This window comes from Abramis brama, assembly GCF_963993115.1.
Source record: "Abramis brama genome assembly, chromosome: 24".
NCBI classification, from domain to species: Eukaryota; Metazoa; Chordata; class Actinopteri; order Cypriniformes; family Leuciscidae; genus Abramis; species Abramis brama.
Window position 1 is genome coordinate 14896756 of NC_139986.1, and position 72089 is coordinate 14968844.

Consider the following 72089-nt stretch of genomic DNA (forward strand, 5'->3'; position numbering starts at 1 on the left):
ATAGACGCTAGTGAAGCGAAACACAGAAGAACTGGAAATTGCTTCAACACATGCTCTCTCCTGTTCACTTTGCAGGCAGATGAAAGCGCTGAGAAAAATCTCCCCACTTTCCCTAAACTTCTCTGAAGTGAAGTCAGAAAAAAAAGAGTTGCGCTCCGAGAAAGAAAAAAAAACAGGGCGGGAGAAAAACGAGGGGAAAAAAAGGGAAGTTAAAACAATCGTTGAGAGAGACAGAAACATAAAGAGCGAGTGGATGCTGCCATTCTCTCAGTGGGGAGAAATACTCCACCACGCCAGCTTTTTGCTCTTTAAAAAAAGTCTTCGGCTTTGTGATTTAAAAGAGGGAGTTGCAAACAGCGAACACAAAAGAATATTCAAAAATGCTCGAGCAAAACAACCCTCTGTCTCTTCTCGCCCGCTCCGTCAGGGGAGATCTGCGTGGGGTGGTGGAGGGGGGGGATTGAACATCTGAGAGGAGTGTCAGGAGTTGCTGACAGAACGCATGAAGACAGCCACTCTTATTCCGCAGAGGGCGTTGAGGTGAACTTCTCCAACATCTCTGCTCTCCGAGACACATTTACACATGGTAAATTATTTGCTCGAGGTTTCCAGCACAAAAAGGATTCCAGGGATTCCGACCTTGGGAAAAGTGTGTCTTCATTGGATAATCGTGTCATTGGCTTGCGCGAGCTTTGCGTGGTTTGGCTTTCAAATGCTTTGAACGGATGACCTAAACATATTTTGGAGCAGAATATGACACTGAACCCTCATATTGACATTCTTTTGATATTTTAGATAAAGGAAACAGTTTGTATGCCATTATAGTACAAGTTTATTTATTTTTATTTTTAAGTACAATCAACTTAGTGGTTTAAGTCAGTTCAACTTAAATTACATTAAACTGACTTAAATAAGGTGGATCTTGTATAACTTACAAAAAAGTTGAAAATTGCTTAACTTATTTTGATGAGTTAAAGCAGTGTAAAAACATATGTTGTAAACTTATTGATCATATAATTTTTACAATAAACATGAGCCTGTACATTTAAAACGAGAAATGAATGCTTTAATTCAGTAAACTAAAGAGATTTACAGGTATAATGTTACAAAAGATTTCAAATAAATTCTTTTGCACACAAAAATATTAAGCAGCACAACTGTTTCCAACATTGATAATACAAAGAAATGTTTCTTGAGCAGAACTAACATAAAAATCTTAGTTAAAATGTAATAACTATATTACAGTTTTTACTGTATTTTGATTGAATAAATGCAGCCTTGGTTAGCAAAAGAGACTTGTTTCATCAGAACATCCCAAAATGAGAATGTATTTATTTCAACAGCATTTTCAGACAATCTTTTAGTACCCACAAAAGTTATAAAAGTCCACACATCTGATTGCACTTCATCAGAGAACACTAAATAGACAGTTATTTTTGCCTGGGGCGGTAACCATAGCAACAGTACATTGCTCGAGCTGTTTGCTTTAGGATAAGCATTGCACAGTATATCAACAAAACAACACACAAGTACTGTCTCAATACAGATTACTGACATATCACAAGTAAATAACTAAAAGACAGTCAGTTAGCTAGCTTGTGGCAATTTGGTTATTCATAGAAAAACTGTAAAGAGGCTGTTATTTTGTTTTGGAGTACAAAACCTTTTTCAGTCACACTTTAGATTATGGTTCAATTCTCACGATTAACTAACTATTAACTATGAATTTTGTCTCAGTAAACTCCTAATTATGGCTTATTAGTTAGTAAGGGTGTTAAGTTTAGGTATTGGGTAGGTAAGGGATGTAGAATATGGTCATGCATTAATATGTGCTTTACAAGTACCAATTAACAGCCAATATCCTAATATGCATGCTAATAAGAAACTAGTTAATAGTGAGTATTGGATCCTAAACTAAAGTGTTACCAAGAAAGTAATTGCCGTCAAATTTGATTTCATGTGGCATGCCTGAGTATTTCATGGTTAAATAACTTTTAAATAACCAACAAACAGATTCAACAGTTCCTCTTTTTGTTGTAAATCTTCATTGAACACAGAGGGCCACATTCTCTCAGACATGACGCTGATCTATTGATATTCAGAACTGTGATCCCGCCTAAGTTTTATATCGTGCTTTAAAGTAGAAAACTCTGAAACATCAAGCAGTGGTGCGCTGCTAAGATGAGAGCGGAACAAAAACAACTGAATTTCATCAAAACAGATTGTCAAACCAGATGGGAAGCTCCGGAGAACTGGGCCAGGATGTGTGTGGTGCAGACTTTGAATAGGCAAACATTGTAGGATTCACAAATAGTGAACAGAGCTGCCGAAAGACAGTTAGCTCAATACTCTCTGTAATCAGATTATCATTAAACCACGCCTAAAATGGCTTCAGATCGCACCAATTATCCTCGCTGACATGTATCACAATAGCAATTAAAAACGAATGTGGTGGGCTGAAGTGCAATTTAGATTATGTGTCAAACTATTTTTCTCCACAGGTCGAGAAAGTGGGTGATCTTTAAGTGGACTGGGTAAAACTTACACAAACAGCTACTGTATAATTGGCCTCTGGTTTCACAACTCAAAAGAGATCTGATGTTTTACGCTACGCTGTAAAAAAAAAAAAGTTCTCATTTTTAATACATGACAGACAACTCAAGCATCTTTTTTCTATTGCTTACCATACCAACAACCCAATGCTGACGAAACGGCAACTTCATTCAAAGGTTGAGACGTGGATCAATGAACTTCAACATGTCTAATGAATTCTAGTCACCATTTTATAGGCTGTATAGTAATTTAGAATTTAAAGGAATATTTCAGTTAAGCTCAATTGCCTGCACTTGTTTCATAATATTGATTATTCACTTATCTTAAAAAAAAAAAACACACACACTAAAATGCACACTATTTCAATAGTATAGCCACAAAATAATATGCCTGTTACCATGATTTTAGTGTGAACAAAGTCTTACTAACCTTTTCTGTGTAAAAGTACATCCAATTTTGCATTGTTGTTATGACAACATGCCTAAAACCCTAAAATATCCAGAACAATTATGAGAATAACTTTATAGAATACAAGTTTGATCAAGAAAAAAGTTATGTTGTTTATAAATATAATGCTTTTTTAAAATCACATTTCTGTATTTAATCCACAAAAAATTTGCCCCATTTCCATTGTTAGTGTTTCACCGCAACCTCGATTTTAGCTGCTGCTTTGCTTCTTTAAAAAAAAAGAAAGAAAGAAAGAAAGAAAGAGCTGTATGCACTGGGAACGTCTCGCTTGCGAATGCAACCCTCGTCGACTGAATTGGATCACGCTGGAGCCTGTCTTCTTCGAGTACTATTGAACGAGCCAATGGAATTGGCGTGCGTGAGTCGCATCACACACTCCGCCCCCACGGCGCAGGTATAAATACGCAAGTGGATGCACGCACTAGTTTCTTTTCGCTGAGGAGCCGAGAGTAACTCGGAGTCAGCGGTAGTCCAGCTATAGTGGCTAAGGGACTACGTCTCCGTTCCCTCCTTCAGGGAACGAGGGTTGCATACGCAACCGAGACGTTCCCTTTCAGTCGTTCACATTTGACGTAGTCAACGTCGACTGAATGGGATCTACTATGGAAAGCGCCACTAGAGCTGCCACCTTCCAGTGCCTGGACGAAAGCCTCCTGACCCCCCGCAATTTTGAGAAGGGCAAGGCTTAGGCCAGGGAAGTAAAACTGCTGTTCCGCAGGACCACTGGGAAGCGTACCCTATCAAGGAAGGAAGGGACGCTGCGGGAAACCACATGCGGTAACATGTGGAGAATACACATATGGACTGGGCGGATGACCGGGCAGTACAACATATGGAATATCACTGGGATGACTCCAGCCTAACCAGAGGGGAGGATCAACCGACAGTGACGGCAGAGCGGACTCTGCTGAGGGAAGACACAGGCTCGCCGCAGGGAGCCGTACCGTGGAAGAATACTGTACACATATGGGATCGCCGTAGGGATCACAACATATGGACCCAGCCTAACACAGGTTCCACCAGTGCAGACGAGTAATAGGCCTGGCTTCGGACGTTCATCCATTGCCGAAGGGTATGGAGGAACTCGACAGGGTTTGGCTAATAAGGGGAACTCTACTGGAGCAAGAATTGCGGACGTATCCAGTCCATAGGAGGGGAATGGTGCAGCAAGCCGACACTTCGAACCGTGCTTACAGTGAAACTGGCTTCATGTGAAGGGAGCCCATGGAAAGCAGCGGTTCGACACATAGGCTAGTTCTCTAACGAACGTGTATAGGTGTCGCCCAGGCCCCAACTCTATTTAATATCTATTCAGCGAGGCACTCTGTCAACGCCTAGGAGGGAGCAATACTCTTACTTAGGAGGAGCTCACCGCCCAGGTGGGCACGTGCATCTTGGGAAATTTTCTCACCAAGATGAAGGCAACCACATGTAGTGGGCCAACCTCTGCTTGGAAACAGCCTTCCCTTCTGCTAGTTTCCGTAACAAAGAGCTGGTCTAAGGTCTAGGCTTTGCCTTCTGTATCATGTATAATTGCACTGGAGCGGACAGACAGAGAAAAGCCAGGGCTGGGTCTGCCTCCTCCAGGGCAGCGCTTGCAGGCTCACCGCCTGGTCCCGACTTAAGGGAGAGGTAGGAACCTTGGGCACATATCCAGGCCGGGGTCTCAGGAGTCATGAGAGTTAGCTGGCCCGAATTCCAGGCACGATTTGTTGACCGAAAATGCGGGCAAGTCCCTACCCTAGACCAAACAAGCAGGAGAACTGTTTCTTTAAAGGTGCCCTAGAATTTGAAATTGAATTTATCTTGGCATAGTTAAATAACAAGAGTTCAGTACATGGACATGACATACAGTGAGTCTCAAACACCATTGCTTTCTCCTACTTATTTAAATCTCGTTTTTGAAAAACACCCCTGAAAAATAGGCGAATCTCCACATAACACCGACTGTGACGCAACAGTCGGGATCATTAATATGTACGCCTCCAAAAATTTGCATATGCCAGCCCATGTTCAATACCAGGCGGAACTGCGCCCTCCCAGTATCTAACGTTACCTAGGCTACTTTCACTTTTAAAAATTCATCATAACTGCGCGCGCGCGATCTGCTTGCAGTCGTCGAGATGGATGCATGTGTGTGGGAGAAATTTGGAGTTATCTGAAGAAAATATTGTGAAAGGCTTATTTGCTGCATGCATTTTCATGTTGGATAGCCGCAAATGTGGAACTTCATCGCCGAGGAAGCACGCAGATAACTGTGGTAACAAAGCAGTTCTATCGAACAGTATTTTTCAAATTTAACACTGTTAAGTATGTGTGGTGTGCAGGGCGTGTTTGAACCCAAAATTGTCAGATGTAGGCTAGACGAAATTGCGTGGCAGATATAGTGTTGTAGCCGCGTCTGTTCTATTGGTAAAATGTTATTAGGCTACTCAGTTTTGTGGTAACGTTAGCCATGTTCTTCATGTACCGGCCTTTTGACAGCTTCGGCTGAAGTTGTCCTTGTGTTAATTGTCGTGTAATAACTTCTGTATGACCTGGCAATAAACATTTTTGTAATTGTGTCTATAATGTGATTGGATAAACTTATTTTATTTCGGGTGCGGGTCGGGTGTCGGTTCTATTTTAAGCGGGTCGGGTGTGGATTTTAATTAGTGCTGCTGTCGGAAAATGGGTCGGATGCGGTTTGAAGCACTGCGGGTACGGGCGGGTGCGGATTTACAAAATCGGACCCGTGCAGGACTCTGATGTACGGTTGAACGCCTAATCTCTCCATTGTCACGCTGGACATCAGGGACCTTTTTGCTGTCACTCTGAGCTACTGTTATGAGCCCGCAGTGAAACAGCCAATCAGAGCAGAACTCCTCATTACTATAATGACCCTTCCAAATAAGGTAAAAACAGACCATTTCATTCTAGGGCCAATTTCTAGGGTTGAAAATGGACCTGTAAAACCATATCTGGACATTTTAAATGCCCTTAAATAAGCCATACCCTCTATGTAGATATCAGAGACAAAATTTAAATATTATTTCAACACATTCTAGGGCACCTTTAAAAACAGAATTTTTTAACTCACTGCCTGTAGGGCTCAAGGGAGGTCTCTGCAGTGCAGTAGCACCAGAGATAACTCTCAAGAGGGTAAAGAGGGGACACAAGGAGGTTATTTCTTTTCTCCTTGCTCCCCTCAGGAACCTGACGATCAAGTAGTACTTCCCACGGATATGTATCTACTGCATCATGATGTGCGTCAATACAGAGGCCACAACATTTTGAGGTGGAGGAGACAGCCCTCACTCCAACCGTTAGCAGGAAGGAAGCACTGAAGTGATTGAACACCTTCAGGATCTCCTCACGGAGAGAAGACTCAATTCAACGAATAGGTTCCACTTCTAAGGGGGAGCGAGCCTCTTTTTTGAGAGGTGCACTCACAGAAGTGATGGTCTCTACGGCATAAACAATTATTGCAGTAGTGACTAGAACCTCCGCGTCCCGTTCTTTTTAGAACCAGACCTGGAACTCTCCAAGGTCTAGACGCGGGTGCCATCATGCCCCATCCCTGAGAATGTACTCAGGAATGAGTCAGGAAGGCTGTAGAGAGGAGAGGTTGGTTGGGCCAATAAGGGGCAACTATCAGGACCTGCTCCATCTCTTCCTGATTTTAGCACCCTAGGGCAAGAAGGCTCACTGGGGAACACATTTCTGCGGGGGCCCCAGGGCCAGCTGTGGCCAGAGTTTTTTCTTTGTCAAGGGATATCCACTCAGACAGGAGAAGAAACAACTGGTGGAGGGACGAGTCCGGAGGGGCAACTGACGTGGCTGTGCGGCCCCGAAGTGGTCCCAAACAGCTGGCCAGCTGGGGACGGAGTCTCCACTCTATCTGGACCAGAGGCTGTTGTGAGGCTTGTCAGCGGCACGATTGAGCAGGCCAGCAGTAATAAGTGGAATGAAGCGACCTTAGAAGCTTCTGACTCCAAAGAGGAGGGAGGGATCCATGGGGCTTTGCCGGGCGTCAATGACAAACTAGTGCGTGCATCCACTTCCGTATTTATACCCACGCGGGGGCGGAGTGTGTGATGCGAATCACGCACACCAATTCTATTGGCTCGTTCAGTAGTATTCGAAGAAGACAGGCTCCCTAGCGTGATCCCATTCAGTCGACGTCGACTACATCGAACGTGAACGAACATGTTTACGGTATGTTTACTATATACTGCATACCACAATATATACTGTAAAAAATTATAATTAATAAGTTATGACAATATATGTTTTTACATTGCTTTAACTCATCAAAATTTTAAGTCCATTTTAATTTTCTTTATAAAGTAAAGTTATAAAAGATTCAAATCATGTTTTAATTCAGTTTAAAGTAATTTAAGCTGAAATGACTTAAACATCCAAGTTGATTGTACTTTCAAATTTAAGGCAGCAACTTATGTAAAAATGCAGAAAGTTTTCTGTGATGGGTAGGGTTAGTTTAAGGGGATAGAATATATAGTTTGTACAGTATAATAATCATGCATGAAAACACAATATGTGCAAGTGTGTGTTTGTGTGTTAAAGTACCTCCCATGTCCTTTAAAGAGACTCGGATCATATGACTAACAAACTAAAACTTGAAAATGTCAAGCACTCGAGTCTCTTGTTTCAGCAGGGCTTGTGTTAATGTTTAAGTGGTGTTTCATTAGTGTTCATTGAGGCCCTGAAGAGCAGACAGACTCAGCATAGGCTTACTATTAATACATCGCCTCTGGCTACACATGATTTATGCTTATTCACATTCAACCGCTTATTTGTTAGGACATAAAATCCAGTGGTCCTAATGCATTCCTGAATAAAGTGAATGTATACATGTAGACCAACGCGTGTGCTGAAACTGCAGGTGAATCGCCTGTGTACTATGCCGAATTGATTGCGGTTGAACTTTAATTCTCCTCTGAAGATTTTGATTTTGTTCTTTTGCCTTTAAACACGCCTGAAGCCCTCCTTACGTTCCTTCTTTTCGCTGCAGGCGAGAATGACTTCAGTGGCTCGTGGCCTGATTTAATGTTTCCACTCTACCTTTTATCTGCAGGTCTATGATGAGATGAACAAGTTCTTATTTATTGAGAGTGACCACTGTGATCCCACACTAGCTATCCAGTTTGGTCTGTCTGTCCCTTTCAGCATTTCTCTCATGGTGTAGAACCAAGAGATGCATCACACAATCTTTAATTGGGTCTTATGTGAAGGTGATGGTTTGTTGCCGTCAGAGGTATCTGCGGTTGATCTCTTTAGCATTTATATATTCTCTGCGCATATAAAAACTCCTCATCTAGTCAGCACATCCCTGAGCTAATTAGGGACAGCATTTCACGTCTTATATATCAAATCAGATAGTTTGCACAAATTTTATTCCATCTCAAATGAATTTCGATACTTTCAGCAATAACTGTACTGTTAGACAGGGGTTCCCAAGCGTTTTTATCAGCCAAACCCCTTAGTCGTAAAATATTTACTTGAAGTTCCACCTGAGATTTTAAGTTAATGTTTCAGTAATTTAAAAACACATTTGCATATTTACATTTCTCAGATGTCTCTGATGAATGCTCATATGATATGCAAGAAAACAGATAAAATATCAAATAGTTTTTGATTGCTTTTATTTTTATTATCTAATAATTCATTATTAAATTGTATATATAATATATATTATAATAATATAATTTAGTTGACGCAATATAATTTACTCCAAGCAACTACACTGTAAAAAAAGTATATGATCAATAAATTGACAACATATGTTTTTACTTTGCTTTAACTCATCAAAATAAGTTAAGCAATTTTCACCTTTTTTGTTATACAAGATTAAGCTCATTTTTTAAAGGAACACACCGACTTTTTGGGACTTTAGCTTATTCGCCATATCCCCCAGAGTTAGATAAATCCATACATACCCTTTTCATCTCTATATTAACTATATTCTCAGAAGGCGAAGCACTGCTACTTCTGTGGAGTGATTTACTCCAACTCTGAGCGAACTCTCTGCTCCTCACCACGGGGCTTCTCAGGTGCTGCGAGCAAATCACTCCACAGAAGTAGCAGTGCTTCGTCTTCTGAGAATATAGTTCCCAGTATCTATACGGTTAGAATGTGTCTCGTGTCTCATGTGACCTTGTTATTTGTACACACTGTGACTATACAAACCACACCATGTAAATAGGAAAATGCTGGCGTTATTTGGTCACTTATTGGGAGCAGTATGCTAGCTGGAGCCATTTACCTCCAGTCTTTGCGCTAAGCTAAGCTACAGCACGCACGGAGATGAAAAGGGTATATGGACTTATCTAACTCTGGGGGATACGAATAAGCTAAAGTCACAAAAAGTCAGCGTGTTCCTTTAAAAGTCAGTTTAATGTAATTTAAGTTTAAATGACTTAAACGTCCAAGTTGATTGTACTTAAAAATGTAAGGCAGCAACTTTTTTTTAACAGTTTATGTAAAAAAAAAAAAATTAAAACAAATGTTTTATAATATTTTAATTAATTAACAATTACCATTGCACACCTGCAGGTAATAGATAGGTGAGTAGGAGAGAAGACCAAAAAAAGTAAAAAATCTAAAAAACAAACGGAAATCCCGCACACTATCAATACTTGCAAAATATATATATAAAAATATTTATTAGCAACGTTTCGGTCTCATAACCTTCATCAGGCCTATACAAATATTTTAATTAAATGTCAAGATGTGATTTTTCCTATAGGCCGGACATCGCTTTTGGCCACTACTGTATATATAGGGCTGCACAACTCTTCATTATAGCAGTTATTTTGTCAAATATTGCAATTTGAACTGCGATATGACACTTAATTTCATATAAAAATGTCTCAGATTCATACTGTTGAGAAATCCAGACAAACAAAGAACAAAGACTACTGCTAATAAATGGTAACTTATAAGAGGGTTCACACTTGGGCTCACTCTTTACAAGAACCAACAAATATTTATATTCAAAATATTTCACTTTTAAACATTCAAACCTGTACGCACTTTTAACATGTCAAATGCTGAAGCTTTTATTTTGGATAAATATTGGTGAAATGCAGTTAACTTCTGTTCTCATAATTATTGTTAATAAAATAATAACTTCCCCAATCATAATGGGAAATTATGTGAATGCAATATTATCTTTTCAAAACAGCTGGCCGAGCAACAAAATGGACACTGCATTATAGTAACATAGAGTGCAAGAGTCGAGCAAGTAAGGATACAGTAACATTCATTTTCTCCATTGGGAAATTAATTTTTTAATGATAACTCATAAAACCCTTTAAAGACAGATCTACTGTGAGCTCTGAGGCTGTTAATCAATTGTATATGCTTTTGCTGAAGCCATCTGTTTGTATTATTTTAATAGCCTGGCAAACACCTACATTATAATGTTTAATGCCAAAAAATCGCCAACAATCAAACAATTGCAATGAGCAAATTGCACCAAAAGAACTCTAGCTTCTGCCCACTCCCGCATGAAGCACCACGAATGAAGTAATTGAGCCAGCCTCTCGATGCTCTCAAATATATATATATGCATATTTTGCAATAAACTTAAAATATATTGTTAATGTCCACTAACACACAACTTTAATCAATAGTTTTAAATATCTCCATTTTTATTTGATTGTCATTTGCAGTGCTTCATGGGATTGAAGTTCTTTCTCTCTTTAAAGCTGTAACATATACAGTCTTGTACCTTTGTCTTTTTGTCTGTTTTCAAATACTTTTTTTGCTTCATATAGTTTTTAATGTTGTGAATCACCTCATAGCTGGTTGCTTTGGTTCATGGCCGCAGACAAAATGGATGGGCACTGTTGCACCCTATTAATTCTGAAGTCTTCTTAGGTACACTTAATGCTGAGGAAAGTTACTTTTAAAAGTAATGTGATAAACAGCAAAATAAAAAATAAAGCTAAACTGAAATGAGAAAGCCTCAGGCTGAAGAAAATGCAGATTCACATATGTACAGTAGAGGGCGCAGCTCAAACAAACCTTTCAGCTGTGCTACCTTTCTGGATTGCAGAAGAATAGGACGAAGGAGAGGACAATAAATAAAAACCCTATAAAATAAATAAATAAAATAAAGTCAATTTGACGTCAGAACCCGACGTCGCTTTGACGTAATAAACATTTTCAACGTTGGGTTTGGTCTTCTAAATGCAAATTGTCATTGTTTTGGAGCACACTAGCTTATAGATAACAGTAAGGCAAACATATTCATACTGAAAGCCAAAAAACTTTAAATAGGGCACTATTTGAGGGAACAGCCATTTGGGTGTCCGAAACCATTGTGGACATTATTAAGTGCACTTATTCAATCTCTCATTCAATCCCACTATACTGGAACTGTGTTCTAGAAATAAATTTGATATTGATATGAGGGTAAACAGGCAGGCATAGATTCAGAGGCATAAGGTACTGTAAGTATTACATACAACAATGCAACAATAATAAAACAATGCATTGACATTTACTTTTTATACTTAAAGGGTCATGAAACCCTAAACCAAATTTTCTGAGATTTTAACAGAGGTATGTGTGTTGAACACCATTGAAGACAATGTTAGCATCTGTTCGATTTAATAGTAGGGGGGAAATGGTTAAATTATTATTTTTTTCTCGCTATTTTCGTCTTTTTTCTGCTAAAATCTTCATCGCACTAGTACTCTGATGACTCATCGGTGTCTCATAATTATTCATATACTGAGTTTTCTTATCCAATGAGAAGACACTGTCTCTTAATTATTCATGACACCACGTGGAACTTTCCAAAGACTGACATGTCAAACTGTGATTTCGCGTAGTAGATGAGAGAGGCAATGATGGGACGCGCGTTTGTTTTCGTGGTGCAAAAGTTCCAGTGCATCTTTCCCCGCGATTCTGCCAGGGCTAGACTCCGGCCATCAACCACGGACACATCTAAACTATGGGTGTGTAGCAACCAGGCACGGCGTCATGGGTGGGCCTGACGGGCCTAGGCCCACCCACTTTTCAACAGGCCCACCCAAAAAATAACTAAAAAATAATAATTAATATATTCTAATTTTGTCAAGAATTATAAAAAAAATCGTCAATAAGCTCATAATTTGTACTAAAATAGTCTAAATGTTTAGTTTTAAAAACAATTTTAAAAAGCTGGCTATGTCTATTTTGATGTTTCTGCGCAAGTTCAGCAGACAGTTCGGGTTTGTTCCGATCAGAGCTCGTGAGTGGAGAGCGCATTTCTGAATATTCCGCTCCGCTCGTTCATTCCGTAGGGTCGCTCGCTCAACCCAGAATGGCCTGCTGGTTCGAAAATATGTGGAATAAGGGCTGCCTCCGACAAATTTTTTTTTCTAGTCGACTAGTAGTTGTTCATTTAAGCCATTCGTGGACAAATCGCCGCTTTATATTAATTTAATTACTTAAATAGGCTATAGCCTACAGGATAATAAGCGTTATGACCGCACGCATAAAGCTTGCCACAACCGGTTAAAGTAATGATTATGAATGTGTCTAAATTAGCAAGGAGACATTTAATTGTTTAGTAATAAACTGGTGTTTTCTGTGTCGCTGCAAAGATGAAGTTGACGATGCGAGTCCGAGAGAAATGCACGCCAGAGAGAAATGCACATTTCATATGGATTATATAATCAGAGAGTAGCCTATAGCCTATTTATTTTGGTTTTAATATTTTCGTTTAAAAGTAGACATTTCAAGCTTTCTGTAATATATAGCCTATATTTCTCAAATCTGTGAGGCACAAGCTGAGTTTCGGCGCCTTCCAGTTCACATGCAATGCAAGTGATCGTGTCGGCGCCTTATTACATTGTCTTATTTATTAAATACGGGCAATTGATTGATAAAACATTGATCAAAATTAAGATACAATTTATACAAAACGAAAATCTTTTAAAAAGAGTTTTCTATAAAACAAAACTTAATGAAGTCGTCAAAATCATGTTTTACCAAAAACAGCGCCGTTGCTAGGAGGGCGCCAGCGCCTCTGCCTTTCAGCGCCTCTGCCTTGCGAGTGGATGATAGCCCTGAAGACGCCTAGCAATGATATACCTTTAGTGGTAGTATACCTTTAGTTAAGTTATACCTTAAGAGTCTTCGTAGCGCGCTAAGAGACAATGTTATCGGAAAATGCAGCCCAGGTATGATGCGTATGATGCGTAACGGAGATTCCAATTCCTTCTTTGGTCAGAACCATGGAGAGCGATCGCGGATAGGTCTGTCCTATGCACCGAAACTTTTAACAATGCAACAAAATATTAAAAGAGCATCAAGCTATTAAAATCTATATCATGTATACGCACAGATAATATAACTGTAGGCTATATTAGTCAATATTTTTTATTAGGTTAAGCATTGATTGGATAACGTTTTTTTTTATTTTTTATTTAACGTTTTTAATTTAAGGCCCACCCACAATTGGTCTGGCCCATCCAAAACTGGAATCCTGGCGCCGTGCCTGGTAGCAACCATTCAACTGGAGAAAGGTGGACTTCGACCTTGTACACCAATGCAGGTTTCGGTCTTCCGAGTGATGTGGTCCCGAGGACTTTTCCTATCGCTTCAGAGGTGTGTGTGTGTGTGTGTGTGTCTAAAATGTAACCCTGACCGTTTTACTTGCCTTTTGTTAAATAATCACTCGTTATTAAAATTTAGATATTTCGATAATACCTCAATTGTATGGAACGTATGCTTAGGTTGTGCAAATTTTTATGTCACTGTCCATCTTTATTATGTGGGTTTAGGGGGCGCGGCTATGTACGGAACGTTTTTTTTTTTAAGCGGAAGATTTATTATTTTCAAATATATGCATTTATAGTGTGTATATAAACAAATATATATTTTATAATGGCATAATTATACATATGCATGTGCATTTATATGTTTTAAATGGAATTATGATTACTGTAGTAGGCTAATATGTGTAGCAGGGCATTCAGTTACTTTTGAAAGGACAAAAATAAGGTGTCAGTGTATTTCATTAGACTTTAACTTTGCCAGCTATAAACAAATCTAGCATTTCCTCACGTTTTACCACTGATTTTTAGTGACAGTCGATATCATAGACTGTAAAAAAATATGGACGTAGTGTCCGTGACGTCACCCGTAGGTTTCTGAAGAGCATTTTTGAAGCCTAAAGTGGGCGGAGCCGGCCGTCGCCATCTTGGCCTTGCGTCACTCCCGGATAACAGAAAATTGACAAACAGGCGGGGCGTGAGTGGAGCTGAGGAGCCTGGCTATCTGAAATCACCTAGCTCGACGTGATCGAGTTAGCTGATGATGTAAAGCCAATTAAACGTTCCTATTTTTGCCCTTCGAAATATTATAATAGTTAAAAGACATGGCTACAAGTGAGACTGTGTATTACTTCGAGAGTGTTTGTGTATGACAGTGATTTATGTGCATACATGTCCGTCACTCTTTCGTGGTCCGTCAGCGCGGCATCGCTCAAGTTCGTAGAGAGCTTATTCAGTCCATTTTAAATTCTGATGTTGGCCGTCTCTCAAATGGGTTATGGTTTAACCGTTAAACCATAGATATATTGCCTTTGAAGTGCAAATAAATGCTCTAGAAAATCCGCGGTCATTCATGTGCATTTATTGCACGGACGGAGAAAGCGCCGACGCCTGCATGATTTCATCTGACGGTAACTTACATAAGCATATTATAATCCATCTGTTCCATGGGAGCAGAACGAACGAGCATTTATTGACGTTTTAAATTTGAAAACACCAAAAAGCAACGAAATTGTCAGACATCCATTAGTGCATGGTCACAGAGGAAAACAACTGAAATACAGCGCTGGTTGTTCTCTCGAACGATAACGACGGAATCCAAAGACGTGGGCTTTGTAACGTTACCCAAGTATTGTATGAAATAATAATCCCGAAAGAAAGCACAAACACTGCAGAGATGGCAAGTTCAGCAGCTAACATTGCTGAGGTGAAGTGACGGCTAGTAACAGCAGACAAATGGCTAGCACTGACAGCGGCAATCCATCTGTCACTCAAGTGGCTTGGCCACACCCTTAAATTTAAATATTAATCAACTAAACGGACGAGTTATAAAATAATTCACCCCCCTCACAGTTGTTATGAAGGGCAAAATTAGCTGTATAGACCAAATCCACATACAGACACCAGGCTTTAAACACGTTTTTTTCTGCTGTAAAATTTGGCATTTTAACATGGGGGAGATACAGATTTGACTCACTTCTGACAACAGCCTCAAGCGGCCAGTCAACGAATTGCAGTTTAACTCACTTCCGTGTTGGTTTCAAGAGAGAGACGGGGAGGTTGCCGCTTGGTCGATATGCATGGGCCACTTTGGGCTTTGACCACACCCACTCCCCTCCCTTCTTCTCACAGCCACCACGCCCATTTAAGTTGCATTTTTCAAAAAGATTGTGAGCTAGACTTGAGCTGAAAGAGGGGGGTTTCATGACCCTTTAAGTACTTTTAAAAACAAGTACTTCTGTACTTTTACTTAGTAAAAATCAGTCTTTACAACTTTTACTTGTAACGGAGTAATATTTGACCAGTAGTATCTGTACTTTCACTCAAGTATAAGGAAGTTGTGTACTTTGTCCACCTCTGAAAAAAGTAATCTGATTACGTAACTCACAGTACTTTATAATGTATTACCCCAACACTGATTTTCACTACAATTGATAACAGAGACACAATATGGCACCTGTTGCGTTTTTACCAAACGAGAGATAGAGACTGGTATGAGAGACAAGAAAGTAGCAGCAGTTTCAATTACCCAGAGCTGATATACAGCATTGCCACTGACAACGGCGAATATTATGAAACATGCGACCAACTACAATCAAGAATTCGGGAGCTGTCTAATAAAGCACCTATATTTGTAATTTACCATATAATGTAGCCTAACATCTAACAAATTATCAAGCTGTGTTTTTCCAAATATATATTTTCAGGAATTTGGAAAATAATGTTTGTAATCATACCATTTATATTTCTCCAGCAGTTCATATGAGATTTGTATAACTGCTGACTGCAGTCAATTTGGTTCTGAGAGAATATTCTCTGTAAATGTACCAGGCAGGGAATTCCCTGCATTCCCAGCAAACTGAATTTAAATATTAATATTTCTGATTTTCCAGCCCAATCATGCTTTCCGTTCTGTTCAAAATGAAATAGGCTGTTGCATACATATGAACGTCACAATTTATGTGAAATGCAATGCACGTGCACTCACATTATAATGTTGCTTATGCATTAACGTTGCACTGTTTACTTACTGAGCATATTACAGATGCAGAAGCAGGCTCATTTTCTTATGTTTTGTGTATATTTTTTAAAAAACTCCTTTTTTTGGGATCATCTCGGTGCAGAATCTCCTGACAGTGTTTTTCCCCACTAGCTACTGTTTGTTTTGGACTCTTTTTTTTTCTATAAGTAGCTGCCACATGATGCACTGCCTTTTTATTCGATTCCTTTTTAATATAGTTTCTTTGACTTGTCCTCCCTGTCATCTCCTTCATTTTTTTATTATGAATTCTCTCACATGCCATACAGTATTGCTAGTGCATTTCAAGAGGAAACATGCTAAAATGACATGCACAGCTGAAGACTGAGTTAAATGAGCACGCATATGAATATAAATGTTCGAGAACGAGGATGAAACATCTTTATGGAGGTGCCATTTCCCTGGAGCAAAGCTTTAATCTATATGGAAAGTATGGCACCGGTGGTTAATATCACCTTATCCCTTATGCAAAGACAACAGACAATTAAAGTGGGCTTTGAAAATTAAGGAGAGTCATTTATCAAGGAAATCTGCATTAAACAGTTAGATAAATCCATTAGGAATGCCAATAAATTGCATTCAATGTGTTTGTCTTGGTAAAATTGGTCTGAATGAAGTGATAAAAGGGGTGTTTAACAGACGCCATTAAACCGGGATGTTTTGAACATATACAGCCACACAGTCATTTATGCTTTTTAATTCAACAATTTCTCATTTGTAATGCATTATTATTAATTGTTACATCAAGAAAAATAGCTCTTTGGCAGTGGATCCACATGATTGAAACAAGTAAAACCCAATAGAATAGACCATGTATAACTAACTGGAATCAATGGTGTTCTTTTAACTTGAATAAATGGTTTTAGTTTAACTTAGATAAATTATTATCATTTTAATTGAATTATAACTTTAAATATAACTTTTCTTTACACATATGATGTTCAGCGTTGGCAGTTTAGAAGTGATACTGGATACACCCAGAGTACTACCATAGTGATTACTTTATTATTAGAGCAATTTGAATTCTTGTTAAACCCAAGAAAGCTCAACACAAACATAACAGAAACTTTTAAATACCAACATAATAGAACATTAAACATTAACAAGTCTCTCAATTTTCTCATCTCGCTTAAAAATGCATGAAATAATACTTTATTTCAACATTTACTCTCCCAATTCAGCCCCGTACAAAAGTCTCGTTTTACTTGGGTTACTTGATTGAAACATATTTAAAAATGAAAATATAAAGGGTAAAACGAGTAACTGTTGCAAGTCAATTTAACATAAAGCAATGACATTTGAACCAGAAACCTGATACAATGGTGTTAAATCAAAATTGATTGTTTAAGTAAAGTGAACAGCATAAAAAGATTTTTTTTTTAGTGTGTAATAACATTCAAGTTTGTTTTGTTTCCTCTGTGTCTCAAAGAGACCAATTGATCTCTGTGCATCCCTCTGGAATGTCAAGGTGGACATTTCCTCAAGATGAAGGTCTCTTATCAGTGCTCAAAAGCTGTGCACAATGATGTTCGCCATTTTGATTGTCCAGGCCAATCTCAGAGGGAGCATATTGGTTTGAGCCATTTCCTGAGCTAGATTACGTTCCTCTGGACTCTTGAGATGCAGTTATGAGCCTCTAAATTGTTAGACTGCTAATGGTTAATCACATCATCTGCAGAAGGGACACAAGAATGTAAAGTTTTGGTACGAAAAGTTTTCCAAATTATTATTTATGCCTGTGATTACACTAATTTACTGCGCTGGGTGTTTTATGATCTTACTTTAATGGGTTGTGTATATGTCTACGTCAAACAACAGACTGCTCATCTTACCATTAATTTTCACATATAATCACATCTGCAGAAGGAACACAAGAATGTAAAGTTTTGGGATGAAAGTGAAAGTATTTTCCAAATTATTATTTATAGTTCTTAGTATTTTCATGTTTTGCATAACAATGGTATATTGCAGTGAGAATAAAATGAGGTTTTATAAATATCATTTAAGGAATTTCATTTAGATTTGTAATTATTTATCCATTCATCCATACAGAAATGTAATATATGTCAATATATGTAAATTACATATATAATGTCAGTGCCCATGTATGTCTGCTGCCTATATGAGAATATATGCAAAATTCATATATGTAAAACACATAGACATATATGAAACATATATTTCAAAATATAGCAAAAATGGCCGTTTTCATGTAAGTGCCATATATTTTCCCGTATATGCACATAAATGTGAAATATATGTAAGACGCATATATGTATCTTATATCTGAATGCCTTGTAATTAAATGCCTATAGTTGGAGATTTTGTGTCTGTATTGTGTGAATACCAAATATAGTCTTTTTAATACAATAATGCAGTGTTTTCTTTGTCATTTTTGACAAATACATCCACAAAGTACCATAACCATATACCACAGCTTTAAAAATGCATCAGTATCACATGCATGTATGTTTACATACATTTATTAAATATGTGGAAAACAAATATGTATGTCACATATTTATACTTAATGTTGTCCATATATGCGAGAAACCAATACTATACTGTAATATATGCAGATATATGGCACCATATATGGATGAACTCAAATATTTTCTTCACGTTTGGACACATAAATGTTCATATATGTTGCAGGCATATATTGTGTTCTCAGATAAGTCAAATATATGTATAGATATATGTCATGCTATTTAAAATATATGTGCATATATGGCCATATATTACATTTTTGTATCCATCCATCCATTGTTATTTTAAGTAAATGTCTTGACTGAATTGAAAATGTCAGGTTTTCATAATTATGATGATTACCTATAGTGACTACAGTATGTACCAGTACAGTACAGTAATGTTTTATAAATGTAAATGTCATAAAGAGCAAAGTGCTTGTTTTCCTAAACTATTGATAAAATCACACAAACACACACAAGACTTACGAAAACAAATTTAGTAGAGGAATAAATGCATTATGACGTCACATGACAACAAGTTACTAAACATGACAACAAAATTAAGAAAAACCTGTGTAACTAAAATGGTCAAAGAGAGCAACCTTAATAATTATTCATGCCCTGGTGCATGCTGGGAAGAAGGTGAATAGGACTGAAGCAGTGGCACAAAACCATTCATAAAGCAACTCACCTGCTAAGCTTGTTGTTTCGACATAATATATGGAGTAATGGATAAACTTGTATTCCTGAAAGTTGAAAAATGGAAGAAATAAATAAATAAAAGATATAGTTATTAATAATAATTTCATTTTCCGCATTACTTCCTTAAAAAAATAATATTTCTCAGTGTATTTCAGTATTAAATGGCTGGAACTGACTTCAACTTTAAAGTCACCTTGAAATCAGTATTGACAATTCTTGTTTTATTATATATGATTTATCCTTGCACATAATTTTAATCAAAATAACTTCCCTCCCTCTTGTAGAGACATCTCTTCTCTGATGACGAGTTTACTGAAGCGAGGGCGGGACAACCTGTCACTCACATGACATCACAGCAATAGCAAACCACAACAATCCAATCAATTCCCAATGGATAAAATCAAGCCCCGCCCTATTTTGTCTTGTTCAAGAAGCAGTTTATTTCGGATTTACGTCACTATAGGGAAGAAAAGACTATCGCAACTTCCTGTTCATGCCGACTTTAAAACCCTAAAACAAACTGTTAATATCCTTTAGTGCAGTTCCAGAACCTAAATGACTCAAGTGTGTGTCTTGCTGAGAGATAACTGAGGTGGATGATCCTGCTGGGTCTACTGTATGAAATATGAGGTCTGAAACCAGCCCACAGTGGAAGTTAATGAGCATTGTCCTCCTGGAGAAAAACTCTGTTTTGGGTCTGTACACTAAAAAACACAAAAATTCTGAAAGTATTTTAAGGTGCTGCTGTTTTTACCCTCATAATTAAAAACACACAGTGTTTGGCCATCTGTGCACGCATAAAAATGCCTGTGAGTACACTAATTTACTGCGCTGGGTGTTTTATGATCTTACTTTAATGGGCTGTGTATATGTCTACGTCAAACAACAGGCTGCTCATCTTACCATTAATTTTAACAGAAGAGGACTATCTCCAGTGCCCTCATTTATCTTTACATTTGAAACCAATACAACATAATGAGGCCTGCCAATAATATTTACTGGTGACATTATGCACTGTCAGAGAACCAATAGCAGAGCAGAGATCGGAGCTATATGAGGTCATCAGCTGCCTTTCATGATTAGGGGGGTTAGGACCTTATATTGCTATCATAAATAACACTATGACAACCACAATATAAATTCTGTATATGAGTAATTCAATCATACTGAGGGAAACTGTTGATTATTTATCAAAAAATAAGAATGTGCATATAAAGGGACCTAATTTAATTTATTTAGAATTAATTTAAATTTTAGATATTTCATTAGATATATGCTGACAAAAACAAAAGACTGTCATTTTTAAGAAATAAAGAAGCCAGCTCATTTTTGCAAATGATTCTCTCACACTCTGAGAGTGAATGGATGTCGCATTGAAAATGCAGACACTTGAAGGATATTTTGCTAAAATAAAATAAAAATAAAGTTAATTTTTATAGGAAGTAAAAAAAAAAGAAAACAGCTTTGATCCAAATGGGGTTTAGTGATTTAAAAAAACAAACAAATCTAATTAAGACAGAAAGGGAATAAAAAAAGCACATAAAATATCTGTGTGTCTGTGCAAACAACTCTCAGATCTCAGATTGAGAGATTCATTGAACTTTACCTGCTCTTCTATTTTAAACTGTCAATGCTTGACAAAGGTAAACATTAATGAATCATTCATTTTTAAATATATTATAATATTTGTTCTATTATATTCACATACACTGTCTTTATACTGGGTTTAAAACTAAGTGGATCTGAAAGAGACACAGTCTTCAGTACACTTATGGCTTATGACAGGCGTTATTACAATACTGACACCTCAAATTACCCTTCATGATACAGTCCAGTACACATGTGCACATTCAGTTTAGCACTCTCAAAGTTCAGTGGCTTGATTAAAAGCATACGAGCCATGCCTTGCAACTGCTTACGCTTTAAAAAAATGTATGTTGTAAGATCTGTGATCGAACTAATAGCGTATAGACATTTTGTATCTTTAGTCTGTTGAGCAGAGCTGGAGACCTTCATGTGCATCATTTGCATGCATGAATTTTAACCTACATTTGCGCACCAGCTTCTTCCCTTTATGAATAAACAGAATTTCTGATGAACCATACTTGACCTGTGAATGTTTTGTCACCGCTGTAACATAACCTATATATATATATATGCACATCTGCATGCGTGCACACACACACACAAATGTTTTACATACACAATTGGATGTGTGTGTGCATGCATGTGCAGATATGTGTATGTATAAGAGAGCAAGAATCTAAAACGAATGAAAGTCTGTGTATATGAAACAATCACAGACAGAGTGTTCATATGCATAAACCTATGTATGTTTAGTGTGTGTGTGTGTGTGTGTGTGTTTGTTTGTTTCTACGGGCCACCAGTGGTGGAACCATGGCTAATTTAACATCATATTGCTAAAGTATTGCTGAACAGACCAATATACTATGAGTCTAATGATTAAAGGTTGCAGAAACATTATCGATGCATTTATAACAGCATACGTAATTGTTTATCATCCAGTCTTGAGACATCTGAGAAGATTTCTGCAGGCCGAGTGTTGCTTCAGCACCATGGACAGCGCCGTTTTATTGTAAATCTTTTGTCATCATAAAGCAAAGAAAAATAAGCCTTTTGCGCATGCGCGATTCATTAATACGAATTGTATCATTCATTAAAAAATATAATCAACGTTAATAATAAAAAAGATTGAGTAAATATGTGTACAATACAATATTTTATTAGGCGGAACATTATATAGGGACTTTTCTTTTTCCACAACTTACATCTGTGAGCATTGTCACTGAACACTAATCAAAGCTACTTATTATCCGGAATGTAGAACACACCATAATGTAAATATGTATTTTATAAATTAGATAGATGTCTAGCAAAAAGTTTTAAGATGTCTCCATTGGCTGATATATGATTTTTTTTCTCATTAATAATCACTGTATAGCAGGTGGCCTACATTTGGCATATTTTCAGTATGTTCAGCATCCAGACGACACATCATTGACAGCACAAAACAGGAATCTTCCATTCGTGCAAAAATGCTTTGGGGCCATAAAGCACTTCCGCCGCTCCACACCACACACCTCACTGGACGGAAGCCGAATCATTAAGGCTATACAAACACAAAATAAAGCACTGATAAATACACCTAGTTTGGGATTTGAAGTTCGTCTTCGTCTTAAATATCTTCTCATTTATATAGTGGTCCAGGTAATTGTCAGTTGCGATTTGTTTCCCATCGATAAAATCCAAGAACAATCGCGACTGAAAATCGCTGTGGCCAAAAAAAGGCGGGAACTCCCTGTGACCGCGTCCATATGCAGTTTTGTAATGTTTCAGTTTTGTTCAAAGAACTGATACTCATTTTTCCTCGGTTTCTTGAAAGTATCACTCACAGGCACACTTTTGCGAGTCAGTTATACAGGAAAGACTAAAAATCCAGAGAACGTTGAGTATTTCCACCCGCCCATTAGATTCCCTCGTTCCAACTTGAGATGGATTCGATCCTCGCGCTCCACCATCAGTAGAACTCCGTTACTCGCCGCCTCCCGCGTGACATCCTGATCCCCAGCGAAAGCAGATATGACCGGGTACTCATTCTGCATCAGGTTAACCTAAATAACAGAACACAGCGCACTTTAGTCCTTTGAAAGCAGATAATCAGCTTTCCACTAGGGTTCATGAATAACGCACAGTATGAGAGGTGACTGCTGTAGTAATTTGTGCAAAAGAATATGCTGCTCCGCTCACCTGTATGGTTTGTCTGTTGTAAACCTTGACCACATGAAAGCTGAAACTGTATATTCCTCTGCGTGGCGCGGTAAACACACTGGCTTTTAGGTCGAAGTGATTGCCAATGTTTACTAAGACCTGAAACAAAAGCAACATGACGCGTTAAAAATCCACTAGCAAATGAAAATGTGTGAATCTACATAGGCTATTACATTTAACCTATGTTTAGCACTGAATTTTTACACGGAGACATGCGGATCTTCGAGCGCAGTGTGGCAAGCTGCTTTAACATGTATTATTTACAAACAACTGTAAATGTATAGGTTTTGTTTTAAATTTTTTATTTTTTTTCTAGTGAAAAATCCAATAGTGACTTGTGTCTGTTCAGTTTCAGGCTAACTTAATTATTATTATTGTTATTTTTTTATATATTTTTTTTAGATATTCCAATTGCAAGAAATAACATGTCATTGTTTCTGGCAACAAAATGCATTTCCCCCATTGTATTCTATGGTGATCTGTTATCCAGATATCAATCAGTTTTCCAACTAGCCTATGTAATACAATTGTTGCTGGTCGATATTTCAGTTTTACAAGTATTCATTTAGGTTACTATTACTTGGTTATCAGTTACTAGCACTTATTTATGAGACACTAGTATCTATCAGAATGGTTACAAATACATTTCTTATCTCAATGCTTATGTTTAGATGTTAACAAGGCTTGCCATAAGCGCATTCGAAACCTGCCAACAGTCGGGTCAGTTGTAATTACTAGAGGTCTATTTTAATGAACGCGGGTCAGTTATTGTTATTCTAAACATTCGCTTGTTGTTAACCTTTGGGGTTAAGTTTAACATTTTTGACAGTACGGGCGTTTTTTTTTTTTCGTTGTTTTTTATTTATTTTATTTTGCAACTGAGCAACTGGGGGATTTACGCAACTTATTGGTTGAAAACGTACATCGTCCAATATAATAGAAACAATTGTCACTTCGTGAAGTTTCTGCTTGAAATTCCTGAGCACAGCCCTACAAATGCGGTTCCTGTGATTACAAAGTCACCAACGGGACACCTGACCTGGTCAAAATAGATGGTCGTGGATGTGTTGCTCATCTCCGAAGGTTCGTGGTTTGTCCCTCTGACGGCCGAAAAAGCCACTTTGGCGCTGCCGGAGCGCACAGATATCCCAAGCGAAGAGGTGACTCCTCCGTCAGAAGAAGGGTTGGAGTCGCACACCACCAGACACTTTCCCTCCAGAACGATGGGCTCCGTGTCATTCTGGCCCATACATAGCCCTATGCCACATCCCAGGAGAAAGGCGAGAGCCAGCATGGCAAAGGGTCCGGGACAGGCTGCTGGCACCATGATCGGAACAAGAATCCTGTGCAAACTGATCTTAGCCCCTTGGAGGTTTGATGTGGCTCTGTCACCTGGTCCAGACTAACCTCTCTCTCTTTCTCGTTCTCTCTCACTTACTCGCTTACTCACCGTCACACACACTCCTTTTCTTCTCGTCTATGCGCATCAGTTTGAGTTGCTCAGAGTATTTGCGCAATGTTTCCTGAATGATAAAAAAAAAACGAAAAATCAGAACAAAAATATTTCCAAAGCAATAATAGTGCACGAATAACAATTTCTCATTAAATAGCTATAAATCATACGGGCTATCAATATCAGACTTGCCGAGATTAAATTGCGCAGCGATACGCAACATATAATCTCGACTAAAAATACCAGGTCAAACAGCGTTTATCTCACTTAACTGATATTAAAAAAAAAAAAAATTAAAAAAGAAGTTTTGCAGTTTTTTTTCCCCCCCTGTAGTAAATATCACTTCTCTACTCATTGCATGGCTTTCCGATTAAATAAATAGATCAATAAAAAACAACAACAGCATGGAATTTAATATCTTAATAGGTTTTCTTTAGCCCCTTTTCTACTTCATGCTGACATTATGTTACCTGTTAAATCCATAGTTGTGTGTGATCTGTGTGGCCGCTCCTTCAGCTGTCTTGAGAAGGAGTGAAGCGCGCACCCAATAAGAGTGGAGAAAAGCAATTGCTCCTTCATCCTTTTTAGAGGGCGCTTCACGCCCATCCCTTCTTTTCAAGTAGCCTACAGTAATAATTCTGGAGCGGACGTTTCTGGACAGGCTTGTCCAGAAAATTGCAATTAAGAGTTTGTTTGCAATATATATTTGCACTACCAAAGCCAAATTTGTTTTGGTGACATCTGTAGTATTTTACACAGCAATACAAATAGCAAACATACAGTTTTGCATACGGGATTAGTAGAGATGTTTTTCATTTGAAGCTGATGTTATTTAGCTTAATATCAGTAAATAAATGGACATGCACGTTAGAAATCTCAGCATCCAGGTGGAATGCCTTGAAAGTCAGACAAACATCTTGTGCTCCACCCTGTGGAGAAGAAGTGCTATGATCCTCAGTCTTACATCAACCCATTTCAGAGTCAGACTATCTCTATAACCTGTTTGTGAGGTTCTTCATGGAACCATAGATGCCGATAGAGAACCTTTTTTTTATTTTAAAGTGTATGTGGCATCTTTTTGTATTAAAAATAGTATAAAAAATTAAACACATTTAAATGTAAAAGTTTAGTTGTTGCCTTAAATTTCTAAGTAAAATGACACTTTACAATAAGGGTTCATTAGATAACATTAACTGCATTATTTAACATGAACTAGTAATGAACTGCACTTCTACAGCATTTATTAATATTTTTATTTGTTAATTTCAACATTTACTAATACATTAATAAAATCAAAACTTGTATTTGTTAAGATTAGTTAATTCACTGTGAACTAACATGAATAAACAATGTATTTGTATTAACTAACGTTAACAAAGATTAACAAATACAGTAACAAATGTGTTGCTCATTGTTAGCTCATGTTAATTAATGCATTAACTAATGTTAACAAATGAAACCTTATTGTAAAGTGTTACCATAAAATCAAAGTGGTACCAAAGCTATAAACTGTGCATTTGCACTTCTTCAGTAACTTTGAATTTCATTACTGAAAATTAGAAAACTGAAACTCCTAAAATCAAGCAGAAATGATATTGAAAAGTTAAATGGATGGAAACGAAGCTGTTAAAACGTCTGGTTTCATGCATGTACTGTATGCCTAATTGTCATTCTCATTATAAAAAAAAAAAAAAAAAAAAAAACTTGTAATAAGCTCTCAGTTCTCTGGTTTCTATCGTTTTAAAGCTTTTCAGTGAAGCTCTGGAGTTGCTGTAGAGTGTATAAAGTGTAATGTTGGGTTTGACAGGTCTACTCAGTATGTTATGTCCACTGAACCCATTCTTAACCTCCCTAATTAATACTTTCCCTCACTCTTCAAAGTTTCTAATTGGAACTATTATGTAAGATGATCATGGCTGACGGCTTCTAAAGAGTGAAATGGGGATATTGCTTTAATTCATAATGGAATGACTCAGCATCTTTATATCTTAAGTATAATAGGCACTTCACAATATAGTATTCTTGTCCTTTAGGATACTTGGGAGACTTACCCTGTCAGTTCAAAACAATCATTGCCATCCCAACCATATTTTATTAACAGTTCTTGCATATTAGCTAGAACAATGGTTTTGAAATACATTCCAAATCAACTTCACCAGCAACACCAGCTTAGTGTCCATTTATAAGCTGTTAAGTGAACTACTGAGACATCATGCATGTTCACTGGGCCGGTCATAGTCAACATCATCCTTCCTCACAGACTGTCCATGCACATTTTTTGACAAGCATCACACTGTGGGTGCAGAGTGACAGGCTCTGTGGGGGTTGACGTTGAGTATCCGAGAGCCGTGGCTGACCTGGGCCTGCAGAAGTGCGAGTAAAAGAAAGAAAACATCAAATGTCAAGCTGGGTGGGCACTGGGCCTGTGTATCACGGGGCCCAGAGCTGTTCATGCCCACAGAGAACAGCTCTCCCCAACCACGCGAAACGGTGAATTATTGTGAATGCTCTATGACTATTTAATCTGACAGGCAGCAGACCACCATCACTCTTGAGATCGCCTAGACCGCCATACACAAACATTCCTTTAGATATTTTCTGCTTTATTAAAATGTCAAGCAAAATATTTTACAACCATAAACTAATAAGAAAAAGTAATTGTTCTTTATCTATCTATCTATCTATCTATCTATCTATCTATCTATCTATCTATCTATCTATCTATCTATCTATCTATCTATCTATCTATCTATCTATCTATCGTTCTTGATCTATCTGTCTGTCTGTCTGTCTGTCTATCTATCTACAGTATCTGTCTGTCTGTCTGTCGTTTGGTCGGTTCTGTCTGTCTGTCGGTCCTGTCTGTCGGTCGGTTCTGACTATTTAATCTGACAGGCATCAGACCACCATCACTCTTGAGATCACCTAGACTGCCATACACCAACATTCCTTTAGATATTTTCTGTTTTATTCAAATGTCAAATTCTGTCAGTCGGTTCTGTCTGTCTGTCTGTCTGTCTGTTGGTCGGTCGGTTCTGTCTGTATGTCTGTTGGTTGTTTGGTCTTTCTGTAGTTTCTGTCTGTCTGTCGGTCAGTTCTGTCTGTCTGTAAGTTGGTTCTGACTGTCTGTCGGTCGGTTGGTCTTTAGGTAGGTTCTGTCTGTCTGTCGGTCGGTTCTGTTTGTAATTCTGTTGGTCGGTTCTGTCTGTTTGTCAGTCGGTTGGGTCTGTCTGTCAGTTTGTCAGTCAGTTCTGTCTGTCGATCGGTTCAAACATTCCTTTAGATATTTTCTGCTTTATTCATATGTCAGTTCTGTCTGTCTGTCTGTTGGTCAGTTCTGTCTGTCTGTCTGTTGGTCAGTTCTGTCTGTCTGTCTGTTGGTCAGTTCTGTCTGTCTGTCTGTTGGTCAGTTCTGTCTGTCTGTCTGTTGGTCAGTCGGGTCTGTCTGTCAGTCAGTTCTGTCTGTCGATCGGTTCTGTCAGTCAGTTCTGTCTGTCGATCGGTTCTGTCTGTCTGTCTGTTGGTCGGTTGGTTCTGTCTGTCTGTCTTTTGGTCGGTTGGTCTTTCGGTAGGTTCTGTCTGTCTGTTGGTCAGTTCTGTCTGTCTGTCGGTCTGTATTTATGTCGGTAGGTTCTGTCTGTCTGTTGGTCGGTTGGTCTTTAGGTAGGTTCTGTCTGTCTGTCGGTCGGTTCTGTCTGTTTGTCGGTCGGTTCTGTCTGTCTGTCTGTCGGTTCTGTCTGTCTGTCAGTCGGTTGGTCTTTAGGTAGGGTCTGTCTCTCTGTCTGTTGGTTGAGTCTGTCTGTCTGTTGGTCTGTATTTATGTCGGTCGGTTCTTTCTGTCTGTTGGTCGGTTGGTCTTTAGGTAGGTTCTGTCTGTCTGTCGGTCGGTTCTGTCTGTCGGTTCTGTCTGTCTGTCGGTCTGTATTTATGTCGGTCGGTTCTTTCTGTCTGTTGGTCGGTTCTGTCTGTCTGTTGGTCGGTTCTGTCTGTCTGTCAGTCGGTTCTGACTGTCTGTCGGTTCTGTCTGTCTGTCGGTCGGTGAGTTCTGTCTATCTATCTGTCTGTCTGTCTGTCTATCTGTCGGTCTGTCTGTCTGTCGGTCGGTGAGTTCTGTCTGTCGGTTCTGTCTGTATTTCTGTTGGTCGGTCGGTTCTGTCTGTCTGTCTCTCTGTCAGTTGGTTCTGTCAGTCTGTCGGTTCTGTCAGTCTGTCGGTTCTGTCTGTCAGTTGGTTCTGTCTGTCTGTCGGTCGGTCGGTTCTGTCTGTCGGTCTCTCTGTCAGTTGGTTCTGTCAGTCTGTCGGTTCTGTCAGTCTGTCGGTTCTGTCAGTCTGTCGGTTCTGTCTGTCTGTCGGTTCTGTCTGTCAGTTGGTTCTGTCTGTTGATCGGTTCTGTCTGTCTCTCTGTTGGTCGGTTCTGTCTGTCGGTCCAACGCAATCTCACAGCAATTCTTACATATTTTACGAGGTGGCTTATTCGTACAACCTTATTCTTACGTTTTTGTACAATTTGTCTAGACTCCAGTGATGGGTAGGTTTAGGGATGCTGTTAGAGGTGGTCCTTCCTGATGACGCTTTTTGAAAAATCTTATGAATTTTTTACAAATTAGCCACCTCGTAAAATAAGTATGAATTGCCGTGAGATAGGGTTGGTCGGTCGGTTCTGTCTATCTGTCTGTCTGTCTTTCTATTTAGGTTTTAGGTTCTGTTGCATAAATTAGGCCATAAAAGTTTTAAACTTTTTAATGTCAAGGACCACGCGTGAAAGTAATATGATGCTTTCATACTTTGATTACACTACTACATATTAAACATGATTGATTGATTGATTTAAATCTCAACCTATATATTTCACATCCATTAATGAATGGAAAATGTATTGTTTTGTAAATTCTGTTGAGTAGATTAGGACAAAGGTTTTCAAGCTTTTTAATGTTAAAGACATATAATGATTTTATACCACACTTCCTAACATATAAAGACATCTGTAAACATCCAAAGCAGCTTTACAAATTAGTGCAATACAACTAGTGATCCAGCAATAGTAAGCAAAAACTCCATAAAAGACACAAAACAAATGAAACTATATTCTAATCTAATAAGCATTTTATGTTGCAAGGAATGAGAGAATTAACAATTAGAAAAAAAAAAGAAAAAGAAAAAAATGTGTATATATTAAAGCTCATGTAGCATTTATTTAAACTGTCAAATTGTTTACGTACGATAAGCACCTCAATTCGCATCTCACGGATCCTAGTTTGAATTTGAAAAGCTCTCGATTAGACAGTTTCAACTACATTTCCGCTCCTGGCCTGTTGGAGGCAGTAAATCTCCAGATTGACACGTCACCTGTTAGTAGACTAGTTAGTAGTTGTAGCAACAATGTTTTTTTTCTTTTGTGAAGTTTTTCTCTGGGATAAAATGATATAATTCTATGCTGAACTGTTTAATGTCCAACCCAGTGTGTCGAACTGTACCCATTGAAATAAACCAGATGAGAATGTGAATGATTAATGCGCGGCTGGTTACCTTGACAGCAAGATGCCGGAAGAGAAAGACTGAACGGATAACAACTTGAGAAGCACTTAAACACGTTTCTGAAGAGATACGAATTATGTCTTCGCAATCCGTGAAGACTAAGAAGCAAGATGCTGAGAAACACTCAATTATTACATCAAAATCCATGTCCAGGTTGTTTGTTACTTTTCTTGGTTATTTCGCACCATTAATGCCTCTGCACTAACGTTACAGAACTCTGCTAACGTAGATCGTTACAGTGTGTTTGTGTTTCATATTCTCAGCAGACAAACAAAAATAGCTGTACAGCACCCATCAGTTCACAGAATGGCATCCAAACGCAGAGTAAAGGCTTGTGGAAACTCCTTATTAGAAAGGCAAGTTTTGCGAGTAACGTTAGGTAACTATATGATTTTTAGCTTCACTGTGACTCTCTTGCTCGGATCACTAGAAATTAAAGTATTTGTTGTATGTTTAAAATAGCAGTTTAATTATTATTTTTTTTTGTAAATGGGTATTTGCTTTTATATTTAAACTGCTTTTAGGCCTATCTATCTATCTATCTATCTATCTATCTATCTATCTATCTATCTATCTATCTATCTATCTATCTATCTATCTATCTATCATTTGTTTAATCTGACTTAAAATAGGATGCCGCCAGAGATCATTCTCAGGATTCTCTCATACTTGGATGCTGAGTCTGTTTTCTGCATTAGTTTTGTCAACAAGCTCTTCCATGAACTGTCAAACAACAAGTGAGTGATTTTGTTTTTCTTCAGACCGTTTAATTTATGTTTCTTTTTTTGTCTCTTTTAAAGCAGAAAGATTAAAATCATTTCCTTTTCATTCTGATGTCCCTGCAGTTCTATGTGGTATCAGTTTTACATTCGTGAACATGCCAAAAAGAAGAAAGCCAACCAAGAAGATCATATGGTACGTGATCTTGGCCTGGTAGGTGTGCAGGAGAGGCCAAAGGGATACTGGAGAAACGCATTCTTCAAAGAAATTGCCAGCCTGAATGTGAACAAGTGGAGAAAAAAACTTCAACACATCGACCCTTATTCAGGACTGCCGCGTCACACAGAGGAAGTCCTAAGGTTAGAGACGGTGGCTTTTATGTTTAGTTTTTATCATCATTCACAAATGTGTTGACTAATTAAATGTGTTATAAATCTTAATCCCTTTAAACATATTTTTGGCTATTTCATCCTTCATTTAATACAACAATATCATTGCTTTGGCATGGTGACACGTAATCTAGTTTCTATATATACATTTGTACACATAAACTAAGTTTAGTTGCAGTTTTCTAGTTTCTGCATTTCTAGTTGTTTTTCTTTCTTTCTTTCAACTGTCTTTCTGTATATCCCTAATATGCAACAAGACTTTGTAGTCAAAATAACGTCTTTGTTGTGACCTGATCTGTTGAAGATGGCATATTCCCCATTAAATATATGTCAAGGTGTGTTTTTCCCTCCTGCAGTGTCTGGGCTTATTAAAGGTGAGTGTGAGAGTCAGCGTCTTAGATTTGCTCTGTGCTCCTGGGCGATGGGATACGGAAACACGCTTGATGATCTGCAGGCCACGGCATGCTAGTTGTCTTAACCTCTGATTAGAGCTGCCGGGCCACTCAATTTTTCGACTCAAAGAGTGTGCGGCGAACAGGGGGAATGAAAATAATTGTGGTCCCCTCAGAAGGCTGGGTGAATTGTAAAAAATAAATTGCTTGGCCTCTACCTCTTGCCCAGACAAATCCCCATAGGTTCCTCAGTTACAAAGACACTGGAGGATGAGATTTACTTCGGTAATAATCATCTCCACTGACTTTCAGACACAAACAACAGCTATTAATCTCTCTGGGACTCTGCTTGTATCTTGTTTTACAGCATTAATTGATATCATATGGTGCCACACATGATGCATCATATTAAGTATTTCCCCAATCTAATGCCCTGTTTCTTTCCGAATTAATGTCATTCATTGCTTGTACATTGCCAAACAAATATTTCCCCATTCTTAATTAGGTTAATGACACTAATAAAACAAACAAATAATCCAGTATTTTTGTTTGTTTCCCAACTATCCGAACTATCGTTTAGCTTTCATGTTTCAGCATTATCACAGTTTTGATTATCAAGTAAATGTATATTATTTTAAGGATCCTCGTATGTTTACAGGAAAACTAGATACAGCTTAATTATTATTTAAGCAGCCTTGGATCCTCCACCTTTTTTAAATGTATTTTTAATTTCTATTTAAATTTAACATCTTTAAAATGAGTCAAATTGACTTAAAATTGTAAAAAAAAAAAAAACTTTTATATTAAAAGTAAAAAATGTAACCATTGGCAACATTTTATTCACTAAAATGTATTAGATTTTTGCTTTATACTGGCTTAATAAATGCACTTAATAATAAACAATTTAAAATGTATTATGTCAAATAGACCTGCACAATTCTGGATAAATTGAGAATCATGATTTTTTTTTTTTTTTTTTTTATAGGGATCACAATTCTCCCACTTTTCTGAATATACAACTAAACGAAATAACATGTAATTAGAGGTTCTGAAAAATGTTAAAGGGTTAGTTCACCCAAAAATGAAAATTCTGTCAGTAATTACCCTCATGTTGTTCCAACCCCGTAAGACCTTCGTTCATCTTCGGAACACAAATTAAGATATTTTTGATTACATCTGAGAGCTGGCTCACTCCTCCATAGGCTTCTATAGTTTTTTCACGTAGTGTTTTAGCGCAGCGAGTCTGTGTCGCACGTCACCACGTAGGCTCTTTATTGGCCGAAGAGGCTCTTTTAGAAGCCTATGGAGAAGTGATCAGCTCTCAGATTTAATCAAAAATATCTTAATTTGTGTTCCGAAGATGAACGAAGGTCTTACGGGGTTGGAACAACATGAGGGTGAGTAATTACTGACAGAATTTTAATTTTTGGGTGAACTAACACTTTAATTGCTGCAGTCTGTTTAATTTTTTTTAAAGGGGTCATTGGATGCCCATTTTCCACAAGTTGTTATGATTCTTTAGGGTCTTTATGTAAAGTTTGTAACATACTTTGGTTAAAATTCCTCAATGGTTGTGTAAAACAACACCCTTTTTACCTCCTCAAAAACAGCTCTGTTCACAGCGACCCATTTCTTTGCATGTCTCTTTAAATGATAATGAGCAACTGCTCACCCCACCCCTCTCTTCCATGGGGGGTGTCGACACAAGACTGCCTTGGCAGACAGTATGGCTGAGGGCGGAAATATGCTAATACGGGACAGTCTGTCAGCGGTCGTGGGCGGAGCATGAGCAATATTACATAATATTGCTCAGAAAATCTAAACGACTTAACAACTTTTTTAAGGGATTAAAAATAAGGATTTTTCTTCATTGTATGGTGGTTGTGTCCACACACTGCAAAGACACATTTATATGCAAACACCATATAAAAGTGAATTTTGCATCCGATGACCCCTTTAATTAATTTGAATGAATAATAATAAAAAAATCGGTTTAATTGAATGATTCAATGACTCACTGAAAAAGACGCCACAGGATTTTTTTTAACAAATTTCTTAAAAGAATGATTCTATGACAAATATATTTCTAAACTGTCACTTTGTAACAGTCAGTGTAATGGATACAATCTTTATTTGAAGCCTTAAGTTACTTTAAATGGTGATTACTCTATTTTGATCGCTACCATAGACACATCAGTGTTTATATCCGAACTATAAACTTTTATCCCAGTACTTCTGTGATCATTAATTTGAATTAATCACAAGAAAAATACACAGATTAAGCATTTGTCAGCTTAGCCCTCTCTTTTATTGAGACGTTTTATGTATTTTATGAGCTTTTATCTTGTATTATTCCCCACTTCTACTTCAAAAAAGGCACTGCCCTTAAATGCTCTGAGAACAGAGGTGTCAGATGGGGTTTGTGTCATGTGTGTCTGGCAGGAGTCTGTGCATTACATGGGAGATCACAGTGACTGATGGGAGTGGACGGCGGAGCACCTTTGAGCAGTCTCATGCCTCCTTCAGCAGTACGGCTGTTTTTGTGTTCTGGGGCGCTGTCAGTTGGCCTTCTTTCAACCAGCTCACCTCACTTGAGCTTTGTGGAATGTCGCGGGTGCCCCTCCATTGTCCTGCTCCCTACAGGTGTGGTAGATGCCAAAAATACAACGATACACCTTTTTTCCCAACCTAAGTGAGTGATGTAGTTGCTTCCATCTTGTGTCTTTCAGGCCGTGCTGGAAATCGGTTATGTCCAAAATACAGCTTCAAGGAGAACACAGCGAGTTGTGTGTTGCAGACAAGATTGTCAAGAAGCTGCTGTATGTTGGACAAGGCGTCACTTTGGGATTCTGGCAGGTATTTTCCATTTCTATAATTGACACTGTACATTGTGGAACAAACACTTGATAATTTGACGTTTTGGATGATCTCTTTATAATACTTTTAATCTATGAATTGATTAAAAGGGATAGATTAAAAGGCTTTTGCATTTTTACTTTTTTATTTCTTATAAATGCTGTTTTTTCTAATAATTAAACTTTTTTTTTTTCATGATTTTCACACGAATATCAAACATCACATTTGTTTTAAACATTTATAATAATAAGAAATGTTTCCTAAACATCAGGTGAGCATATTAAAATGATTTCTGAAGAAACATGTGACACTGAAGACTAGAGTGATGATGCTGAAAATTCAGGATTTCCATCACAGAAATAAATAAAAACATTTTTTTGGTATTTTAAAAATAGAAAACATATTTTGAATTGTAATAATATTTCACAATATTACTGTTTTTACTGTATTTTCGATCGAATACATTTCCCAAATGGGATCAATAAAGTACTACTACTACTACTACTGCATAAATGAAGCCTTGGTGAGTATAAGAGATTTCTTTCAAAAACATTTAAAAATCTTACCAACGCTACACTTACGCTTTAAGTATATGTCATTATTATTATTATGATTATTATTATTATTAGCAGCAGCAGCAGTAGTAGTAGTAATAATAATGTTTTTTCTGTAATAATAATAATATTTCATTGATAATGCAACAACTCTGTGCTTCTTATGCAGGACCAATGTGGAATTGCTTTTGTCATAGTAAACTTGCACAATCACAGACTTGTGGAAAGAAGTCTTCATGCGTCTATTAGGTATGCCTTTATTTCCTCTTATCGGTTTTCTCATTTGCAATTTTTTTTCCCTGTGTTTTCAAAAGACTATTTGCATTGTCAAACCAAATACTTAAAAAAACTGTTCTCAAACTTTTTGTGTGTATTTCAATTTGCTGAATTCCTGTGGTCAATTTTTATTTTCTCTCCCTTTTTTTAATCGGAGATGTGGTTGTGCAAGTCAGAACCTAAATGCCAGTTATGTATCACCGTCAGTATAGTTTGGTGGTGTAATAACTCCATCTTCTGGTGAATTTGGGCACTGTGTACAGCTCTGACTCATCAGTTCTGAGACCGTCTCTATTACTGCCATTCTGTCGCTACAGTCCTTAGTGTGAAAAGATGCACTGACACCCACTTTGTAGTTAATGTCTTTCTTTTCCTTCCTTATCTCTCTTTCATACCGCTAGTCCATGTGCAGCAACCGGAGTCCGTGCTTTGTTTGATGATGTGGACCCGGAGTATGGTCTCCATGGATACTCTGCTTACATTGAACTGCACAATACAGCGAGAGTCATCATGTCTGACTGCTTTTCCCAGCTGTTTTGTAGGAGAGGTAAATTGTATAATAAGAAAAAAAGAGATCAAAGTCCAATTGATGATAAAAATGAATGATAACCTTATAAACACGTGATTGAGCAGTTGGCAAATTCTATACTGAGATGACTTGACAGTTGATGGTACCATATGCTTGACAGTAGATGGCGCTAGATTCTCAAAAATATCTATGTTGTCCTGCTCTAAGCAAAATTCAAAATTGAGAAAATTGAGACAAATTCAACAATTCAAAATTGTTTTTACCAAGTATTGATGCTCAAATAGTATTCTTTACAAATATTTGATTAATTATGAAAATATATGTATGAAAAAATGTTTTTTCACAATACTTTTCTTACAGTGTATATAACATGTCTTCCTAATATATCATTCATTGATATATATTCATCCTAAAAGGTATACGGAAAGTTGAAATACTTGAAAGCATCAAAGAATCCTGAAAAAACACAAATATTAAGCAGCACAATTGTCTCACACTAAATCTGTTTTGTAAATCTGGCCATATGTGTTTTCATTATTTTTGGGGTCACTGTAAATCTTATCTTTGGTAACGAAGCACCATAATACCTCTTTTTTACTCTCCAGATCAGATTTCTGATGGTTATCTACCACTGGAAGTGATCAGTGAGAATAACAGATCCTTAAGTACTCATCTGGTTGGAGATGTCAGCTTGCCTTGGAGGACTGAAGCTTTACATGGAACTATCAAGGTATCACCACACTTTTTTTTTTATTCACAGTACTTTATTTTAAAACTTATGTAAGGATTTTCATGGTCTAATTGGTGTCTCCAGGACTGTTGCATGATCAACCTCACTCTATGGGATGAAGCCAAGCAGCCTTTTTGGTGTGTGAGTGCTCCTGTTGTCATGACAAAAGCAAATCAGGACACGGTATCATATGATTATGATGACGAGGGATTCTCCATCCTATACCAAGACTCAGAGGGGAGGGTGGAGATGAGGCTGAAGCAGATGGAGTATGAGGAACAGTATTTTTTGGTTAATCTAATCATTTACATTTCTGTCGCCAAAGTGAATAAGCACTTTGGGAGAGATTATTGAAGCCATTTCTCGTCGCATGAAGACCGTTGTACTATATTTGACTTAAGAACAAGCAGGGCAGCTGCAAGCTAGTCAGTAATTTAAGTCTTTTTTTTTTTGATTAAATGTTTCTATACACTATCACCAAACATTTTAATCCACATTTTCACGGATCATTACATTTTAAGGATATAAAAATCAACCTGTCACAAAAACAGAGGTTTTCATGTCAAGTCAGATACAATTTAGATAATAGAAAGAAAAAAAATCTTGCATGGAATCAAGAGCTAAAGAATAAAAACGGACCTTTAAGCTGGATTTAAAAGTGCCAGTGGAGGAGGAGGAGGATCTGATGTGAGCAGGGAAGCCGTTCCAGAACTTGGGGGCAGCAACTGAGAAATCTCCTTTACAACATGAGTGGGACAGAAGGAAGCTGATTGCATGACCTGGGGGCAGAGTATTATGGAAGCTTGTTTTAACCACAGAATGAAAAATAAAATAAAGGTAATAGTGACTTTTTTTATCTCACTTTTCTCTTGCAATTGCAAATTTATTTCTTGCAATTCTGACTTTTTCTCTTTCACAACTGCGAGGTTAGTCTCAATTCTGAGAAAAAAGATATAAACTCATACTTGTGAGTTATAAACTCTCAAACATTTTCTCGCAACTACGAGTTTATTTCTTGCAATTCTGACTTTATAACTCACAATTGTGTTTAATTCGGACTTTTTAAACTTGCAATTGTTCTCAGAATTGCGAGATATGTACTTAAATATGAAAAAAGTGAGAATTAGAAGGTTAAAAAGTCAGAATAAAACTCAAATGCGAGTTATAAAGTCAGAATTGCAAGACGCAAACTCATAATTGCTAGAAAAAAGTGAGAATTGTGAGTGATAAACTCACAAATCTTTTCTCACAATTCTGACTTGTCTCGCTATGGTGATATATAAACTAAAAAATCTCAATTACTTTTTTATTGTTTATAGATATAAACTCATACTTGTGAGTTATAAAATATATAAAATATATAAAAAATATATATTATAAAATTCTTCGCAATTCAGTTTTTCGCAATTGCGAGTTATAGAGTCAGAATGGCGAGATACAAACTCACAATACTGAGAAAAGTCATAATTGTGAGATATAAAGGGTCACAATTACTTTCTTATTTGTTTAATGCGTGGCGGAAACAAGTTTTTATATATAGTGAGTTTTACTAATATATAGTGGAGATAGACTGGGCATTCTTTAAAACTAAAAGCAAAATCTTGATTCTATTTGTAATATGTAATTGGATTCTAATAGAGGAGATGTATAAATCTCACTGGCATGTTCTGAACCATCTGGAGATGAGATTGAGACAGGCGTGAATACATATAATTACAGTAATCTAGGCCAAGTCCTTTCGTCAAATAAACTCTTTTAGCTGCAGATCTGAGCTGCAAGACGATTAATGATGAAAACTAATGTGCTTGTCAAAATTCATTGATGATCAAAAATGACAAATTGGTGGATAATTGGTTACAGAAACTAATGATGGAAGCCAGAGAACCAAAAATAGCAAATTTAGTTATTTTAAATGGTAAAAAGTAAAACGCATGAACAATTAAACAGGTTTCCTAATTGTAATTGAACAGTAAACTGTATATAGAGTTACTGTCCTTGTCACTTAGATGCAAGTGGATGCATCTTATTAAAACTTTTTGTATTGACATTGTAAATTTGGTTTATTATAGTGATGTTGATCAGTGTTGTTTGTTTATTCATGAGCATGTCAAAACCAAAGGCACTGAATCCATTTCATTTGATTTTCCATTTAATCTTCATCAGGAATGACATGTTTTTTCCCCATTACACTTATTTCTAAATTACATAATGGATAGTTATGTTCGGTCCTGCATTAGTCTACTGGCAGAGTGTTTCTTACCGTGGAGCATAACAGAATTCTTGTACGCCAGGCAATTGATTTCACTATATTATTCATAGGCAATAGACATTTCTATGCCCTAGAGGTAGATTATGTTCTTTTGTCAGCATCAAGTTACACTTTAAATCACCGCCGCATTGTTTATGCAAATTTAATAGTCCATAAAATGTGTGTTGAAGTGCTTGACTTGAAGATGTATCATTCCATAACACCGAGGACAGTAAGTGCACGTAATGGAATTTTAGTGTGCGACTCCGTGAACAATATTTTGACTTCATAAGATGAAAACGGCAGCAAAAGTCCCTGGAAATGATTGTAAACTGCATAATGTTGTTATTGTGCAGTCTCAGCATCCCTAGCATAAGACGGTTGCATTCGAGTGAGGTATATAATCATGACATTGCTCTTTATTGCAGGCATTTGACACAATTCCAGAGTCAGAATAAAGTTTCGCTTAGGTCAGTAATCAGAGGTGCCGATGTTATATGGTTGGCAGAAGAGACTAATGTAAAAAAAAAAAACTGGATAGCGCCTTAATAAGATTGCCTAGCACTGTATTTTTTTCCCCTCAGAGGTCAAGCTAACCTTGAAAACTACTTTTTTCCCCCAACATATTTTCTGTCGTGACTCTGATCCAAATCCATTCCCTCTAGGCTCAAATGAATTGGCTTCTTGTCATGACTGAGGCTGTATTAAAGGTTTGCCTGAAGGTTAATACCCCTTATGTTGCCCCAATATTTCAATGGTTTATTGTACCACAGTAAATGAACAACAGTGCAATGCTGCGATTATAAGGCCGACCGGAGGCACATTTGAGTGTTGTAAAAACACTTTATTCATCTGGTAATATAGTTTTTAAAACTCATAAAACACCTGCTAGATGTAATAATGAAAAAGGCAAGTGGATGCTATACTGTAGAAATGCCCTACAACACAATATGAAATAGTAATGGACTGTATTTGATTTACAGAGACCACAATGGGTAATATTGAGTAAATAATTGATGTGATTGCTAAAATGTGATTCATTCATGAATGCTGGATATGCCATCAGTGAGATTACAGGGAATTTTTTTATTTTCTGTTTGGAGATTATCTTATAGTTGATCATTGCACAACTGAATTAGAAATAATCTAAAATAATTTAGAAGTCCCATTAAATGGCTGGCTGTTCAGCTCATCAGTACTGCAGTATGAAATATACCGTGCACAGTATTCAAAATTTCTGCAAAAATATGCAGTATAACTATTTCTGCCACATGTGAAGACATTTTTACACAAAATTGGTATCAAAATTCAAAACCGTTTTTAGTACCAAGATTATAACCAATAACTGGTTATGCATCTTTCCAGTAGATGGCAGACTAGTGAAATGAATTTCAGCTCTCATTTCATAGACATTGAACCGCATCCATATTAATTAACAAATCAAATTTTTAGATATTGGTGACCTGACACTAGAAGACTGATGAAGTATTACTTATTAAATTTTTGCATTAAGAGACTCTTCTGGGGACTTATAAAAAGACGTGTGAAGATGTATGATTATAAAATTGTCTAAATTATTAAAATGTGGTCAGAAAGCCATTTGTGACATTTACAGATAAAATGATACTTCCTGTTATTGTGTGCACAAAATCAGTTAGGAAGCAATTACTAACTGAACTTTTTGTGATCTGTGGAATTAAAACTGCTGCCGTTTTAGCATTTAATGGCGTCTCCAATGATTGACCAGCTGAAAATGAAATCAGCCCCCCCCCCAAAAAAAAACGAAATACATAAATAGTTATGCTTGAAATTAATTTGTGCAGCCTTTTTAGCCCACACAGAGTGATTTTTAATCACGTCATTTTATTAACATGCAGCTGAAAACTCCCAGTGGCATTTTGTAGCAACTTGGCGGTGTTCTCGCCCCCCGATTAACATTTAACTCCGATCTGGCGGGACCTTGTTGCTACAATTAATTCTCTGTCATCCCAAACCGGGGTCACATGCTAACGAGGCCGCAGCCTTCACTGTGTGACACAGCTCTGCACTGCCATTTAAACTAAGACACATCCTTATACTGCTCATTTAGTAACACAATAATACTGAACATATCTATAAATAACTCAATAGTTACGTAAGCCCCTCAGTGCATTGCTATATGTAGTTTTGACCAGAGTTTGGACCTCGCATGCTAGCAAGACTGGAACTGGTTTGTTTTTTAACCTCTGTACTGACTACATTGTAGAGCTGCGTGATTAATCATTAAAAGACCATCTCTATTCAAACAACCACGTGGCCTTATTGCTAAATGACACCGATTTGGCTATGTCTATTAAACTTTTGACAAGTACGATCACAGCGGAACTGTGGCAACAAGTGACTAAAAATATATTTGTCATTGAATCATTCAATGACAAAGATTTGTTAAAAAAAAAAAAAAGAGCAGATTCATCCAGTAATGAAATAAGTGAAGTCTTTATAAGTGAGTCATTGAATCATTCATTGAAACTAATAAAAAAAATTCAAAAAATCCAAATTAATTAAAAAATGTTTTAAGTAAGATTTTTAAAATGTTTTTCAAAGATGACTCTTGTGCTCTCCAAGGCTGAATTTCCGTGGTAAAAACAGTTATTTTGTGAAATATTATTACAAATTAAACCAAATATTTCCTATTTCAATATAGTTTAAAATATAATTTATGTCTGTCATGGCAAAGCTGAATTTTCAGCATCATTACTCCCTTCAGTGTCACACGATCCTTCAGAAATCATTCTAAAATGCTCATTTGGTGCTCAAGAAACACTTCTTATTATTAACAATGTTAAAAACAGTTGTGATTCTTAATAAAAAAAAAATTGCGGTGCAAATACCAGTAAATGATTCAAAAACCTTAGTAAATCACCTTGCGTGATTCATTTAAATATTCTCCCATAAATTTTGCGTCTGAAAGGGAAACTCCTACAAATGCATATAAGGTCAGCTGCAAAAATAACCCTGTCCACGCCTTTGTAAATCCTGACTTTAGTTTGTTAATGCCAGAAGAGGGTTTGCACTTACTGTTAGTACATCTGGCCCTTAATGTTTGACAGTTTGATGCACCCTTGCTGAATAAAAGGGTTAATTTCTTTAAAAAAATCGTACTGACCCCAAAACTTTTGTGCAGTCCGATGGGTTTTAATTAGGAAAAGCATTTAACTCCCATTTCTGTGTAATCCGTTTACAATCATATTTAGACATTTCTTTTTTGTTTGTTAAGTTCACTTGGCCTCCCGTTGTTGGTCCTAAGAGTTCTCATAAATACTCTAAGGGTGTTTTTGCTTCGGGCAAATTGTGAAAATCCAGTGAGTTCAGTGCTGACTGAAAAGACTTTACGCTTTCTGCTCCGCTCAGGCCTGGAGATGCAGATATGTAGTCGGTGTAATGTGCATTATATGGATTGCAATAGCGAGACCCCTTGTCAAGTCGAGTCTGTTTTATTTAAATAGAGCTTTTCACAATAAATATTGTTCCAAAGCAGCTTTACAGAAAATAAAGCCTTCATACCCCAAGCCAAAGGCGACTGTGTGGAAACGCAGGATGCATTCTTGCATTAAAAAAATGGCTAGATGGAGTGCAAATGATTCAGACAGCAATGTAATAAGGATTAATATACTAAGGGCCAGATACTAACAGATTGTGCCAGCAGAAACACTTCTTTTGGTGGTAATAAACTTTAGAATTACTAAAGATATACAGTGGAAAAATTGTATTTTACACATATGCATTTGTGTGAGATTCCCTTTCAAATGCAAAATTTTGTGCTTGACATGGCTGTGTCTGTGTTCATTTGCGCATTGTTAGTAGATCACCTGCAGGACTTTCCACTCCCATGGGATTGCAGTTGCACACTAATTTGCCCAGTAATCACAATGTCAACTGTGACATCACTAAACGGCTAATTAAAAGAATATCCATGGTATGGATTTATATTTTTATATATGTACACATTCTGTATGTAGATTGATTGATTGATTGATTGATTGATTGATTGATTGATTGATTGATTGCACAAACCCAACCATTTGGTTTAAAATTTGAATAAAAGAATTTAAACCAACTGTTGGGTTTGACCCACACATTTTTTTTTTTTTTTTTTTTTTTTTGAGTGATTGGTTGATTGATTGACTGATTGACTGACTGACTGACTAATTGATTTGGTTGGTTGGTTGATTGACATAAAACAGCCAAATGAATAAAAATAAAAATGGTGCAAACAAACTATGAGAACTCCTGTGTGGCCACCTTAGACATTCAGTAGGTAGAACATAACAATTCGGATGTTTTATATTTTAGGACCGAACGGAAATGAATATGATTTGCTCTGTTGATTGTTAGTTTTTCATATCTGTTTTGAAGAAGGCTTCACCAGAGTTTATAGAACAATTGTTATGTCGGTTCTTTTTCCTGTTGTTCTGGTGCAAAGGTTTGCGGCTGTGGCAAGCGCTCATTGGTCTGTGTGAGTGCAGGGACACACATCATATCCTGGATTCCAGCTACTCTGGAGATTGCGCCTTTGATATGTGTCAGTACGTGTTGCCATGGATCCTTTTTTCCCTCCGCTGCCAATGAGGAATTTAATGGAAGTGTTGGTGGGCACGTCAGATTTATTGATGCTGTGGTCAGCTGGAATGCTCAGAAATGCTCCTGTTGTGTCTTTATTCGCTTTAGACTCCCGTTAGCAGTCATTCATTATTCAGGGCCATGCATTGATGGCTAGCTTTGTGGTTTGGTGGCCTACTATGAACACACTATTCCCTCCGCTCACATTGTGGTGTTTACTAGTGTTATGTGTGAGGTTTTATGGCTCAGAGCTGATTTGTGTGCATTAGCTGAGCCAGAGCTTTATGGAAAATGTCCCAGCACTACTGTTTTATGGGTCACATTTTTGTTTTTGTGGGTTTTTTTTTGCTGAGCCTGGGAGACATCAGCATCACACATTGAATAAACAAATCATGTTCGTATAATAATTCCTCTTTTAGTACAGCTAATGTGGAGATATTTGATGCTCAAATAAGCAGTGTTTATGGTAGAAACGTATGTGAACAGTCTGCTTTGTTTATTGAGTGTGATGGTTATGTTCACTGAACAAGTTGAGGAGAAAATGGTTTTAGTGAGGGCCATTTATTCACCAGGTTCTTATTGTACAGTATGTTGAAGCCTGTCAGATCTGTGACCAAACAAGTGATGGCTGTTGTCATGACGATGGTCCTACATACTGCATCATGTGATTAGATCATTTACAGTGGAGGATGATACTCAACAGTGGCGAAGGAAGCAGAGAATAATCCATAGAAACTATAGTTAATATTCAAATATTCAACAGCATAGGATTAGTAGTATATCTATTATTAATTATTATTAATTTAAATAATAAATATAAATGATTGTAAATAAGTAATAATTTACATTTTCCTTGATGACAATAATAATAATTTGTTGCAAGCACATGCAGGCACTAACTGTGCTCTGGCCCCAATTTCCTGTTTAAATTTGTGTCTTTCCGTACATTTTATTTATTTATTTATAAAAAATAGATTTGTTTATTCTTATTAATAATTAACAATAATAATTAACAATACATACATTATATACAATATACTGTATATACAATAATTATATATATATATATATATATATATATATATATATATATGTTTTTAATTTACTACTACTATATGCAATTACTATAATTGCTACTACTACTACTATTGTTGTTGTTATTGTTATTATTATAGTAGATTTAATTTCCATCTGATACATTTTAGAATATTCAACAATTTACCAAAGCAAGAAAAATAGATTTTGAGCATGCTGTCACATTTCATCCAAACAAACCTAATTTATCATTCTCAGCTCCTGCAGAGCAGCGCTCATCTCTCGCTAATGGTTTTCCTACCATTACAGATTGTAATAATCGTGAACACATTTTGATTTATGTTATTTTTACCCCATGAAAAACATGGAAATGCAGCATTGGCTGATATGCCTCAATTAGGTTTGGAGATTTGAGGAAGTTGTCCATTTACTGAGACCATTTTGCTGTTCTCTCCAACAATATGTTATTAGGCATCTGGTAAGGGAGTTTGGTCCTAGAAAAATATAAATGATCAGTTTCAGCGCAGAATATGGGAATGTTGTGGTACTTGTGGGATGTTTGAGCACCTCGTGCATAATGAGGGGACATCTCTGCTATGATGGTGATTGATTCTATCAGACTCTGAGACCCTCAGCCCTGTCTCCACGCTGGATGATCAGTGAGGTTTTATATTAGCATGATGAATGACTTGCAGTTATGCACCTTGAGAGGTAATGTTCTTTTAACCTCGCTCAAGAGTTGTGCTGAACAGATAACAGCCACCATATACCATGATTTAACGACTGTCACTACCAATGTGGGTAACATTTTAATAAGGAAAGAAGGTCACAACAAAATCCAGGTTAAAAATACTTTGTATGAAATATCTCCAGAAGTAATATAAAAAAAAAAAATAAAAAAAAAAAAACTTATTATATATATATTCAAATACTATATATTATATATTCAAATATTACATATTCAATATATTTGAATATTATATATTCAAATACTTATTATATATATATATATATATATATATATACAGTATATATTGCAATTAAAGGCACAGTGTGTAAGTTTCGCCTCTAGAGGTCTCTTATTCAAAACAATAACAAAGGCGTAGCTTGATGATGGCGTGAATGAGTGTGGAATCATGGGACGTGGCGTCTTCAATGATGGAAAGCAATCCGACGGGCCTCAGGCAGAAATCATGTTCATGGATGGGCTAATGTATTAAAGTTACATTACTGTAGTATGAATCAGTGGGCCGAGAGCCTGGGACATTTTACTTTGCTGTTTTTACTATGCTTATATGCTGCAATCGGCAGCTGATGCTCCTTTCGTCTTGTTTTTTATGTTTATTTTACGATTAAAGGAACGTTTAATGTCCGCCCACTTCGAACTTTGAACTTTGTTTTAACTATTTCATTCTAATGAAATAGCCTCAAGAGCTGAATTACTGCTCATACGGGTCACTTTATTTGACAAATACAAATTGTGGGGTAATGCAATGCTGTTTTACTTGGTGAAATCAATCATACTAAAACTACATTTTAGTGTTTTGAAAGTTATGTTATAACGTTACTCTGTGCGTTCGCTCTGTGATTGGTATGAGACACTTATTGCACATTGCAGTGCTAGATTGATATTAAAATATAGTATTAAAACCTTGATGACTTGTGTTGCTTAATGGCATGCAATCAATTTTAAAATATATTGTATGGTGGAGAAAAAGATGTATTACAGTTACTACAAATAAAGCTCTATAACACGGATATGATGCCATTGACAGGCGACACAATGACACGGACCATAAAACTGATTAAAATTGCTAATTTCTATAGATTTAAACATTGTTGGAAACATTTGGGATAATGTAAGTACACAAGTCAACAAAATATATAACATTTTTCTGGTGGTTTTTGGATATTTTAACTAAAAAATCTAACAAATTGAGCCTTTAAATAAGCACATAATAGTTGTTATTTTTATTATTATTATAAAAAATAATAAACAGTTAAATAAAAAGCATAGTAATATAGAGGTGATGTCAGTTATACTACTTTCTCTGGACTTTAGCAAGCTGTGGAGTGCATGTTGATTGTGAGGTCTTAATTTGCTTAACATTGTAATGATTTTGGTACCATTTATTACAAAAACCATAACGGCTAAAGCTAAAAGCCATTTACTGGAACAAGCACAAAGTGATTTAGCTAAACAATTTAGGAAATGCATTTTGGTAGGCTCACATTAACAAGGTAGTCAGGGATCTTTAGTGCTCAGCTCTTATGGAAAGAAGTGGTTAGCAAATCAGCAGTCTCAGGCCATTTTTTGCTTTTGCTGAAGAACTTTGATCTTGTAATGTTATGTTTCGTTTTTAGAGTATTTGGTGACATTGAGCCATAGGTACCTAGAATATAGAAACAATGACCCAGCATATCTGTAGCCTGAGGACGATTCCTCATTGGCCTTGACATGAATCTCCAGGACACGTCATCAGTTTTGTAAGCCACCTTGTGTGGCTAAATAGAAACCATATCTCATTAGCCAGTGTTACCCGAGACATGCAGGACAACATTCGTCAATGCCACGATCCTTTCTGCTAACTCTGCATTTCAGAAGTTACTGTGAACCTGTCTCATCTGCACTGGTGTCTTAAACAATCGGATTCGCCGATCAAAAGGGTCTGTGTAGCATAGCCAGAGAGAGCTGTTTGTTATTGTAGCAGGCATGCTATCAGTTTCCTACTATGGTGTGTTAGCATTGTAGCCTGTTGTATTGTACAACAGGTGATCATTCTATGGGTATATGATATACACTGTTTAAAAGTTTGGGGTTGCTAAGATTTTTTAAATATTTTTTTTTAAAGAAAAGCATCTCTACTGCAATCTTTAGTGTCACATGACAGTTAGTTGACATGTAGCTACACATTTACTTATAGTTAGTAGAATGTCTAAAGTGGACTATCGAAATAAAGTGTTACTAAATTTACCTTTTTTAATCATCCACTGAATAGATTACCAATTAAAAGGCCTTTCTCCCCATAGTCATTTTCATTGAGAGTTGGTGATTTTTGGTGACATGCATGAATGTTGCGATGTTGTGAAATGAGATATAGATCTATTTTGAGAGAATTGTGGTCAAATTGGGGGCTCATTTAATCAGTGTCACTAGTTTGGGTGCTTTAATGTGTTTGTAATGATAATACATAATATGCACAACCTAGAGAACGGTACAGCTGTCCTCTGAGAAGCAACAACAAACAACAACCTTCTAACAAAACTCCTGAGGATAGCAGTCCAGATGTTTCTTTAAGCCGCGGATAAGTGTGTAAATAAACAATTTTTAACATACAAGCATATTTAGAGATATTGTGAAGTACCTTAGATCCTGAATACAACCTGCAGCTAGATGATGTTTTGTCTCCAGAATTAATTAAGGGTTATAGCAAATCATTAAATTTCCTTGACAGCACTGCAAACTGTGAAGGTGTGAAATCTTCACATTGAAGGCATGGATAAAAGACAAAAATGTGTTGTGTGCATGATAAAGAAAGAGAACATGAGTATGACTAAAATATTCAAGACAGCCTTCCAGCCAATGCAAATGAGTTCAAAACAGTTTCATGGAGGCCTTTAGAAGCACATGAAAGATGAGGAAAACAGTGAAGAACAAATTACTTTACAGTCATAGTGATCCTGGTTCAAACACAATTTAAATGTACTAAACAATGTTCTTGCTTGAGGAAGGGAAGATCTTTGTTTAAAAAAAAAAAATCACAGATCTCCTTTTGCCAATGTGATAAATGTTGTATTTTATAGCGCACCTGGTTGGGGCGAAAACTGGTAGAGTGAGACACTTTGAAGGGATATTTTGAAAAAGATGGGGGGTTTAAGTTCCCATTGTGAAAAATAAGTACTACTAGAGTATTTATGTAAATAATACTTTAAAGGAATATACATAAAAGCTAATTAAATAATCATTTTTGACACTTAATTGCATGTTAATTTAAATTAAATTCAGCGCATTAAACAATTAAGTTATTACAATTAAGGCGATCTTTATATGTAATTTTATAATTGCTTTGTTGTCTTTGAAATATGGTGTATAAGTGTATAGCCGAATGTACTGACAAGCATTTATGGTAAACTAAAATATACTTTAATTGTCATTTCTATTGAAACTTGAATGTCATGTTTTGAAATATATTTTATATATTTATATGTTCGTGACACGCCTTTATAAAGTTATAAATATGGATATTTTTCTTACTAAAACGCATCGCTTCGCTTCATAAGGCGTTTATCACCACCCTGCAGCCATATGGATTACTTTTATGATGGATGGATGTGCTTTGTTTTGGTCTTCAAAATCTCAGTTATAATTCACACCCATTATAAAGCTTGAGGATATTTTTAGCTCCGATTGTGTTTGGCTGAAAGAAGAAAGTCATATATACACCTAGGATGGCTTGAGTAAATTATGGGATAATTTTCATTTTTGGGTAAACTAACCCTTTAAGTTGAAATCACTTAAATATCCGAGTTTATTGTACTTAAAGCAACAGTGCAGAGACTTAGTCACTCATACATGTTAATGCTAATTTAGTGTATTTATGAGGGTAAAGATACACAGTTTGATTGTATTTTCAGGCTTTCTCTATAAACTTCAAAGTCCTTTTTAAGTGTTTGTGGCAATGACATTGAGGGTAGACCAAAGTCGGCTCATGGATGTGTCAGGGAGATGGGCGTCATCAGCAATCTGTGACAAGAGCACTGTAGCGAAACAATCAGCAGTCGTGTCACCACAGCTCACACTGTGGAACCTGCTTCTCAAAACGCTCCCAATGTGCTGTCAGCTTCCTCAATTCTCACCAATACTTCAGTACGGTCTCCCAAACAAGCTGTTCTGAAATACACATGGGTAATGCTAGCCCTTGTCAACGCTCTGTACTACTGACAGAAATACGTCCCTTATTTCACAAAATCGCACCGCACAACCAAAGCTAAATTCCCTGTGCGATAATCTTGCATGTTTTGTTTGGCTTCATTAGCTTGGTTTCCATCCAGAGTTACAAAAATGTAGCTTATGCACAACATTTCCATCTCATGTGTTCAAGAGAACAAAATGATAACTTCCTACGAAATTGGCGCAAAATATCTGTAATAAAAATGGAAGTTGCTGTAATTGGGGAAGAAACTGTGGCTTTTTTGTACATTACTTGACTCAAAGTGGGCAGACAAAGCGCAATAAACGTGTGAGACCATTCTGAGAGGTCATTATACCTATGTTGACAACATTGGACATTCTATTGTATGGAGAGAAAAAAATACATTTCTGAATATTATAGTCAATGACCCCAAATTCTCATTAATAGTGACATATTAGCTGTCTTATTGTAATTTCTAATACGGCTTAAGGCCGTTCAGTTTATTCTAAGCGTCTGCTTGTCTGTCCCTTTAAATGCTTGAGCTTGTCACAACAGGGTGGATTCTGATTGGCTGTGATACTTCATCAGCCGAATAAAATGATTCTGAAAGTGATTCCAATGATATTGTTATAGCTGTGGTGGGAACTCTGCTATTCTTTAATGTTGAGAACGATTTTTAGAATTATATATTTATCGTTATCTTTATAGTTATCGTCCTTGGTGTGAACAGGCCTTTAATCTGGATGGTCTTCAGGTTAATGCGTTACATGCTTACATATTTAGAAACCCAAATTGGCAACCCAATTTTTTTTTTTTTTTTTTACTGTATTTTTGATCAATTAAATGCAGCCTTGGTGATCAAAAGAGACTTCCAAAACATTCAAAAAAATCTTCCCTACTCCAAACATTTGAACAGTAGTGTAGGTTTCCGGACGTTAATATGCTTTTAAACACCTTTACCAGTGTCATTGAGGCTTGTTTAATGCCAAAATCTCAATGTACCTCGATAAAAGCCCTTGTGATTATCATTTAATGATTCAGTCTTTTTAAATCTGAAGAGAGGGAGACAATCCTCTTGTCAGCCTTTGCTTTTATGTTGCCATGGTTTGACAACATCCGTATGTCTCCGGGGCTGTGTAGCGTGCAGACGGCATGTCTGTCTGGTTTGGTTTTGACAGGGATCATCTCCACATCAGATTAACGTGGAATCTTTTCATGATATCAAAGGCAAATCATTTTCTTGGACTTGCATTGTTTTTACGCTGCTTTTCATTCTCTTGACAGCAAAACGTAACTTTAAAAGGCTAATAACAATGCAGGTATGTTTCTCCTGCTTTGCATTATGTTAGTAGTGCTTATATTTGTATTGGACGAGTCGATGCAGCCACACGCAGAGATAGCGAGCGCTCCAGGACATTAGGGAATTGATCATACAGCTGCTACTTCGGAAAGTGTTTGCAAAAGGCCCCAAAGGAGCCCATTCAGCTTATTCCTGTATAATTACCTCAGATGGCTAATGGAAATCGATGGCATGTCTGTCGCATCAGCTTGATATGCCGTGCTTTGTAATGAAAGTTCACATACCTGTCCAGGGCTGAACAGGAGGCCTGTTGGTTCAACCCTTTGACATGCCAAGTCAACGCTTTTGGCAGTAACACAGTAATGGATGGAAGGCCCAGCTAGACAGAGATGCTTTCCTACTTAATTAGCCAAAATGTGACATGCTGTTTTTTTTGCACTCTCAGTGCTGAAGTTTATCTTGCCATAAAACATGCTGGGCTTTTATGAGAGGAGGTGATTTTAGTGGTGTCAGAAAGAGTAGATGTTAGTGGCTGTAGGGCAAATTAGCTGTTAAACTATTCCAAAACTCAGGATGCAAGATTTAATGGAGGGAGCAGATAACGCAAGTGTACAAAAGCAGTTGTAACAGATTTTATGTGAATTGTTTGTTTTCTCGTTTAAATTGTTCTTTGTTTATCTAAAACCTGCTCAATATAAAACCTAAAACCTAAACCTAAAACCTAGTCAATATTCTTTCTTAATAATTTGTTTTATTGTGTGCTTTTAACTTAGAATATCTGTATAAACAGTTCATTAGCACTCCATTTATTTCAAAGACAGTTGTTTGGCTGGCAAAAAAGAAACATCAATTCTGTCATATTTGCTTATGGGATACAGGTTTGTTTTGTTCTTATTGTGTTTTTTCTGTTTTTGTTGTTTTGTTCTTTTTGGGCTTTTTTTTTTTTTTTTTTTTTTTTAACACCCATGATTACACTCTAAAAAAAAATGCTGGTTATTTGGCATCCCAATGCTGGGTTGTTTTATTGAACTCAACTTTTGATTAAAAATTACTGGCTTAAACTTTACCCAAAATACGTTGAAAATTAAAATCACACACAGAATTACTAGAGTAACAACACAGGCAACAGTAATAATCAAAAGATGAACATTTATTAATTAGCAAGAACACCCAGGAATGCACAAAAATATAGGCAAGAGTTAAAGGGCACCTATTATGCCCCTTTTAACAAGATGTAAAATAAGTCCCTGGAGTTTTAGCTCAAAATACCCAACAGATCATTTTTTAAATAGTCACTTTTTGGGGCTGAGAAAAATGCACCGTTTTAGTGTGTATCCCTTTAAATGCAAATGAGCTGCTGCTCCCGGCACAGAGGGCGGAGCCTAACAAGCTCGCGCTCAGTTAGGACAATCTCATCTCACGGTGACAGAATGATAATATCAAAACAGAAACTCTCAGTAGTAACTCTCGGTGTTCATTTCGACAGATTCATCCTCGAGTATGAACGAGAGTAAATGAAGACTGCTATGTTCATTCAAAACACCTCAAACGCTTACGAGCGTTCTTGTCTACAGCTGCTTTGGGGTCGAAACAATGTTGGTCTGTTTAGCTCACTCAGGGCAGGTCTACTAAAACTGCAGTTTCAGTCAACAGTTGTGGGACGGGGCTTGTGCAAATACGTCACGTTGCCCCGAATCTTGTTCTGAGACAGTGCTTATGATTTATGGGGATTTAAAAAAAAGCACTGGGTGGATTTTTATCATTATATACAGGCTGGTTGTGCACACACACTGCCAACACACATTTATGTTCAAATAAAAGTGAATTTTGCATATTAGGTGCCCTTTAAAGGGTAAGTTCACCCAAAAATGAAAATTCTGTAATTAATTACTCACCCTCATGTCGTTCCAAACTCATAAGACCTTCATTCATCTTCGGAACACAAATTAAGATATTTTTGATGAAATCCGAGAGCTTTCTGATCCCCCTCCCTCTTTTTTTTTTAAAAGTTAATAATTTAATAACTTGCGTTTGAAATCAACGTCAATCAATGTTGACATCTCACCCCTTTGTTGCATTGAATTAATTTACAGATAAAATAAAATGTATACTATCCATTTCACCGGAAAAAAAATGAACCAATTCGGCAGCATTGAGAACTGCTCTCTCCTGACGAGGATGCAAAAAGCCCAAGTTCTGTGCAACCCATCAGCTGGGTTGTTGCATCGGATGGCGAGTGGGGGAGGTGTGTATTGTTTCAACTGTCAGTGAGATTGACCCAGCCACTAACCCAACGGCTGGATTACACAAACACTACCCAACAAATTGACCCAACATGCACAACCCAGCGTTTGGGTAAACAAAATAACCCAGCGTTTTTTAGAGTGTACCAATAAACCCAATTATCACAGGAAAATTAAGTCTTGACATGCTAACAATGCTAACAAGAACCCTCCAAAAAATCAAGCATTGGTAAACAATCTGCTATAACAAAACGATATTTTCTTTTTATATTGCTTGCAAATAATTTTACCATTATCTTTTGAAGTACTGTCAATGAGAAAATATGTGTTTTGCCCCTAGGCACAGCTGGCTAACTGGATCACGCTAGCCAGTCAAACCTTAATGTCTTGGCTGGAACTTTAGCGGCAAAAAAATCACTACAAATTTGCATTGATCTGGAACATCTAATACTTAAACAGAAGAGCTGAAAAACTATGTTGTTAATTTACCCGAGATCAAGAAATAGACGCTTAACTCAATCTGAGCTCAAGAAAAGTGTATTTCCGTGACCTAGTGGCTGAGCGTGCCAGTCCTATAATCTGACAAAGGCCACTTTGCTGCCAAATCAAAAGTGACAGCTTCTAATGAAGACAGAGAGAATTCATAGTTTCAATTTCACAGTCAGCAACATTCAGTGAACGGGGCAGAACAGCATGTAAGTGGCAGCTCACACTGCTATTAGAATATAAGGTCAAATCTTTCAATGAGTAATTAATTTCACCAGCTGTTATTTCACGGGGGGAACATAAAAATACATGTGCCTGTGGACTTCATTGTTTTTAAGGAAAAGCGGTTTTAATAAGGAATTAATGTTTGCTGTGTGAGTGAGTGAGTGAGTGAGTGTGTGTGTGTGTGTGTGTGTGTGTGTGTGTGTGTGTGTGTGTGTGTGTGTGTGAGAACACATTTGTTAAGACTGCATAAACAGCCAACGTTAGGAGTTTGCATTTGCGGCGTGCACAAGCTATTAAGTCTCTGCTATTGTTGATCTGTTTTGTTCTTTATTCAAGGGAAAAGCTTAAATAATCCTTTCCTGTAACACCAATGTTATAATTGCTCGACTGAGCAATTGGTCTTATTTTGCTACTGAAATGAAATCAGCTTAGCCATTGATATTTTCCCCTTAAACTGTAAAAATAATTGGGAGTCAAATATTTTGATATTAAAACCAATATCCACTTTCGAGTTAAAAAAAAGTTAGTAAATTAACTTTGCATTTGTTTTTTTGTAAAATACAAAGTCATAATTTTCGAGATTATCACAATTTTAAGTTTGAACTATTTTTATTTGATTTTTTTAATTAATTATAATTCATTGTAATATGTGACCCTGGATCACAAAACCAGTCATAAGTCGCACGGGTATATTTGTGGCAATAGCCAACAATACATTGTTCGGGTCAAAATTAGCGATTTTTCTTTTATGCCAAGTAAATATCATGATACATGAAGATATTTTGTAAATTTCCTACCTTAAATATATCAAAAATGTATTTTTGTGAGTGGATTCAGCAAAATCAGCAACAGAAATGGATAACTTTAAAGGCGATTTTCTCAATGTTTCGATTTTTTTTGCACCCTCAGATTCCAGAATTTCAATAGTTGTATCTCGACCAGATATTGTCCTATCCTAACAAACCATACATCAATGGAAAGCTTATTTATTCAGCTTTTATACAAATTTGAGATGTATAAATCTCAATTTAAAAAAAATTACCCATAAGATGTCCAGGGTCACATATAATTGATAATTATCTTTTTATTTATGTAATAGTATATATTTTTTGCTCTGCAGTAGAAATGGACTTCTATACAAACTACCATTTTTTTTAATTCTGGAATAAGAGACAACTAAAGGCATTTGTTTATTCACTGCAAAAACAAACAAAAAGATTAAAAATAATAATAAATAAATGTTTTGTATTGCATCCTAGTTAAATTATCTTAAAAAATAGTAAGGCCTGTTTTGTCCTCAAGGAAGGAATATCTGGCCTGCACTTCAGAGGTTGAGCAGCATTCTATTCTACCACCTTTTTCATGTTGTTTGATAAAATCAGAGCTGTTGCACACATGGCTTGTCTTCATTTAGAGGTCTATAAATGGTTTCCTCCTTTCCATCGTCAGTAATGATTTCTCCCACCTCATTTTAAAGTCTCTCTGTGTCTGCAATCAAGTCCCATTTATCATGTACATGTGCTTTTTATCATTTTTAATACAGTTTTTACAATTGTTTTTGCCGTGCTGTCTTGTCTGGCCATTTTAGCTGACATTTGTGATGCATGCATTGCATTATGCATGTATTGCATGATCCGCCATGTTGATAAAGGCCTTATGGCATTTGCTTGCATATGATATGCCACTGGCTTTATGATTATGAACATTTGCTGTCCTTGGGTCGTTTGTTTCCTTGGTCTTTTAGCTGAATTGCTTCAGCAGATGGCTGTGAATTACCATACACATCTCAGGGCCTGTTTGGATTCCGTTTCCTGCTTGTTTGGAGTCTGCTGTGCTGACGAATTTTCACTGCCGTTTTATACCGTGCATTATGAGCCATGCATTATTAAGCCAATGTGAACTTCAATGTTGTGAGAGGAAATCAAGTCGTTGTTGTTGTTTAGCCATTGCTAGCTGTTTTCTCAAAGCTTTTTTGCACATTATATAATATATTGAATATCTATGCATATTAATGAAAAATAATATAATATAAAAATTATTTAACTATCATATTTTGCATTATTATTATTATTATTATTGCATAAATATTATACATATAAATAAATAATTAAATTCAAATTACCTAAATGTATCATGGAGACTACATTAAGATTACAATTAAGATACATTACATATTATTATTATTATTATTTTTATTTTTTATTTTTTTATCTAAAAATGTAAAAAACACTAAGTTTTAAGTTAAATGAAAAAAAAAAAAATGTGTATACTGATTTATCCTAAAACTTCTTTTAATAATTCTGTGCAACTTTAAACATTCTTTCCATTTTAATCAAATTGTTTTGTTCGCCTCATTTAAATATTTGGTTCAGAGACCATGAGCCAACTCCAGGGTAAGGCTAGATGAGATTCCTCCTTAGAAAAACACATTTAAATAGTATGTCATGAAGTTACGTGTCACCTAGCAACTGCTTACACATCCCACCATAAACGCTTCCGATTAATTATTCTGTCATGAATGTCGTGGCAGTTAGTAATCGCATGATGCAGAATATCCAACAATAACTTCTTTAATAAACACCGGGAATATATATATATATATATATATATATATATATATATATATATATACAGGAGAATACACAGAGAGTAATTACACTAACTACTTAAAGGGGTGGTTGATTATGATTTCACTTTTCTAACTTTAGTTAGAATGTAATGTTTAGTTTAGTGTGTAATGTTGCTGTCTGAGCATAAATAACATCTGCAAAGTTACAACGCTCAAAGTTCAAAGCAAAGAGAGATATTTGCTTTTAAAGAAATTTATTTTTAAGGACTACAACAAACGGCTGGTAGGGACTACACGACATTCCTCCCGGCTTAGTGACATCACTAACCCAAAAATTTACATAAACCCCGCCGCGGAACACGATTTATAGATTATCAAGACAGAATATGCTAATCAATGACTAGAAGATAACTACACATCAGGTACATAAATTCATCAACTAACCATTCAAAAATGTCCTGTTGCTTCTACATGTTATCACTTCTTCTTGAGTCTCTCCATCATTGACTCCATTGACATCATCTGACTCCAGTTTGAACATAAAAGGCTAAAAGTTTTTGAAATTTTCAGAGCTTGTCTGTGTGAGGTAAAAAGCTGTTGAAGCGCCGCCCTCTGTGCCGCGAGCAGCAGCTCATTTGCATTTAAAGTAACAGACCCAAAACGGTACGTTCTTGCTCACCCTCAAAAAGTGACAACTTTAACATGCTATATAAAAAATATCTGTGGGGTATTTTGAGCTAAAACTTCACATACACACTCTGGGGACATCAAATACATATTTTACATCTTGTGAAAAGGGCATTATACCACCCCTTTAAATCAAAGACAAGAACTGACAATGAACTGAACTGAACAGAATAGGGACTATAAATACGCGGGGAAACATAATGATAGACAGCTGAACGTAATCAGTAACCAAGAACACTAACTAGGACATAATCAAGACTAAACTGAAATGAAGCACAAGAAACAAAGCACAGGAACAAATAAGGCAACTAAACAAAACATATTCCTGACATATTACTTTTTCGTTATTAAAGCAGCTACGTTTAAAAAACACTATAATTTGAACAAAAAATCAAGCATACTGTATCTGTGATTTGGCATATAGCAGCCAGTTCGAATGATAAATAACCAAGTTTTTTCATCAGATTCTGAATGTATTATTTATTACCTTGAAAGCATGCAAAGAGCACTCACTTGACTTTTATCATCACTAAACAGCTACAGTATCACTCATCTCAATTCATTGCGATCTAACAAAATTCCACTATGTAGCTGACCGCACAATGAATATCTTATTTAGCCTTCATAATATCTTCACTTTGTTTGCAATAAATATAACTTGGCACTGGACTAAAACTTTTGAGTGATGAGTGGATTCTAACTTAAACATGTCTAAACACGTCTCAAGAACTCAACAAATAGCCTATGTCTGTGGTTGGCTACTTTTCTCAATGCTGCAAAACACGTAAATAAAACCTTTGACGTCCTGAAAACCGATCCTAGACCAGCAGTTATGGGCATTTTTTTCCTCTAATAGCGATCAGAAGCAGCAGCAGTCAGTGGTTTGAGTGAGAAAATTCCACACTAGTCTCAAGTTCATGGCCAGGGGAAGGCTAAGCCCTCTGCCTAGAGACAGTTCTTTAAAATGTTGGTCTCTTTCAAAATGCTGGTCACACATTAGTACACAAAAGATTAATGATTTTGGTTCTTTACACAATTGGTCAAAACTGCAGACAGGTAAACAACCATATCAGTTGTGCAGTCAAGAAGAAAGATGTGTCCACTCATAGTGAGTTGAACGTTCAAAGGCATATCCATCAGATCATGAATCACAAGGATGTTGCCACTTGCAGCCATGTGTAAGTAATTCGGCAGTGCATTTGATCTATGATAATGACTGCATGCTTGATTATGTTTTGCTTATCAAGGATTCAACACAACCTTAGAGGTCACAACTTCCAAGTCTGTAAAATCGAACACACCTCAAGGATTTACTTTCTCTGGCTAAACCCAGCAGTGAATATTCTCTGAGAAATAAAGTTGTAGTTCAGCAGAGCAATCTGTGGTGCAGTTATTATTTGTGCACAGAGTTTATGGGATATTAATGTTTTACGACAACTATGGACACGAATACACAAGTAGGACTTTATTGCGATCTTGTTTTATGTTTGCCAGTGCGAGTGCAAGTGAGCATGTTAAAATCGATGTTCTTACTAATTTAATGTTTCTGAAAATATTTTTAATAATTAGGCAACTGAACATAGGGTGCAAAGGTGAGGTGAGTCGTGCAATATTTGAACCATTAGATTCCATTTCTCTTAAAGTAGGTCTGAGGGCAGAACAGATCCTGGGCAGAGGTCTTCTCATTTAGTTAGTTAATATGCTGTCTGTATTTTTTAAGTTGCACTCTGTATTTAATTTTTTTTTGTGTACCGCCATGATTTAACTACTTTGATACCATGTTCATGATGTGACCAGCTCCATTTTAAAATAATCAGCATATTGTTTTATAATAAAAATAGATTTTGTGCATTTCACTATAAATTGATGTTCACTCCCCCCCCCATATTTGCATATTTTGCGATAAGTATATGCAAGAAATAGATGTTTGTTCAGGCAGAAAGAATAAGTAGCCTAAATAAACAGCTTTATGTAGTTAATGTCTTAAATAAGATACTAGAAGGCAGAAAATGTGTGTGGTTTCTTTCTGTTTTTTTTTTCTTTAGAACCCGAGACATAAACATAAGCCACTCGTGAGGTTTATTTTTCTTGGTTTGATATAAGGATAACATCATATTGTTTATTCCCTTTGCATGAGCTGATGGCGAAGTGCATGCAGATAATGTTACTGCATAAATGAATGAGCTCCCGGTGTTTTCATGTGTGACGGAGTTACTGTTGAACAGTATCATTTCCATGAGCTCGGAATCCCACAGCAGAAAATTACTTCTGTCAGGTGGCATATACTGTAACATCCAAAATGACTATATCTGTTTATGCTAGATAGACAAATGCAGTAACATTTACTGGAGTGTATATGTTAGCAGCAGCACATTCATCCTCGGGTTATGAGGTCAAAAGACCACTGACTAGCTGCTACTGTAGGTTAAAAAAACAAGCTATTTCCAAAATGTTCTTCTTTTGATAAAAGAACATTTAAAGAGTGGAAAATTGCAATCTAATTGAGTTTGAGTTTATTCTGAATGCAACTGTTTGCCTGTAAATATATATAATCTGAATATTGAAATATACAAAATATATATATATCAGTCAAAAACAGACATGGATGACATTTTGCCATCAAACCAAGGGTAAACTATGACGGTTATGCCTATATGAAAAACCTTTGAGAACTTAGTAGGCGATAAATCATTCATAGTGAAAGGCATGCCCTTTTATTGCTCCAACATAACGTGACCACCGGATTGTTACCTCAATCAGTCCACATCCTTCATATGGCCTTCAAATAGTACACTTTACAAATTTCATTTACTTTCTGACATGCGTGTCTTATTTTTGTACTATAAAATCCTGCACAGTGGTTATTTTGAGCTATTCCTCTTCCATTGGCCATCTGATGCTGGTGGAGGGAAACGTTTTCTGACTTGCTCCTCTAAAAAAAATACCCCAAAGGGCCTCAAAAATATTTACATCTGGTTACTGTGCAGGCCATGGGAGATGTTCAACTTCACTTTCATGTTTATCAAACCATTCTGTCACAAGTCTTGCTGCATTGGTGCATTATCATGGTGATACACTACCCCACCTTCAAGGTACAATGTTTGAACCATTAGGTGCACATGGTCCTCCAGAATGGTGCGGTAGTCCTTGGCAGTCAATCAATGCCATGATATTGCATCCCAAATCATCACTAATCCACCCCCGTGCTTCACTCTGGGCATGCAACAGTCTGGATGTTAAGCCTCTTTAGGGCTTCTCCACACTGTAACTCCCACACTGTGGGAAAGACAGTGAATGTGGACTCATCAGAAAACAATACATGTTTCACATTGTCCACAGCCCAAGATTTGCACTGTTAGCACCATTGAAATGACATTTGCCATTAGAACGAGCGACCAGCGGTTTGGCTATAGCAGCCCGACCATGAATATTGGCTCTGTGGAGCTCCCAATGTACAGTTTTGGTGGAAACAGGAGAATTTAGGTGCACATTTAGCTGGGCAGCTGTGTTTTTATGTTTCTTTGATACAGTCCGGGTTAGTACCTGGGCAATATTTTCAGACAGCTTCCTCTTGAGTAGATAGTTACTCCTGTTGGATGTGGTTCATCGTACGTGGTGGTATGCCGACATTACCCTGGATAATATAGCTCTATAATTTATGTTGAAAAAAGGTTTTATCACAACAGTCCAAGACCAAATCTCTTTCACTGTTTCAGCCTTTCATTAAAGAAATTTAGACTCAATACAAAATATTGATAATCTCTAAATGAAAATAATTTGTGTTTTTCCATTGGTTGTAATCTCAATAACCAAACTGTAGTGATTTACAGTTTTATGCAAAAGTTTGGGCATCCCAGATAATTATCATAATTTCAGTTTATAATTTGCTGGGCTTTCGAAGCAGCAACTTCAGTTGGATATAATTTATACCTTATGGAAACAGTAAGATTTCAGTTCTGAAATAACATTTATTGAATCAACAGAAACAACACAATGTGATTCATAACAAAAACAGACAGGTCCAAAAATGTGGGCACCCCAATGGAATTACCACATCAATATTTAGTAGAGCCTCCTTTTGCTGAAATAACAGCCTGTAGTCGCTTCTTATAGCCACTGATAAGTCCCTGAATTCTGGCTGCAGGAATTTTGGACCATTCTTCCTTGCAAAATGTCTCCAGTTCAGTCAGGTTTGATGGTTTGAGTGAGTGTGGACAGCCCATTTCAAATCATTCCATTAGGGCTGTAGTCAAGACCACCTTTGTCGAGTCCAAGACAAGTCCAAGACCAGGACTAGTCGAGTCCAAGTCAAGAACGAGTCCAAAGAGGTTCGAGTCCGAGTCAAGACCGAGTCCAAAAAGGTTAGAGTCCGAGTCAAGACCGAGTCCAGGACAGAAAAAAAAAAAAAAAAAGCAGTCTGCTAAAAAAATATAGGCTAGCCTATAGAAATTAAATCATGTAATAATGAAATAATGAATAATTTTAATTTTATTTAAAATAATTGACTAATTCAAAGAACAACAAAAAAATAATAATTATATAGGCCTAAAGGAGCACACACATTCGCTTCGACTGTCTGATCAGCCTTACATTCTGTTCCTGTCAATCATACACGCGATGTCAACCAATTAAACTGCATGAGGGAGGGCCGAGCCAACTCACAGACACACACACACACACAAGAGATGCGGATAAACCGCGGATCGGGCGGATGACGTGACGAAAAATAATATTTTAGCCTACCACTCGTGGAATAGGCAAAGAAAGAAAGGTAAGAAAAAAAGTCGGAAAACTTTGCCCATTAATTAGATGTGCAAGGCAAGCAGGCTAGTTTTCGGGGTGTTATGGACAATTAAAAATGTGAATATTCGTGGTGGACTTTCAGCGAGTTTATTTAAACATTTATTTTTTATAGAGCCGTTTATGAGTCAAAAGAGCCGGCTCTTTTCATTGAGCTGAGTGAAATGACCCAGCGAGCAAAAAGTCGTCCAGAAGACGTCTAAAAGACGTCATTCTTAGACATCCAGAAGACGTCCTCACAGGAGCCAGAATGAAAGTTTTTTTGACGTCTTTTCTGGACATTGTATAGACGTCAATTAAAGACGTGCTAAAGACGTCATTCTTAGACATCCAGAAGACGTCCTCACAGAAGCCAGAATGAAAGTTTTTTTGACGTCTTTTCTGGACATTGTATAGACGTCAATTAAAGACGTGCTAAAGACGTCATTATTAGACATCCAGAAGACGTCCTCACAGAAGCCAGAATGAAAGTTTTTTTGACGTCTTTTCTGGACATTGTATAGACGTCAATTAAAGACGTGCTACAGACGTCATTCTTAGACATCCAGAAGACGTCCTCTCAGGAGCCAGAATGAAAGTTTTTTTGACGTCTTTTCTGGACATTGTATAGACGTCAATTAAAGACGTGCTAAAGACGTCATTCTTAGACATCCAGAAGACGTCCTCACAGAAGCCAGAATGAAAGTTTTTTTTACGTCTTTTCTGGACATTGTATAGACGTCAATTAAAGACGTGCTAAAGACGTCATTCTTAGACATCCAGAAGACGTCCTCACAGAAGCCAGAATTAAAGTTTTTTTGACGTCTTTTCTGGACATTGTATAGATGTAAATTAAAGACGTGCTACAGACATCATTCTTAGACATCCAGAAGACATCCTCACAGAAGCCAGAATGAACGTTTTTTTTGCGTCTTTTCTGGACATTGTATAGACGTCAATTAAAGACGTGCTACAGACGTCATTCTTAGACATCCAGAAGACGTCCTCACAGGAGCCAGAATGAAAGTTTTTTTTACGTCTTTTCTGGACATTGTATAGATGTCAAGTAAAGACGTGCTACAGACGTAATTGTTAGACATCTAAAGGCAGCCAGAATAAAAGTTGTATTAGACGTGTTTTCTGTAGTAGAAATGTCAAAGACTGTTAAAGACCCATACTGACATGGAAATCCCATATGTGCATTTTGCAAGGATCCAACTTTAAAAAATATTTACTTACAAATATTTATAAAACAGTGGTTGAACTTGTGAGTGAGCTAGTTCTCACTGAGAAAAACCCAGTTACTCCTTGTTAATGGTTGTCGTGTCATGAAACTGCAGACACACAGACCATAGACCTAAATAAGATTTTAAAGAATATTGATAATATTGTATATTCAATTGAATAACTGTGGTGTATATACTTGCATTTGTATATCTTAACAATATAACTGTAATAAACTGCTTACCATTTTCCTGTAAACCAAACTAATCACTCCAAGAAATCAACTATTTAAATCTCAAGATATATTTTTATTACTATTTTAAATCTTAACAGCCGAAAGAGTAAAGTATAAATTAACACAATAAAACTTAAAAGACAGAACAGTAAAGTTGTAAATTAACACAATTTCCCTTTAAATAATCTATAAAATGTTGTTAAAAAAATATAACATAACAGTTAACAAAATATGGCTGCTATAAGGTTCACAAGCTTCATTTATAGCAGCAAGCAGTTCCAGATGATCGGCTACAGACTTTCTTTGGGCCTCTGTTGCAGCTGGGTCCCATTTCATGACAGCAGCTACAATCAAAGCAAAAAAATCCACATGTAAAATAAATAAATACAAATGCCACTGTTGTGGTTTAGCTTATAGCAGAGATGCATAGTTGAACATTTGAGTACTCGAATCAATTAAATGAAATAAATCACAAATCAAGTAAAATTACATCAAGCCTGATATAAGGCATTCCACACACACACACACACACACACACACACACACACACACAGGGGCCATTTACAACTTCATGCGATTTTAGTGATCGGATTGCTATATGATCTTGAAAAGACCAGGTGTAAATGCCCTCCGAAACGCATTCGTGACGCATTTGAATCTGAATGCTCAAACCACTTCAGGAGGTGGTCTGGGTCGCATTCCAGAAGAAACTGGACATGCATCTGGTTGTTGAAACCACATATGTAAATTTTACTCCTCCCAAAAACGCTCTAAAATAAAGGTGTGAGAGCGTGTTATAGGCTATATGTCATGTTATAGCCAGTTATGACGACGCTACTGCCGCATCGCCGCTGACCATCTAACGTTATTCATCAAGCCAACGTGCAAACTATCGCAAATCAAAGTGAAAGTAAGTCCCAGATTCTTAACACACAGTTATCATCATTAAAAGTAAAGAAACGAAATGATCTTACCAGGGCTGTTGCGCTCTCTCCTATTGCGGTCTTTGATTTAGAAATTTTAACGGATGATCAATAAAATGCAGCTCATATCTGTTGCTTTCGGTGACGTGAACGCCATTAAATTTGCATAGCGAGGGAATCGAGGGAATTATGTGACCAGGTGTAAATGGAATTGTTGTGATAAAACAGATAGCTATCCGATCTGAGAAAACGCATCAAGTGGCCAGGTTTAAACAGCCCCATATACACACACACACACGCACATATTAGGGGTGTAAGTTAACGGTTCACAAAATCCATGGTTCGGTTCAGTTCAATACGATACACTTGTGTCACGGTTCGGTACGTTTTCGATACAGGAAAAAGAAAGAAATACCAGAGAAATTTCCTTGTTTTAATATTTTTAACTTTTTTTTTGTATTAAACCTAACATCATAAAGTATGATTTTTTTTTTTTACTTTGAGGAATGATGAAGCTATAATTGACTCTTAGAAGCATGTAAAACAGCTCCTTGAAAAAAATGAAATGTAATATTGTAGTTATAAACAAAGGTTTATTTTAGTTCAGATTAACATTTGAGGGCAGTAATTTTATTTATGTCAAAAAAATAAAACCAACGTAATGTAACTTGAAAGCATTATAGCCTACTATTCCTGCCAAACTTCCATGGTTACAGTTAGTGTTACTACAGTAAATCCATGGTGAATGTTGCTGATCTGTGGACACTGGATTGTTCATTCATGGCACAATGTTTCTACGTCAGCGCTGTTTGATCCGTTAATAACAGAGAAATATGAATGCTTCTCACTAGATCTCGCAGCGATGTTATTACTTCAGTGGGGATCTATTAGCGCCGTGTAGTAACAGTGTCGCTTGATCAAGATCGGCTCGCGCTGCACTGGTCCAAACTGATAAACGGCCCGTGAAACACATAATAACAGCACCTGCTTTCTGGTCAGTTAGCCTACAGTACCTGCTTTTTTTGTGGAAACCAAAACTTTTGATTGTGAGAGAGCCATGTGTTAAAAGTCAGATGGCACTTAAGCTACTTTATGATTTGCCCTATGTCTGAACAAAAGAAATAAAAGTTAACTATCTATACCATATTGAATTGCATAGCATCATATTTTTGCAATACGTTGAATCGAAATGGAATCGCACCGGATCGTAATAATAGTGAATCGTATTGCATTGCATTGGTAGCTGGCAGCTGCTTATATGTATCATTAATGTATTGTATCGTTGGCTATGCATCGAGATGCGCATCGTATCAGCCTCAGTTATGGAGATGCACATCCCTAATACCTACATAGGAAAAGTAACTACATTTACATACTGTGAATCGTTTTTTTATTTATCGAGAATCGTTTTTGAATCGAAAATCGCAATTGTATCGAATTATGACATTTTCTTAATCTTACACCCCTAATATAAACATACATATAGTACTTTGGAGACCAATTGTGTTGAAATAACATTGAGACAAAGGAGGTAGAGGACGAATACTCACTTCTCTTGGTAGCTGTTCCGATGAATGACGGATCCTGGCCACAGAAAGATAAAAGAGAGAGGTAAAAGGGGGGAATAAATTAGCATGGGTCACATTTCATCTGTTTTGTCTGGTATCTAAAACTTATGTCTGATAGAAAAATGTGCATCACCAAAAGAAGGAACATGTAGATTAACACAGTGGATCTGTCCAAATGGTAATCGTTTTAATAACGTTGTCATCTGAACAAAGAAAGAACTCTTCCGTTTTTAGTACATTGTTGTTGAGTAAAAGTTCCTTAAGTTTGTGTGTTCTTGACGTCTTTTCTTTTAACCCTGCAGGTAGTTACATTAACGCATCTATTAATAAAAGTTTTACCTATGGAACTTCGGTATGATGAAAATGTGTGTAATATAGCAAACCCAAACAAATGTTAAATGGAACTCTTCCACCATATCTAGTTTTAAAATGAATCACAGGAACTTGCCATCCTAGGTCACATTACCATAAATATAATATAAAATTACTATAAGATAAAATTACTTCAGTTAATTTACCATCGCATGCATGTCCCCCTTTGCTAACCCTTTTGTGGAAGGGCTCTTTGTGAAGGGATTTAGATGTTTGCTTGGAACACCCCTTTAATTGTACATTTATTAAATCACATGTAAGGTTTATAAATAATACTAGGTAAAGGAGAGCAAACTGATTCCCCCTTCATTTTATCTACCTTATGCCGACCGAAAGGTATATGATTTTCTTTCTTCAGATGAAAACACATATTTTAGAAAAAATAAACTAGACTTTTAGAAATATTATCCATCTCTTGTGTTTGTGTGTCAAATAATGCAAGTGAATAGACACCAAAATGCTGAAGGTCGAAAAAGTCCAAGAGCATTGCTCACATGATAAGTGCAGAAAACATCTTGTGTGAACAACACAGCAAGCTGTGAGTAGGCTGTATGAAGTTTCTGGCATATGCACTTGCATTATATTGGCTTAGAATAATGGATAATTAAAAAATATATATTTGTGGAAAGAAAGTCAGATATACATCTGGAATGGCACGAGTGAAGAAAAAAAAGAGATCATTTTTTTAATTTCGGAGTGCATTGTGCCTTTAAAATTGACTGCGGATTTAGATACTGGGTAACACTTTATTTCGATAGTCCACTTTAGACATTCTACTAACTATAAGTAACTTTGCAACTACGTGTCAACTATCTGTCATTAGAGTATTAGTAGACTGTCTGCTTAATATTTGCTAACACTCTGTTTTGTTGGTCCCCTAACAGACATTCTACTGACTATAAGTTACTTGGCAACTACAAGTCAACTTATTCTCCTAACCCATTTCCTAACATCTAAACTTAACCTACCAGTCTATTGACTGTCTGCTACAGCCTACTAATACTCTAATGAGAGTTAGTTGACATGTAGTTGAAAAGTTATAGTTAGTAAAATTTCTAAAGTGGACTATCGAAATAAAGTGTAACCAGACACTGCAGTGGATACTTACTAGTGATGGACTTGTTTCTCTGTTGGTGCCTATTCTGCTCCGTAAGTCCAATGCTTGATCTAAAAAATTTTTTTTTTTTTAAAAGAGTGTTAATAGGATTATTGATCGGGTAACATAGGACCATTTTTTTAATGTTCCATAAGTGTTATATAAATCTGGAGAACCCTTACTAAAAATTAACACTGTTTTGCGACACTAACCAAATGGTAATAAATTATTGTAATACGTAAAATAGGAAAGAGGCCGCACTATGCATAAACTTTTATTTGCAAAAACACGTTTCGGCGTGTGCCTTCATCAGTTTGCACGCGCCGAAACGCATTTTTGCAAATATAAGTTTATGCATAGTGTGGCCTCTTTCCTATTTTACGTATTACAATTATCCAGGCCAGCACTCTAAAACTTTATTAATATATGCAGTGAAGCCTGCTCCTATACTTACTTAATAAATTGTTGTATTAAATCCACCATAAAAACATGGTTTCTACACTATAATAAATAAAACATGGTTAATTTAGCAAATGTCCTTAAATGATTAGTTCACCTCAAAGTTGAAAATTGTGTCATCATTTACTCACCCAAGTTGATTTAAACCTGTATGAATTTCTTTCTTCTGCTGTACACAAAGAAAGATATTTTGAAGAATGTCGGTAAACAGACAGACTTGGGTCCCATTGACTTCCATAGTAGGAAAAAAAAATACTATGGAAGTCAATGGGACCCAAGTTACAGACATTCTTCAAAATATCTTTCTTTGTGTTCAGCAGAAGAAAGAAAGAAAGAAATTCATACAGATTTGAAACAACTTGAGGGTGAGTAAATGATGACACAATTTTTAACTTTGAGGTAAACTAATCCTTTAAAAGAACAGCTCATCCAAAAAAAAAAAAAAAAAAAATAGAGTTTAAAAATAGAACACTCACCCTGGTGTTGAAATTTTATGAGTTTAATTTTTAAAATTTTAAATTTTATCAATTTCTTGTGTAGAACCATAATTAAGATATCTTGAAAAATGCCTTTTATTTTTGTCATACAATGAATATAGGCCTAGTTGTTTTATTCCCAAAATTCTTGTGTTTCACAAAAGTAAGTTATAGAGGTTTGAAAAAAATACTTTCATTTTGAAAGACATTTATTTTTGGGTCAGCTAGGCCTGTAAACTCAAGAAGATAAAGCTTGTCTGGAGGGTTTGAACCAGTGCATTTGAGCAGAGTTTACATGTTCTGCCTCTATTTCACGTGTATTTTATGACAATACTCACCGCATTTGAACATCGTGTGGCTGGATAATATTTATTCCCAAAATGCCTGGATCATGAAGGAAACACACACATACACATCAATATTAGTTATTTGTTTTACTTACTAACGGAGACATTTGCAAAAGCTTGCAAAATTGACTCACCAGCTCCAAAACATATTATTACGACTCGTTAATTTAACTGATCGGTTAGCCATCCCGCGATCAACAATATAAAAGCCTAGTTTGCAGATTCTTATAGTAAGACTGTGACAGTTCCTTTCTGTCTAAAGATACAATATTCTCAGTTCACTCGTTGTAAAGCATTTATTTTTTATCATAAAGTTAGACAAGTTAACGTTACACATCCTAGCAGCACATAACATTAATACATTGGGAATACCGTATGCACTAATAATATTGCTCTAATCGCGTTTAGATTCTCAATTTAATACACTATATCTTGATGTAGCAGAATTTGTATAAAATAAAGTTATTTACCTTCCGTAGATTGCAATATGTCCGTTGTTAAAATTCTTTGTCCATTTCCTTGTTTGTTCTTCATTTACACCCAGCAACACCCAGCAACTCGCTCAAAATAAACATTTAGCAGTCCGATGTAAAATAATCCATGTTTTAAACGATGTAAAACCCACAGAATAGGCTAATATTGAAGATCCCGCGCAGCAGCAAAGCAAACACCGACTCGCTCAACTGACGTTTATTCAAACTTGACTCATAAAGGCGCGCTTAGTTGTCATTGGCTAGATTCCTGGATGACAGTCAGAATAAACAGAGAATAACCAATCATGCTCAAAACAGCTAGGAGAGACAGCCAATAGTGTGGCAACATTGCAATTACAGGAAAATATGAATATATATATATATATATATATATATATATATATATATATATATATATATGTTTTTTCATTGCAGTGCATGATTAAAAATTAAAGATTAAAAATTAAAGATTAAAAATACTGTAAGAACTTACAGTAACTGACCATATATAATATGTATTTACCACTGTTCTTATAAAGCGCAATTTAATAGAGCAAACAGTATATTAAACAGAGCAAACACTGCATATATTCATATACAATTCTGTATAGATCTATATGAAAATCTAATGAATTGGTATCATGGTGGTGACAGTTACATTCATGTGACCCATAATGACCCTTTTACACTTTCACAAATTCTTGACCTTTCCTTTAGAAACACTCTTATGCCTAATAATGTCAACATCCTTTTTCACCCTGTGTGGCACTGGTACACAACCTGTTGGTTTAGAGTTAATCCTCTGTCCAACGCAACACTTTGGTAACATTGGCATAATTATATACAAGTTACAACATAATACCCCGGGTTTCACACTTTCACAGGCAAGACTTAAGCCTGTAGTCCCAGACTAAAATGCATGTTTGAGCAGTATTACCTGAAAGCAACTTGTACTGACATATCTTATGGCAGTGCCATTGTTTTGTCTCAAGATGCACACCAGTAATGTTTTTTTTTTTCTAAGGCACATTTTTAAAAGCTATAATTAAATACCCAAATTGAACTAAGGACAAATCCTGGCTTTATCTAAACCATGTCTGTGAAACTGGGTCTGGGTTAGAAATTAAGGGTTAAGGTTAACCCTAACCCTAACCTTAAGACTTGCCTACAGACTTTTATTTAACAGCTTGGTGTTAACTGCAGTGGTTAGGCCTTTAGCATTGATAAAGGACAAAAATCTTCTCACTGTGACAGTCTATTTAGTAAAGATTGTTTGTATGGATTGTCCCTAAACTAGAGCTATTGATGCATTCAAAACATACCTGTATCATAAAGATCGTATTTACAAATTGAACATACATGAACGCCGCCACAATGATGAAAATATGAGTAGGAAGCTTGGGATTTTCTTTTAGCCCGATCTTGAAGAGTTATGAGTGTGTCAGTGAGAAACATGTAATACCACAATACTTTGGTATTTAGCAGTTACATTGTCAGGCTTTTCTATTTACGATGAAGTAAGCTAATGCCTGCACAAAATATGACAGTAGTATTACAATATAACATGTAATGATACATTTTACAGTGGCTTCATAAATTAATTTCAACATAAATAGTAAAATAGTAAAACCTCATGAATACAAACTTCCCAGGAGGACTTAAAAGCATCATGTGTGCATCATGAACCCTGTTGGTGTCTGATCAGCAAGATCAATTTAACAGTTAATGATATAGTCTGTAAATTAACAGTCAGTTAATTAATTTACAGATATTGTTTGTCATTTTGTTCTGAACTAGTTCTGGCTGTCAGTGGACGTTTAGATTATGGCTGGATTGGACATCATTATTCACGTCATTTATGGACTGTTTCTGGATGTCAACGGACGTCCAGATTATAGCCAGTATGAACGTCTTTTCTGAACTAGTTCTGGCTGTCAGTGGACGTTTAGATTATGGCCGGATTGAACATCTTTATTCACGTCATTTATGGACTGTTTCTGGATGTCAAAGGACGTCCAGATTATAGTCTGTATGAACGTCTTTTCTGAACTAGTTCTGGCTGTCAGTGGACGTTTAGATTATGGCTGGATTGGACATCTTTATTCACGTCATTTATGGACTGTTTCTGGATGTCAAAGGACGTCCAGATTATAGCCAGTATGAACGTCTTTTCTGAACTAGTTCTGGCTGTCAGTGGACGTTTAGATTATGGCTGGATTGGACATCTTTATTCACGTCATTTATGGACTGTTTCTGGATGTCAAAGGACGTCCAGATTATAGTCTGTATGAACGTCTTTTCTGAACTAGTTCTGGCTGTCAGTGGACGTTTAGATTATGGCTGGATTGGACATCTTTATTCACGTCATTTATGGACTGTTTCTGGATGTCAACGGACGTCCAGATTATAGCCAGTATGAACGTCTTTTCTGAACTAGTTCTGGCTGTCAGTGGACGTTTAGATTATGGCTGGATTGGACATCTTTATTCACGTCATTTATGGACTGTTTCTGGATGTCAACGGACGTTCAGATTATAGCCAGTATGAACGTCTTTTCTGAACTAGTTCTGGCTGTCAGTGGACGTTTAGATTATGGCTGGATTGGACATCTTTATTCACGTCATTTATGGACTGTTTCTGGATGTCAACGGACGTCCAGATTATAGTCAGTATGAACGTCTTTTCTGAACTAGTTCTGGCTGTCAGTGGACGTTTAGATTATGGCCGGATTGGACATCTTTATTCACGTAATTTATGGACTGTTTCTGGATGTCAACGGACGTCCAGATTATAGTCAGTATGAACGTCTTTTCTTAACTAGTTCTGGCTGTCAGTGGACGTTTAGATTATGGCCGGATTGAACATCTTTATTCACGTCATTTATGGACTGTTTCTGGATGTCAACGGACGTCCAGATTATAGTCAGTATGAACGTCTTTTCTGAACTAGTTCTGGCTGTCAGTGGACGTTTAGATTATGGCTGGATTGGACATCTTTATTCACGTCATTTATGGACTGTTTCTGGATGTCAACGGACGTCCAGATTATAGTCAGTATGAACGTCTTTTCTGAACTAGTTCTGGCTGTCAGTGGACGTTTAGATTA

General features: G+C 36.6%; 2 protein-coding genes across 2 annotated transcripts; one reads left to right on the forward strand and one right to left on the reverse strand.

Moving 5' to 3' along the window:
- Nucleotides 1-22070: 22070 nt before the first annotated feature.
- cbln2b (cerebellin 2b precursor) lies at nucleotides 22071-25320 on the reverse strand. Its single transcript, XM_084102674.1, has 4 exons — nucleotides 25218-25320; nucleotides 24334-24817; nucleotides 23274-23393; nucleotides 22071-23137 (listed from the first exon to the last, which is right to left on the reverse strand). The coding sequence occupies exons 2-4, from the start codon at nucleotides 24619-24621 to the stop codon at nucleotides 22940-22942; spliced, it is 606 nt and encodes a 201-aa protein (XP_083958800.1). The 5' UTR covers nucleotides 24622-24817; nucleotides 25218-25320; the 3' UTR covers nucleotides 22071-22939.
- A 5594-nt stretch (nucleotides 25321-30914) lies between these two features.
- On the forward strand, nucleotides 30915-37127 carry fbxo15 (F-box protein 15; the record flags this gene model as incomplete). The annotated part of the gene is made up of 8 exons (XM_084102417.1): nucleotides 30915-31018; nucleotides 31127-31360; nucleotides 34225-34425; nucleotides 34512-34638; nucleotides 35362-35441; nucleotides 35870-36015; nucleotides 36603-36727; nucleotides 36812-37127. 8 exons carry the CDS (start codon nucleotides 30915-30917, stop codon nucleotides 37079-37081), a joined length of 1287 nt encoding a protein of 428 aa, XP_083958543.1. The 3' UTR covers nucleotides 37082-37127.
- Between the last annotated feature and the right edge of the window lie 34962 nt (nucleotides 37128-72089).

Coding starts and splice junctions, on each gene's coding strand:
- cbln2b (XM_084102674.1), bottom strand. CDS start 24,621: ATGGTGCCAGCAGCCTGTCCCGGACCCTTTGCCATGCTGGCTCTCGCC. Junction 23,394..24,333: donor CGACCATCTATTTTGACCAG/GTCAGGTGTCCC, acceptor CTTTTGTTTCAG/GTCTTAGTAAACATTGGCAA. Junction 23,138..23,273: donor ACAACAGACAAACCATACAG/GTGAGCGGAGCA, acceptor TCTGTTATTTAG/GTTAACCTGATGCAGAATGA.